Here is a 72089-nt window from a genome sequence, read left to right as displayed (position 1 = left end):
AAAAGATGGTTATAAAATGATTACACTAGTACAGTTACTTTTATACAGTTATGATTTAATACTTCATCATTTGTTTACATTTATCTCAACTGCCAATAGCAACAAAAGATGGTTATAAAATGATTACACTAGTACAGTTACTTTTATACAGTTATGATTTATCTCAACTGCCAATGGTACCCTATATCGTCTGCGTCTGTGTGTGAGTTTTGATGTATTTAACTTTTTGTAATAGACATATATTTTATTATAGTACATGATAAAATACACTAGTATCATAACATACCAAACTTTCTCTTAATTTTTTTTTGACATTTCTAGGCTATGTGGTTCATCTATGAGGTTTTCCAGATTGTCCCAAACCTTCACAAATTTTCCCAATATATTTACGGAAAAAGTTGGCAAATAAGTGGACTCATGCAGTTGAAAGCTGTGCTGTTCAAGGCTTAACTGTGTATTTTATAATCCAGATTGTGAGATTTTGAGCCAGATGATAATATAATATTTAGATCAAATACATAGCTCAGAAACTCACTAAAAATTTCTATATCTTATAATATCCCTCAACTATTTGCAGGGAATAACTGTTTCAACAACAATTGAGAAGCATTTATGCTTGGTTGTGATGTGAGAAGCAGTCTATGCCTAGGAGCAGTATAATTTTAGATCTTCCAATAGGAGGTCATAAACTTTTTAAAAAGCTTTTCACACATTCACCTTTACTTTTGTTTTGCATTTGTGGCTGAGTCTCTTGTATTGTTCTCACATCACCTTGTATCTATTTTTCATTCCTTCAGCTACAATTCAAACTCCTTTTAGGCAGAAGTGCTGGCTTCTATTTATTTTGCAGTGGTGGCATGGCCTACAAAAGAGTTGCATAAATCGGGGGTGTGTGGCACTTACAGATACTGTTGAATGTACAAAAGGAGGAAGGAAAGTGTGAATATATTGATACATGAATAAATACCAGGTAGGGAGAAAGAGAAGTTTGACTCACCCTAGTCCGTCTTAAAAAAAAAAAAAAAGCCTCTGTGAAGACTACATTTTGTGCTCCTATATCTCTGGTTAGTGTTTACAATCATCTCTGGTTAGTGTTTACAATTATCTCTGGTTAGTGTTTACAATGACAAAAGCAAGTTCCAAAGGAGCACTTGGCACTGTAATTTTTATCCTGTAACTGAATTGAGGTGATCAGACAGCACACTACAGGTATATATTGATCCATTTTATCTTTCCTTTTTCAATAGTCTGGTATCTCTGAGTTTCTTCTCTCCCATCTTTTATTATGAGAAAGTAACAAGAATATTGAGCAAGTAATTAGAAGGGTTAGTTCTATGTTCTGGATCAACCACTTATTACATCTCTGACATTAGACAAGTCATTGTGATTAAAAGATTTGGGTTCTTAATCTAAAACTGAGGAAAATAATTCCCATTCTGCCTGTAATGCCATTGTCAAGAGATGTGATGAATATGAAGGGCATTTATAGGCCATAAAGCTTGAAGAAGTGATTGAAATTCTATTTGTGAGTGTCTCAGTTCTGCAGGAACAATGGCAATTTCTAATCCTTTCATCTTGTACCTGCGACTTTGTTTAAATGTGAGATTCCTGTGGTTCTCCTGAGACTATAAATGTCAGATGCACTAAAGGATGGAGGCAATTATCCAGATAATTTAGAGCCAGAACACCATGTGTGGCGTTTCCAGAGAGTGGGAGTGAATAATATTAGACAGGCATCCAAGAGCAAGGCCATGTAGGATCTGGTAGGCCATGCTAAGGACTTTGAAATTTATCTTGAATTAGATGGAAAGTCTTTGGGAGTGTTGATAGCAGAGGGTAACATGATGGGATTTCTGTTTGAAAGGATAACTCTGGAGAATGTGCAGCTAGCCTCCAAAGATGGGGCCCAGTGGCCCATACTCTTCAGAGGTCATTTTTTGTGAAGTGCTCTCCCACCACCATGAGTCTGGGCTGGCCTTTGACATATGTTAATGAATAAGTGTGACAGAAGAGATGTTGTACTAGTTACAGATCTAGCATTTATGAGGACTGTCCACTTCTGCTTCCTCTTTCTTCAACCACTCACTTTGGCAGTCTTTAGCTACCATGGGAGAAGCCTGGTTACTCTGCTGAAAAACTACGTGGAGAGGACAGGCCTTGAGAGGACAGGCCCTGAGGCTCCACAAAGAGAGGGAGGTCCAGCTTTCTCATTGTGCAAGTAACTAACTCTCTACCTCCAACTGTGTTAAAGACACCAAGTGAAACCAGCTAAATAATCAGTCAACCAAGCCCTGTCAACACAAAGAAATACGAAAAACAATAAAATTGTTGTTTTCAAGTTACTGTGCTCTAATAAAGTTTGTCACATTGCAATAGATAACCAGAATATGGATGTAGAAAGGCAAAAGAAGAAACAGAGAGATGACTTAAAGGCTTATTCAGTTTCCAGGTGAAAGATAATGACGACTGAGTTCTAGAGGTAAGAAGTTGAAGTTAGAGATGACACAGTTTGTTGATGGATTGCTGGTGGAGTCTGGGATAAAGATGAGAATCAAAGGTTACTCTATGTTTGTTGGCTGGAGAAATTAGGATAACAGTGCTACTACTTACAGTTATCTTTTGCGTATTGTCAACATAAAAAGAATTATATTGGCTGGGTGCAGTGGCTCACGCCTGTAATCCCAGCACTTTGGGAGGCTGAGGCAGGCAGATTGCCTGAGGTCAGGAGTTCGTGACCAGTCTGGCCAGCATGGTGAAACCCCATCTCTACTAAAAATACAAAAAAAACTAGCTGGGTATAGTGGCGTGCACCTGTAATCCCAGCCACTCAGGAGGCTGAGGCAGGGGAATTGCTTGAACCAGGGAGGTGGAGGTTGCAGTGAGCCGAGATCACGCCACGGCACTCCAGCCTTGGCGACAGAGCAGGGCAGAGAAGGGCAAACAGAGGTTTAGCCATATGACTATTAGATATTTGATAGATACTAGAGGGCATGTCAGAGCTGAGGTCTAGTTATTGGAGTCATTAATTTAATTTATGAACGATATTAACACATGGTCCTGTATGAGATCACCTGGAGACGAACTGTAGTTAGAGAATAGACATGGTCCAAGATGGAGCCCTGGAGTATGCCAATATTAAGAAATCTGGAACATGCATAGCATCCAAAAAAAGGGGGAGACTGAGAAGAAACAGTCAGTGAAAGTGAAAGATAATCGGAAAAGAATGTCATCCCCAAATCCAAGTGAAAGTTGTTTGAAGGAAGAAAGTGTGAACAGTTGGGTTAAATACTGCTGAGAGATCACGTAAGAAGAGGGCTAACCATGACTATTGGATGTGACAATATGAATGTCGTTATTGACCAAGAACAAGACTAGCTTCAGTAGAATGGTGGGGATAAAAGCCTGAACTGATGAGTTCAAGAGAGAGGGGGTGATTAAAAATCATGGCAGAAATGAGGATAAAAATCATTTTATTTTATTTTTGCTATGAAAGGGAGCAAGAAGTGTGTGCAAAGTTGGTGGTATGGGGGTTGCAAGAGGATTTTTTAAAGATAGGAGTTGTCACATGATTGCTATGTCATTAGAATGCTCTAGTGAACAGAGAGAACTTGATCCCAGGGGAGAAGACATAGGTAATTTCAGGAGCAAGTTTCTGAGTAGGTGAGCAAGGCTGGGATCCAGGACACAGGTGGAGGAATTGACTTCATCTAGAAGAAAGGCTGTTCCTCCATAATATAGGAGGGTTGTGGTATACATGAGCACAGATGCTTGATCTTGGTGGACTTGGTGGACTAGGAGGAGAAGGATGTCTTCTGAGTGCTTCTGTTTTTGCTGCTAGAAATTTGGAGAGGCGATATTGGAGTATTGAGGAGAAGAAAAATGTCGTGAAATAGTCATCTGGGTAGAGTGAGTGGACTAGGTATTCAGAAGCATACCTGAAGTTCTGAGTTTCTGTTTCTCCACAGAAGAGTGATTTCATCTTGATCCCGTGTCCTGTTGCTACATGGTCTGCTGTTTTGTCCAAAAGTCATGTTGAAATTGTTCTGAACTGATGTTGCCATAGAGCTCATGTACACAGGCTTAGTGAATTGCCCCAAATTTCATATCTGTTGGGGATTCAGGATTGGTGTGCCACTCTATGAGACATTGATCGGGACATTTTATTAGACTCTATATAGGCAGAATGCTGAAGGATCTTTGCCAGTTACTGTGAAAATTTTAGCAGCATTACCACAGAGAGTATTGCGAAAACTATGATTCCATGCTGGAGATAGAAAATGCATTTGCTCTGTTTATGTCTGCTGAGTGTCGAAGCCATTCAGCTGGCCTCAGGGTGGTTCCTTGTGCCTCAGGTGACTATGAATTATTATCATGGTGTTATTCTCTCTTGCTGCTTCAGCATTCTTGATAACATATTTTCATCCATCAACAAGGGTTGCTTTTTTTCCCCTTGGTTATTTTTTTTCCTTGTTTTTTCTATTCTTTATGTATCAAAGAATAACCATAGAAACACAAGAAAGCCTTAAATTGCTGAATAGCATGAGTTTCGAATAGTGTTCAGAAAAACCTGGAGTATTATCTTTCTGTCTTCCCTAGGAACAATGTACACACACACACACACACACACACACACACACGCCTCGTGAATCCAACAGCCACGGATTTTTTAAAAGACAAAAATTCAATTATTCAAATGGTAAGTTTTAAAAACATTTCCAGCAGAACCTGTCTAAGCTTGAAAATACACTGGTTACTGTAGATTTTTTAATAACTAGAACTACCTAGCACTATGGAAGAAATAAATGGAGACAGTCTAGTGATAGAACCCCTAGGTAAGTAAGAGGGTGATATGATTTGCCTTTCCCAGTGCCAAAAAGAAAAATCATGACGATCTATTTTTGAACCACAAGTTAGGTTAAACCATGGTTGTATGAAAACAAAGTCTTACTGGCTAGAACAATTAAGTATTGATGTGTCATGAAACGCATTGATACAAAGAATATAATTATAAAAGATAAGTTTTTAGCTGGGTGCGGTAGCTTACACTTGTAATTCTAATGAATTGGGAGGCTGAATGGAGAGGATCACTTGGGGCCAGTGGTTCATGACCAGCTTGAGCAACATAGTGAGATCCCCATCTCTCAAAAAATTATTAGCCAGGCATGGTGGCGCACACCTGTAGCCTCAGCTACTCGGAAGGCTGTGGTGTGAGGACCACTGGAAACCAGGAATTTGAGGCTGCAGTGAGCTGTGATCACATTACTGCACTCCAACCTGGGTGACAGGGCTAGACCCTGTCTTTAAAAAAGATAAAATTTTGGTGCTAGTTCAGAAATGCTCCGAGTGCTCTGATGTTAAATAAAACCCTTTGGCCAATTTCAGAATGTCATTTTCTGCACTTCAGTATATTTGCAATTTTAGACCAAATGTAGGACTTTTCACTTGGGGATAAAAACTTCTGGCTTTGAGTCACTGAATTGTCTAATGGAACAAGCAGTAGAAGCGTTCAGAAGCGATAATGGGCAGACGACTTAAACATGCTCTTTAGCGTCCTCAGCTTCTCTAGGGAATAAATATTTCATTCTGTGGAACGAGAGTCAGCTTTTGAAGTAACAGTGATAACACCAGAATTTTTTCAGCTCTATGACTCTAGAGACACTACCTAGTCTAAATAATTGAACTTTTGAAAATGGGGCTAGTGAGTGTTCATAATGCTGAGGTTTAGATTCAGATGAATGCCTGACAGGAAATTATTTGGGCCTGTAATAAATGGGTGTGGTGGGGCATAGCAAATGCCAGTTTTTCTGAGGACCCTTGACTAAGATAGCTGAGAGAGTGTACGTTCTGGCCCCTGTCCCTAAAGCCTGGAAGGTACCTAAGGATGCTTGCCACACAGAATATAAGAGGGATAATTCAAGCTTGCGATATAAACACTGAGGATTAGAATTGTAACTACAGCTGGATTAAGCAATGTTAAAGACCCTTGGTTTTCATTCTTATCTGTAAAGTGAAGTCACATGATATCAACTTGCATTTTAACTGTCTTAGCATGTTTGATCTTTCCTCTAATTGAAATATAAAATGACGTAATTTTGGGTATTTTTCTGACCGACTCATCCTAGGGATAAAGGAGGGACTCTGGCACTTTACTAATAGTCAAGCTTTCTTTGTGTTAGGATGCACATTCCAGAACGTTTTGAGCTTGGAAGCAGAGTAGGAAGAAGGCTGTTAGAATAAACAACTGCTAGTAAAGGGCCAAAGCAATGCTTGTAATAAGGGGAAAGTATTTTTTCTCTTTTGTATACGTATATGTGTTTTAATAAGAAGATATGGTGAGTCTGGTTCGAATTCCATTCTGTCTGCAACAGGAAATAAACAAAAATATATAATTTTAAAAACTAAAATGATTTAATTTATACAGAACCAAAAAGCCTGCAGTTACTAAATAGTGGTCCTGGCAATAATAATACCCCTTGTTTGAGGGATTTACATAAGCAATATCTAGAAAACAGAGGCGCTAACATAATTCTAATCTTATGGTCCATGGGAAACATTTTATAGAGAAAAAAACAACAATAACAACAAACTTACTTCTAGCAAAAATGCCATTTTTAGATGATTCAATAAATTCAGCTCCTCAAATGCTCCCTTCTCTCCCATAAATAGTTGTATGAAGGGTAAATAATTAAACATAAAGCAAAAATACAGCAGCAGTGGGCCAATAGGCAGTTGGGTGCAAGTAAGATTTTGGGCTTTCTTGGGGTCTAGGCAGAGAGAACAGTGCAGAGCTTTTGCTGCTTTTCTTGGAGTTCTTGGATGAATTCTGGGAAGCAGCAGACTGGGAAGAGCTTTCCACCCACTGAGTGTGTTGAGTCTCCCTGATCATCCAGAGAGTAGGCAGGAACTGAGGTGGACTAAGTCATTTCTGTCCTTGATGGTGGTAGAGTTGAAGATATGGAGGAGATCGATTCTTCCAGGTGCAGCAGCAAGAAGCATGCCTAGTTCTATACCACAGGCCCATCGAGATAGAAGGGATGAATACTAAAAGTATGTTATTCTCCTTATCTTTTGTTGCTAATAAATCATAAAAGTGATAATGGGGAAATAATAATTGAAAGAAGCAACAGAGATGGCTCTATCCAAATTATGCTATTTAATTTCATGAAAATATATTTTCTATAAGAATGTCAATGGTCTAAATTGCCCCCAGAAGAAATAAAACAATAGCACTAAATGTTGTTTTTTCTGTGCCAGGCACTGTTCTGAGAGCTTATAGACCTTAACTCTTTTATTCTTTGAAACAAACTTATGAGGTATTCTTATTCTTATTATTTTAATTATTGCTATTTTTCAAATGAAGAAATAGAGGCACAGAAGAAGTGATCTGCCTAGGGATACATAGCTAGTAAGTGATGGAGTAAAGAGTCTAACCATGGTTGTCTGGCACCGGCTTCCATGCTTTCAGCCAGTTTACTACATTGACTCTAAGAAAACACAAGTAAGCCAAATGCCACAGAAGAAATAGGAGTTGCTGTCAAAGTGTTACTTCCTGAAAAAAAATCAGACTAGAGAGTGGCAAAGAAAATTCTACTGTGCTTTGAATGTAATCTAATCAATGCTATTTGACCAGCTCTAGATAAGAGAAACGGAAAAACTCCCAGTTTCTCTCTCTCTCTTTCTTTCTTCCTTTCTTTCTCTCTTTCTCTCTCTCTCTTTCTCTTTCTCTCTCTCCTCTCTTTCTCTTTCTTTCTTTTGCTCTCTTTCTTTCTCTCTTTCTTTCTCTTTCTCTCTCTCCTCTCTTTCTCTCCTTTCTTTCTTTCTTTCTTTCTTTCTTTCTTTCTTTCTTTCTTTCTTTCTTTCTTTCTTTCTTTCTTTCTTTCTTTTCTTTCTTTCTCTCTTTCTCTCTTTCTTTCATGGAGCCTTGCTGTCACCCAGGTTGAAGTACAATCTCTGCTCACTGCAACCTCCACCTCCCGGGTTCAGGTGATTCTCCTGCCTCAGCCTCCCAAGTAGCTGGGATTACAGGTGCCCACCTAATTTTGTGTTTTTAGTAGAGATGGAGTTTCACCATGTTAGCCAGGCTGGTCTCGAACTCCTGACCTCAGGTGATCCACCTGCCTCAGCCTCCCACCAGTTTCTTTTATGAGGCAAACATAACCTTGATATTAATGTCCCAAAAATACAGCACTTAAAATGTCAACAAGCCAAGCTTGCATGTGGATAATAATAAAAGCATTCTGAGTAAACAAAATCCTAAGCAAATGATTACCAACTTCACAGCATAATAGATTGGATTTTATTCTGGTTATATAACAAAGATTCAGAACTAGGAAACCTAGTAATTTATCAACTAATCCGTAAAAATGTAATAATTTTACATATACATAGATACTGAAAGTAAAGTTGATAAAAGTTAATATTTGTGATTAGAAAACATTGTGGTTCAATAGTAATGTATTGAAGCAGGAAGTAGAATTGCAAACTGATAGTCTATATGCAATGATTATTAGAGTGGTAGTCCAAGTGGTGTGTTCCTCATGTTGGTAAAGAAGCTAGAAAAATTAAGTTAAATATTGAGAAATTAAAAGAATAAACACAATGTGATTCCGAAATACCCTTATGAGAATGGCTATAATTAAAAAGACCAAACATAAAAATATTGGCAGGAATGTAGAGCAATGAGAACTCTCATATATTGCTGTTGTGGGTGTAAACTGGGACAATCACTTTGAAAACCAGTTTTGTATTATCTCCTGACACTAGATGTTTACATAGTCCTTCACATAGAAATGTTATGTATCCTTATATTTATATAAATATATCAGAGAGAAATGAGTATATGTGTCCACCTAAAGACATATGTCCAAAATATGTTTATAAAATTCTTTGTACAATAAGTAACAGCTTATTCATAATAGCCCCAAACTGGAAACAATGCAAATGCCCATCAACAGTAGAATGGATAGATACATCGCAGCACATTTGCTTAATGGAGAACCACACAGCTACAAAATACAACTGCTACCTACAACATTGATGAATCTCACTGTCATGAGTGAATAAAACCAGATGCAAAATACTATGATTCCAGGTATATGAAGGCAAAAAATAAAACATTGATGTGTGGTTGTAGAATAGGTGCTATGAGGGATCAGAAGGAGTAGGTTTTGACTGGGAAGGCATAAAGGAACTTTCTAGGCTGCTAGAAATTTCTCTGTATGGTCATTACAAGGGTTTACACACAGATAAACACTCATCAAACTGTACACTAAATATCCATGTTTTTAATGCATCTCAGACTTCAATAAAACATTACAAAATAAAATGTACATAAAGTAAATTCTATAAAGGCAAAATTTGAGGGCTTTGAATATAACACAAAGATTTCTCTTACACAAATAACGTCATGGACAGAATTAACAGGCAGGTTATAGATGGAGATGATTCTGTCACAATATATAGCTAAAAAAGACTAAAATCTTGAATATATAAGAAATTTCTTTAATTTAGGAAAAATAAGACAGGAATGCCACTAGTTAGCCAAGAAAGGATATAATTAGGCAATCCACAAAAAGGAACATTGATACCTGATTATTCAATCTCATTAGTGAGGAAAATGTTCAAACTAACAAAATTAAGGCAGAAATAAAAAATACTTGAAACAAATGAAAACAAAAACACAATATACCAAAATCTCTAGAAGGCAGCAAAAGCAGTGTTAAGAGAAAAGCTTATAGTGCTAAACGTCTACTTCAAAAAGTTAGAAAGCTCTCAAATTAATGATCTAACCATCACACCCAGAGAAAACTAATCCCAAAGGTAGCAGATGAAAAAAAATAACTAAAATGAGAGTAGAACTGAATAAAATTGAGACCCAAAAATATATACAAAAAAATCAACAAAACCAAAAGTTGATTATTTTAAAGGATAAGTGATATCAGTAGACTGCTAGCTGGATTAACAAAGCACAAAAGAGAGACAATTTAAATAAGTTTAATCCACAAATTATCTCACAGAAATAGAAAAGAAAGATCCTCAGAGGCTACTATGAACATCTCTATGCACACAAATTAGAAAATCTAGAGGAAATTGATAAATTCCTGAAAAAAACCTCCCAAGATGGAATCAGGAGTAAATTAAAACCCTGAACAGGCCAATATTGAGTTCCAAATGGATTCAATAAAAAGCAAAAACTAATCCCCAAAAGCCCCGGACCAGATGAATTAACTCCAAATTCTACCAGAAGTACAAAGAAGAGCTGGTACCAATTCAACTTGAAATATTCCAAACAACTGAAGAGGAGATACTTCTCTCTAACTCATTCTACAAGGCCAGCATCAACCTGATATGAAAACTTGGTAAGAGATACAATGAATAAAAGAAAACCACATGCCAATATCCCTGATGAACACAGATGCAAAAATTCTCTGTAAAATACTAGCAAACCAAATCCAGCACTCAAGTGTGATTCATCACAATCAAGTAGGCTTTATTCCTGGGAAGCAAAGTTGGTTCAACATTGCACAAATTAATAAATGTGATTCATCACATAAACAGATTAAAAACAAAAACCATATGATCATCTCAATAGACACAGGAAAAACCTTCAATAAAATCCAACATCCCTTTATGATAAAAACCCTTGAGAAACTAGGCAATGAAGAAACATACCTGAAAATAATAACAGCCATCTAGGACAAACCTGCAGCCAACATTGTACTGAATGGGAAAAAGCTGGAAGCATTTCCCTTGAGAACTAGAACAAGACAATAATGCCCATTCTCACCAATTCTATTCCACACAGTACTGGAAATCCTAGCCAGAGCAATCAGGCAAAAGAAAGAAATAAAAGTTACCCAAACAGGAAAAGAAGCCAAATGAGATCTCTTTGCTGAGAATATGATTCCATACCTAGAAAACCCTAAAGACTCCACCAAAAAGATTCTTGGAACTGACAAATGACTTCAGTAAAGTTTCAGGATACAAAATCAATGTCCAAAAGTAAGTATTATTTCTATAATACAATAATATTCAAGCCGAAAGCCAAATCAAGAATGCAATCCTATTCACAACAGTCACACACAAAAATAGAAAATACTTAGAGATACATCTAACCAAGGAGGTGAAAGGTCTTTATGAGAAGAACTACAAAACATTACTGAAATAAATCAGAGATGACACAAAAAAATAGAAAAATAATCTATGGTCATGGATTGAAAGAATCAATATCATTAGAATGGCCATACTGCCCAAAGCAATCTACAGAATTAAAGCTATTCCTATCAAACTACCAACATTATTTTTCACAGAACTAGAAAAAAAAACTACTCTAAAATTCATATGGAACCAAAAAAGGGCCTGAATAGCTGAAGCAGTCTGAAGCAAACAGAACAAAGCTAGAGGCATCTCATTTCTCAACTTTAAATTATCCTATAAGGCTACAGTAACAAAAACACTATGTTACTGGTACAAAAACTGGTACATAGACCAATGGAACAGAATAGAGAACCCAGAAATAAAGCCACACACCTAGTACAGCCATCTGATCTTTGACAAAGTTGACAAAAATAAGCAACAGGGAAAGGACTCCCTACTCAATAAATGGTGCTGGGATAACTGGCTAGTTATATGCAGAAGAATAAAACTGGACTCCTCTCTTTCACTGTATACAAAAATTAACTCAAGATGGATTGAAGATTTAAATGTAATGCCTCAAACTATAAAAATCCTAGAAAAAAACATACAAAATACCATTTTGGACTTTGGCCTTGGGAAATAATTTATGACTAAGTCCTCAAAAGCAATTGCAACAAAAAAATTGACCTAATAAAACTAATGAGCTTTCTGCACAACAAAAGAAACTATCAACAGAGTAAACAAACCACCTACAGAATGGCAGAAAATATTCGCAAACTATGCAACTGACAAAGGTCTAATATCCAGGATCTACAAAGAACTTAAACAATCCAACAAGCAAAAAACAACCTCATTAAAAAGTGGACAAAAGACATGAACAGACACTTCTTAAAAGAAGAAATACAAGTGTGTGACAAATATATGAAATAAATGCTCCACATCATGAATCATCAGAGAAATGCAAGTCAAAACCACAATAAAATGCCATCTCACACCAGTCAAAATGTATATTATTAAAAAGTCAAAAAATAACAGATGCTGGCAAGGCTACAAAAAAAGGGTAACACATATATTGTTGGTGGGAATGTAAATTAGTTAAGCCACTGTGGAAAAGAGTTTGGAGATCTTTCAAAGAACTTAAAACAACTACTATGTGACTCAGCAATCCCATTACTGGATATATATCCAAAAGAAAATAAATCATTCCACCAAAAACACACATGCACTCATATGTTCATTGCAGCACTGTTCACAATAGCAAAGACATGGAATCAACCTAGGTGCCCATCAACGGTGGGCTGAATAAAGAAAACGTGCTACATATACACCTTGGAATACTACACAACCGTGAAAATGAATGAAATTATATCCTTTGCAGCATCATGGATAGAGGTGGAGGCCATTGTCCTAAGCAAATTAATGCAGGAACAGAAAACCAAATACCACATTATCTCATGTGTAAGTGGGAGCTAAACGTCAGATACTCATAAACATAAAGATGGCAACAGTTGACACTGGGGGCTATTAGAGGGAAGAGGAGGGAGGGGGCAAGGGCTGAAAAACTAACTGTTGGGTACCATGCTCCCTACCCAGGTGATGGGATCATTCATTCCCAAATCAGCATCAAACAATATACCTGTATAAGAAACCTGTACACATACCCCTTAATCTAAAATAAAAGTTGAAAGTATAAAAGAAGAAAAAAGAGAAAATAAAAAACAATGATATGTTAATTTTTACCATCAAAATTAATCTGCAGAGATAATGTGTAGTGAATTTGTGTATGTGTACACATTGTGACTCTTGAGGAAAATCATTCTACATATACACAAAGAGTGTCCAGCATTGTTAATCAAATCAAAGAGTGCGAAACAATGTAAATGTCTGTAAATAGGGACTTGATAGGTACAATGTGGTATTACAAATGATGGAATGCTATGCAGCAGTGAAAAGGAAACTACTATATCTACAGGGGACAGCATGGACAACTCACAATATTCTGAATGAATATTGTGAAGAAATGTGAAGAGATGAAAAGCCCAAAGCCATTGTGTAAATTGTATTCACATAGCTTATGGTGATATCATGGATTGGGGTGAAGATGAGGTGATATTAGAGATGATACAAAGGGATAAAAGGAAGGAAAATAAAAGGTGAAAATAAATTTAAAACAGAATGCAAGAAGCACAAATTATATTGTGTCATAAACTGTGGCTGATTGCACCAATTCTATGCACTTGGACCCTAAAAGAATAAGATAATCTCCCAGATAACACAAGAAAATAACAAAACTATTTTTCATTTCCTTTAAATTGCAATTTATAAAGCTAGATCACAGAAAAATAAACAAATTGGAGAAAGCAAGAACTAAATCAGAATAACATCATTTATAACATACCTTTTTTGCTGGATCTCGATGAGCTCAATCTTTATCTTATCTTAGTTTTTGAGTATTTGATTGAAATCAAATATGATTACATCTGCTTCAATTTGGAAGATGCCATTATTTTTTGATGTCTAAAGGTCTAAGTGTCAGAAAAAATTGACCAGATTTTTTATCAATCTAAAACTTCTAGTTTTGCTCCTATAGTGTAATTATATAGCTTATGAAAATATACAGAAATACTTTTTTAGCTATAGAGTTTTGTATAATCATATTAACCAGCCAAATCTTGTATGAAACCTAATAAAGAATATTCTTGACTAATGCTCAGAATGGCTTATTGTTTCATTAGCATAGATATGACCTTTTATTGTTACTGCAGCTCTAATTTAATGAATAATCAATTTTGGCAACTAAAATTCTACTTATTTCACCCTGAAAAAAACTACCAACACAATTTTATTGATATTATTAGCACCATGTCAGATTCCTGGAAAATTAAAAAATACTGTACAAACTACAACTATAATCAAAATTTTCATATCATTGTAACATACTAAACTTGTAGACAAACTACTTTTCCGTAATTCATTTTAACAGCAAAAGTCATGATGAGTTGCAAAAGGCCATGATTTTTATGTAGCGCAAATCTGCAAATGTTTACAATCCATAGATCAACATGTTACACACTGGAAGTAGTTAATATCAGTGCAACATATCTGTGCTTTTTACTTGTTCCTTTTTTTTGTTTCATTTTGAGCTAATCAAAGAAAGTCTGTAGAATGTGGTGGTTAGCAGCATCAACTTTGGAGCCACATTCAAATAGTCACTCCCCACTTAACAATCTAGGTCACAGTGCATAAGATGTTTGATCTTTCTGTGCCCCAGCTTCCTCATGCGTTAAATTGGGGTATTGTCCTTACAGTCTCCTATTAGGGTTCACTTAACTGGTGCCCAGAATATTGTGAAAAGAGTCAGAGAATCCGGCAAAATGGAGCTTAGCCAAAAACATCTCACCACCAGATGCCTCTGTCTTAACACAAACCTCTCCCAGAGTTCCTCAGAGCAGGCAGGGCTGTGATACATTCAAATTCTCTGCAGTTGGCAAGCAAAATGAGCAACATCTGGCACTAATTACCTCACTGCCACACACTGGTCAGCAGTGAACCACCTGATGACTTTGTTAGTGACCAGCTGCAGAGCATATTGCCTTCCATCAGGGTCAAGAATTCTATGTTGCTGCTGGGTAGAGTGGAAGTTTCAGGTGCCCAAGGGTTGATTCACACAGTCGCAGATGTGGTCTGTTAAGGTAGGCCGGGACTCTTGGCAGGTGCAACAGCCTTGATCCCCGTATTTCTGTCCTCACATATATTAGTTTGTCCTTTCATGGTGAATACACCCCTTTTTATATTTATGTTAGCTTCAGGATATTGCCCTAACAATGCATGCATATCCTGCAGATTAGATCTTCATCAATAATTTTAAATAGTTGAATTGACAATGTTGAATTAGATTCAAAATCCATTCCCATTTTCAGAAGCAATTTCAACATTAATTTGTCAATGAAATAAAAAGAGCTGTTCAAATCTTTAAATATGATTTCAACTGTGGTATATTTTTCTGCAAGCTTATTATGAACAAAGTTTTATTGATGTTCACATCAAGAACTTTAAAATATCATCATTTAAAACTTGACCAGGAACTGCATCTTACCATTTCAAGTACAAGATCAGATATTAAAAAGACATGTTCAGTCCGGGCACAGTGGCTCATGCCTGTAATCCCAGCACTTTGGGAGGCTGAGGTGGGTGGATCATTTGAGGTCAGGAGTTCGAAATCAGCCTGGCCAACATGGTGAACCCCGCCTCTACCAAAAATACAAAAATTAGCCGGGTGTGGTGGTGGGCGCCTGTAATTCCAGCTACCTGGGAGGCTGAGGCAGGAGAATTGTTTGAACCCAGGAGATGGAGGTTTCAGTGAGCCAAGATTGCACAACGGCACTCCATCCTGGGCGACAGAGTGAGACTCCATCTCAAAAAAAAAAAAGAGACATGTTCAGAGAAACAAATCTAAATTTCTCATTTAAATTTTGAAAAGCTGAGATTTGAATGTTTTATAGACATTAATTATACACTATATGACCAAACATTTTTTCTAATAATTAATATAAAGAAAGTGCAATGAAAATTTTTTGTTTATCAAATACCACGTGGATATCTCTAGCATGACCCAATCCCCCATGTATTTCTTCCATTTTTCCATAGAAATATTATTTTTCTTGTGTGCCATGCCTCAATAATTAGGGGAAGTATTTAACCAAAGTATGGTATAAGCCAAAACTGGAATGCACTGGAATGCAAACATTAGAACAGGAAAGTAGATGTATATTACTAATAAGGGAAAATGTCCAAGCATAGTAGACATTGCTAGTTCTTACCAATATTGGGTTCTTCTTTTCTTCCTGGGCATTTGGAAGGCTGCATGTCTCATTATTCTCACAGCTGGGCATGAACTATCATCTAGTTCTGGATAATACTATGTGAGAAGACATGACATGTATCACTTCTGGTGTGAGATTTTCCAGTTTTCTGTTTTTCTCTGCCTTGCAACTAACAACATTCCACATGGTGGAGCATCAGTCACTGTGGACCCTTGAGTGAGAGACTATATGGACAGAGGAGCCTGTCCTCAAACCCAATGATCTGCAGCACATCTAAACATTTACGTGTAAATCCACTGATAAAGGTTATTTGTTCTCTCAGCATAAACCTGGCATATCCTGATAAACTCATCAAAATATTAAATAAAAAATTGTAAAATTCATTGGGGCTTATATCTAGACTAAATTAAGAGTTGTTAAAAAGATAATAGAAAAAAGCAGATGATCCAGTAAAATTATGGGCAAGTATCTTGAACACAAAAGAAGATACACAAATGCTCAATAAATGTATAGAAAGGTGCTTAACTTTAGTAATGAAAGACATGCAAATAAAAACATAGCAAAAGACCACAAATATACCATAATGACTACATGAGACAAATGCAATCCCACATGCTAGCAAGGTTACGAAGCAATGGAAACTCTGGCAGAAATGTAAATTGGACCAATCCTTTTGCCAAACTGTTTGGCATTATTTACTAAATTTGAATCTATTTAGTTCAATAGCTGAGCCTATGACTCAGCTATTCCATTGCTAAGAATCAACTACATATCAATGAAAAAGATCCAACACCTGAAAATAAAAGTAGAATAAATAATTAAAGAGTGGTGTGTTCATACACTAGTATATTTATTATTCATCAATAAAGGCAAACAAACTATAGCAAGACAAAATTACATAAATAAATTGCATAATATAACATTGACTAAAAAAGCCATAAGCAGAAAAAGACATATTATATTTTTCCTTTTCATACGTTTGAAAACTTGCAAAGTGTCCATTCTGTTGGAAGTCAGAATCGTGTTACCATTGATGAAGAGATAGAAGTAGTGATTGTGCATGAGCAGTTGCATGAGGCACTTCCTCATCCTTCAATATTACTATCCTTCCTTGAATGGTGGTTACTGGGGTGTTCATTCTATTATAATTCACAGTGGGGAATATTTGTTCTGCACATGTTTTCTGTATGTTTGTTATTCTTAAAGAGCCGGGAATGTTACTAACGCAAAAACTCCTTCTGATAAATATGTGGGTAGGCAAAGAACATAGTGTGAGAGTATGCATTTCAAGTGAATTATACTGTATGGTAAAATTATAGATGGTTTTATGTTATTCTTCATATTTGTAATTTTATATATTTTATTATACCTTTTTTAATTTGAAAGGAATTGAAACTATTATAAATAAAATAAATACCTCAACCTTATGGCAGGCTACAAAATTTCCTTCATAGTTTTCTTCATCTTAAACCTCCTTTCACTAATTCTTATTTTTCAGAGGCATTGCATTTAATATAACATTTAAAAATGTATCTTTGCATTCTGTTTGATTTAATTTTACTACTGTTTCAGCCATAAAAGTCTTACTGCATGATCAGTAATTTATTTCAACATTATTTAAAGAATTAGTAGGCTTGGCTGGAAACTGAGCCAACATTTTTATTAGTTTCTATTAGAAAATACATTCTGAGTTATTAAGAGTAATAAAAACAAACTTTTAGACCTTAAAACTCCTTCAGTAAGTTGAAATCTTTGCTTTTAAGAAATTGTTTATGTGAATATCTCCCACAGTTTGTGCCATAGGAAAGCAAATCTGTTAAGTGTATATAAATGCATATTGTACATTTTATTTCACCCTCTTAGTTTGGCTGTGTCTGGTGATTTTTGTTGTCTTAGGACACATTTTGTCATAAGAAGGTTATGGCTGAAGTAGCAGTTTTCAAAATATGTTTGTGAAGATTATTTCTGAGAGATGTTACACAAGCACACACACAGACACACCTTGTTTTCAGAAGTATTGGGGAAGTGATGTACTCTCTAGATTCCCTTGGAGATTTACAGGTCTCATTAGAATATGTAGGACTGTAAATAGCCCTGCAAATGAATGAGCCTTCTTTATTGACTTTAACACATTCTTCCCCACATTTATTTAAAACAGAACATTTTCCCCACTGACTACAGCTTTCAATATTCCCAGTTCATGAAATCCTGGCTTACATCTAAGGCATATTCGGTACAGTCATCTGTGATCATCAAGCATGATGCCCCATTTCATCTCCGCCTAAAACACATTTGAGTAACCTTTGCCAGAAATCTGAAGAATGAGGATTCTCATCTTTTTCCTCTCCTTCCCTAAAATGCCTTTGTTTTATGCAGTTTTAACCACAGTGGTAAAGCCGGTATGTGTTCTAGGGAACATTGTTAAACAGGCTTTGTCTTACATTGTCTCCTGCTACGCCCCCATTTCTGTGCCATTTCTGGAGACCTGCATCTCCCCTGCTGCCAATCAGGGCCCAGCACCTCCCCACAGCCTCACCCCTGATGATCAGCATGCCCCTCCAGGGCCCATCCAGCCTTTTTCCTGTGGGATCTATTATTTAAAAGGGCCCTTTCATCCTCTCATCTACTCTATTAAAACTTCCATTTTCTGGGTATGGTTGTTTGGAGAAAATCATTTTCACAATTTCACATAGTGAGAGATAGCATAGCCTAATGCATTTTTCCCCCCTAGAACGGTAGCTTTTTACTTCCTTTTTTTTTTTTTTTTTTTTTTTTTTTTTTGCAAAGACCAAGACTTCTAAGTTTAGAATTAGAGCTAGAAAGATAATCAAGTACATTTTATTGGGAAAGAACCTGGGGAGATATTTTTCAGAATCAATGTATCAGACCATAGAGGAGTGACAAGCTCCAACCTCTGTACTGGGTTCACTTGGGTTCCAATGGCATTGGCTTGGACAACACGACCCACCTGTAGTAGGTATATTTCCACTTATACTTGCATTGCTTAGAACAGGGATTGGAAACTATGGCCCAAAGCCTGTTCTGGGCCCGCCCATGAGCTGATAATGGTTTTAACATTTTTCAATAGTGGAGAAAAATATCAAAAGAAGAACAATATTTTGCAAAACATGAAAATTATATAAAATTTATATTTCAGTGTCCACAAATAAAGTTTTATTGGAACATAGCTAATGGTCATTTGTTTTTGCGTTGCCTGAAGCTGGGTTTGCATTACAGCAGCAGAGCCTGTAGTTGTGACAAGACCATATGTATGGCCTGCCAAGCCTAAAATATTTACAACCCGGCCCTTTACACAAAAGTTTGCATACTCTAACCTAGAAGAGAGCAAAACATCAAAATGGAGCTGCTGCAGGGCCACCTCACCTCACCACTTTCTGATCTAGAATAACACTGTGTGCCTTCTATCCTCACGCTAACTCTAATACGTAGGTCCCTCAGGAAACAGTTTTTTGTTTTATTGTTTCTTTTCTTTCCATTTGCTTCTTGAGGTCTTAAACTTTTTATTTTATAAATTTGCCAATGTAACACTTGCTTTTCACGACAAATTAGAGTTAAGAGATGGTTTTAGAAAATCAGTAAAACCTTTTTTACAAACCTGTGAAATTCCTCTACCAGAAGTAAGCAACATTAACAATTTGATATATATTATTCCCCAAGTTGCTCTATGCTTAATCAAACAGAGACGAGCATGCACAGCATAGAATAATTCACTCCTTGAAAGTAAAGCTAATCTGGAGAGCAAAAAGGCAAACTTGGATAAAAAGTTATGGACATATAACTTATAACATATAACATATATACATGCTTATAACATGTAACACATATACACACAGATACACAAACCACACTCCATATTTTATAAAAAGATTTATAACTAATGTATAGTCATTAAAACACACATGTATACACACACAAAACCAATACTCCGCACTTATAGTAAAGGGCAGCCACTGATGGATTTTTTATAACCCATTGTTTTTAGTTGTTCCTGATAGTTTAGGATGTACCGTGATTCATGTAGCCATTCACTTTTGGATATACATGCATTTTCCTTTCTTCCTTCTGATCTAGCTGTGATAAACACATTACGTATAAATCCTTACACACTGGAGATTTTAGACACACTATAAAATTATATTATTTTGGCCCATTTACCAACCTTTATTTGAGGAGAAACAATTCATCAGTTGTTTAGGAAAGTGATAATCCATACATTGTCTGCATCAGCCCAATTTCAGATAATAAAGTTGGGAAATTATCTGATATCATCTTTATATGCATGAAAATAAATTGTAAAAACTTCTTCAAAAGTAAGTAAAATTTGGGAATTATAAAACTGTGACTCTATAATTACAAACCTACAATGACAGAATTACAAAAGGAAGCATGATTTTATCTAGTTACTTATATATAGTATCAGAAGTAGTTGCTAATTTGTTTCTGCTAGATGATAGCCTCTTGGAAATAAAACGAATAATTTTTTAAAAGGATAAACAAATGAGTACAGAAAAATGTCATTAGCATATTTATATGTACATTGATCTTGCTAATGTAGCTTTAAGGGTTTACCTTCTTTTTTTTTTGAGACGGTTTCACTCTTGTTGCCCAGGCTGGAGTGCAGTAGTGCAATCTCGGCTCACTGCACCTCCACCTCCTGGGTTCAAGCAATTCTCCTGCCTCAGCCTCCCAAGTAGCTGAGATTACAGGCATGTGCCACCACGCCTGGCTAATTTTGTATTTTTTTTTTTTTTAGTGGAGACAGGGTTTCTCCATGTTGGTCAGGCTGGTCTTGAACTCCCGACCTCAGGTGATTTGCCCGCCTCGGCCTCCCAAAGTGCTGGGATTACAGGTGTGAGCCACCTTGCCCGGCCAAGAGTTTACCTTCTTGAATTGGTTTGCATTCTTTTCTTTCACCCGTAATCTAATTTACTTTATAGTTAGTTTATTAATCATTATTCTTATGATATAATGTTAAGTGTTCAATAATAGTTTCAAAAGAACTACAGTTTAAATTAAGAATCCTTTAGGTTTTAACGTGTATATAAAATAGCTTTGAGCAAATTCAGAAAATGCCACAAATAAGTGGTACTGCTATATTTTCCAGTTTATTTGAAGGGAAGCAATATTAAACTGGGTTACGTAAGGTGTTCAGAAAGAATGCTGTGTAAAGAAATATGGCACATAATTAGAGCTGCCAGATAAAATACAGTATGCCAAATATTACATGGGACACATATATATGAAAAAATATTTGTTATTCATCTGAAATTCAAGAGTGACTAGGCATCCTATATTTTTATTTGATAGATCTGGCAATCCTACATATGATACCAGTATAGAATTGTTTTGTTCAGAGCACATACAGCATGTAGTAAATGTTCAAAATGTATTGAGTATAATAATAAAAATGATAATTGTTGACCAAATTTGAAAATTTGACCAAATTTGAAAAGAATACCCAAATGTGCACTATACCTTGTATGAAATAAACAATGGTTAAAAAAATACCTCAAGCATTATTAGAATAATATTAGTTCTTAGGGACTAATTTCAAGCTATAGATGTATAATACATTGTTCAGATATTTGCAAAGAAGAGTTATTCAAGAATCAATGGAAGGTAACATTTTCTGCAAACAGATGAAAAATGGGAATAGCTATGGAACCAGGCCAAGCCAAAAGGTACAGCCAGCTAACCAAAGTGCTTTTAATTATTTCGTCGGGAATGTTAAGGAGCATGTTAAAGAGAGTGCTTCAAATATGTAATTTAAGGATTTATTGCAAAGAAGTTTTGCTCACATGGACCTTATACTTTTAAAATGTAGTATTTAAATATTGCAAACCTGAGCCCGCTGATGTGTTTTCAAGGCAGGCCTTTAAGAGTGTAAGCACAAAGCCTTATAAGGATAAATTCAATATTCTCCTTTTTCGAGACCATTTTTTTTTCCTCATGCAAGATGAAACCAAATCTCATAAAGATTACATAATTACATTAATGATCTAGTTAAGAGTATTCCTGAGACCCAGGTTACCTGACCCCAAAACTTGTGCTCTTTCCATAACATGATAAATATAACGCAAAAGAGATTTTAATCTCAGGAATAACATAGTGCTTGAGAGTTTACTAAATATTATCATTTGATGCTTCAGATCTTCTATGTTATCACTGCCTACTCTTATTCATCTACAAACTCTTAAAAGTTGAATTAAGAAATTATCTTCTGGAAAGTTGGTGCCAATGAGTTATTCTATTAGGTTCTTGGGGCGTGGGGTAGAAAATAATATTTATTAGGAGTCCCAAGGTCAGGAAGAAGAGGATTATTATGTCATTTAGCAGTAGCTAGCAGAGACCACTTAGAAATTAAATTTCATTCAGATTTTTATCTTTCCTTGTCCATTTATTTGATGAGCATCAAGTCAGTTTTCATTTGTCCCAGGTCTCCAGTATACAGTTTTGATAGGCTCATTGTTCCTTATGATTGAATAATCATATTTTGGTGTCCTTTCCTGTCGTTATTTTTTTTAATTCTTTGTATGGCATATCTAATCCTTAAGCTTGTTTCCTGCAGCCTGACTCTTCTTGTTTTAGTTGCTTTCAGTCAACTAAAATTTACCAGATGTTTTTGCATTTGTTGCCATATAGTAGTACCTAAAGAGACTGCAAAGAAAACCTTACAATGTTTCTAAGTAGTAGCTCTTCTGAGTGGGGAAGAGAACTTGGAGAATATAGGAGAAATCTAATATAGGGCAAGGGGACAGCAGAGATAAAATCTTCTTCACAGCTCATTTAGCAAATTACGCTGTATGACCATTGAATAAGTATTTCATTTTTGCAAAGATTATTTAAATAACTTCTCTGATGCTCTCGTCCTGCAGTGTACACCATTGGTCCTTCCTCAGGGACGTGGTCACCTTTAGTGACAGGAAATCTCAATTTCCATAGGATCAGCCCATTCTTCCTCCTGTCAGCTCTGACCATACCCTCTTTAACTTGAAATTGAAGGATTATTTCTAGCAAAACAAATAGCAAGAACAAAAGACACAGAGGTAAGAAACCTCATTATATATTTTAGGAGTGGACATTTATGTCATTCTTTTTTTATTTTATTTTATTATTATTATATTGTAAGTTTTAGGGTACATGTGCACAACTTGCAGGCTTTGTTACATATGTATACATGTGCTATGTTTGAAATGATGAGGGTGTGTTGTAATAAGATTTCTCACGGAGCACTGTATAAGGTAAATCACCAACAGAAATATAATTCTGATATTTCACTGGATTAGTTTCATTCCTATTAACTAAGACATGGATGTGTCCTTGCAAAATATGTGCACACAGCCCCCACCCTGACTTCCATGCGTGGTTTGTTTTTAAACATACATTGGTGAGTAGCTTTCGTGTTAGCCGGTTTTCATTAAACTCATGGTAAAAGAGACAGTTGGTGCTGTGGTTTTGATAGAATGTTCGCACAAGTGTCCCTGTTAATCTCACTTAAGATTCAAATGTGGTTTTGTGGTTTTGAAAGTATGAGGTCCTTTTGATATCTTACCATGAACATCAGATTGAGAAGGAAGTTTTTGATAACTTACCAGTTGAAACACTGTAATGTCAACACTGTGTTTCTTATCCTCAGGATATCTGGTGTTATGGTAAGGCAGCTCAAATCTTCTCTGGCAAAATTTCTTTTCTTTTTTGTTTTAACTATATTTATCTTCTAGTTATTTTCCATCTTTACCGTTTCTGCTACCTACAGACTTTCTTCTTTATTCTAATCTCTCAACTCTGTTTACAAAAATAATTTTCATATAAATGGGAAACGTTACATGTGATCATTTAGAAAAATTAGAAAATATTTAAAATGCAGAAAAAAGTCACCTGTAATATCACCACCTGAGATAAGTATTGCTATCATTTTGATGTACTTAAAACATGGATTGTGTGTAATCCCAGCACTTTGGGAGGCCAAGGCAGGCAGATCACGAGGTCAGGAGATCGAGACCATCTTGGCCAACATGGTGAAACCTCATCTCTACTAAAATACAAAAAATTAGCAGGCGTGGTGGCACATGCCTGTAATCTCAGTTACTCAGGAGGCTGAGGCAGGGGAATTGCTTGAACCCAGGAGTCGTAGGTTGCAGTGGCTGAGATTGCACTCCAGCCTGGCAACAGAGCAAGACTCTGTCTCAACAACAACAAAAAAACATGGATTGTGATATAATCATCTTTTATTCACTTAACACATTTTGTGAGTACATTTGTCAGTTGCTGAACATAATTCTATCTTGTAACTTTAAAGCCAAATTACATCCGTTGTATGGGTATTCTATTATTTTAACCAATTTCCATTGTTGTACATATGTCTTTGAATACAACTGTTGTAATTTTTATTAGCGTTTTTTTCCAATAAGTAAGAAGGGACATTTTAAAGCTTTATGAAATCAATTCTAAATCATTTTTATAATAATAACTCTTTTTATGTTTTTCCCTTTAATTATATATAGAATGTGTTCCTTATAATAAAATGTTGTTAAAAGCTTATATTGATTATAGCAATCATTAATTACTAACATGTATTGTCCTAATAATTATTATACTGTACTATACCAAAAATTACTAACAAAACAAGGAGTTTTGTTTAGTCTTTATGCAATAGTAATTATTAGTATAATACATATATGACATAATAATTAATAAGGCAGAGACCATCTTTTTAGCCTAAGTGTTGAAGTGTGGAGTATAATAGGTCCACATTTTTGTTCAATAAATAGTTGAATATAAATGATAAAAATCTTAATTTGAGAAAATAATTTGAATTCTGGATTTCTAAATGTTTTCTTTCTATATTTAATACACAATTAATAGAAAATTATCAAGAACACTTATTGAAAGAGGTTTGTTTGAGAGAGATCCATTTTTCTCTAATTGAATTCATAGTGAGGAACATAGTATTGAAAGTTATTTTCTGCTATTTTCTCATAATCAGGATAAAGCACAAATGGATATGACAGGAGACATCATCTGGGTGCCAAATGCTGGCAAAAACAATTACCAGCTGTTTTTAAACAGTTGCAGCTCATCACCAATCTGAGGCGACACAGAAGTCACTTCCTAAATTCTTCTCTATTAACAATCTTAAAAAGTCAAATTCATAATTGGAAGAGGATGCTTCTTCTTATATGTCTACTCTAAATATGGGGAAATTAGTAAACAACAATTAAAAATAAGGCGGTATTTTTTTAAAAGCTACTTTTTTTACTTCCCTTTACAAAAGTAACATTGAAGAAATTACAGATAAGAAAAAATAGATTACATAATCTCTACTAACATATTGCTTCAAATTCCCAACTTCATCCCTAATATATTTATATACATGGGTCAAAAATATAATTATGTATCTCTAATGGATTTTTTAAAATTTTTATTTTGTGGTAACACTGAAGATTACATCTACCCTCCTAACAATTTTAAGTGTACAATACAGTATTGTTAACTACAAGCACAATAAATACATTTTAAATAAAATTTATATTAGTAAGATAATTTTTAATTGTTAGTATTTCTTTTCTCTATAGATAAAAGCAGTGCCAGAGGCATAATATAAAAATTTGCTTATTTTGAATGAAAAATAAGATAAACAATTGTTAATGAACTTAATACCTATATAATCAACATATGTTCTTTCGTCATAGACAACTTGAACACAAGTGGCCATTGTTTGATTAAGAACATCATGTTTCTTTCCTTCCTGCCTCTAGGGAAGATGGATAGTTAGGGAAGCAGGGATGCTTCTTGCCCAGGAGAGAGGCTGCATTTGGATCACAACATGCAGCAGAAAGCATGGTTATTCACCCTCAGAAAGTATAAAGTCATGTAAAAAAAGTCAGTGTCAAATCTCTTTTGACAAAACAAGCTTTTGCCTCCAGGAATCAACTCAAATATTATTTTTGGAGATTTCTATCTGTACCTATCGTTACTTTTTCTATTGTTCCCAGATATTGCTGAGTTCACAGTCTGTTTAGCACTTGGCAGGGATTATCTAGCATAGTGGCAGGTGTCTAGTGATAGCTCTACTGCTTTCCTTTTTCTGCAATAACTTTTGTCAGTGCCTGAAACTCCTGAATGAAAATTAAAAAAAAATAAATAAATAGAAAGGTAAGAAGACCTGTAGTGACAATTTTAGGTCCACTGGGGGCAATCACATCACAGCTCTCTTCACAGCCAGAGAAACGGTGACACTTCACACCAAGATCTTTAGAACTTTGGAAAGCCCAGAAATCTTTCTGAAGGGTCAACCTAAACTGATGTTTGAAATTCAGGCTTGAGTCCAAAAGGGATTGGCCCAAATCCACGTGGCGTATATTGCCTGTTACTTTTGTAATACGTTCTTTGTTCCATAATGAATGCTTAAAAAGAAGAAGAAGAAGAAGAAGAAGAAGAAGAAGAAGAAGAAGAAGAAGAAGAAGAAATAAACCATTTGCACCTAGCTGTTTTCTCCTATTAATTACTGTTTCTGAAAAGTGCCTTGGCAGAAAATGTTTTTGATCTTTATCAACTTGGCACAGCATTAATCTCCAAATCACAGGAATTTCTACACAATATAAACATGTTGAGAAAAGAATGCAGAGATTAAAGAAAAAAATTCTATAATGGACAACACTACATACGCAGATGCTAAATACAGATATTATCACTTGGAATAATTCTGTCGCAGTTAGAGATTTGGATACTGATTTACATATGGATGGACAAGGGATTGAGGGATAGAGAAAAGAGGGGGAATTCTAGATGCATCTGAAGAGTTCATGTATTGCTATGGAAACAGATACATCCTAGCAACAGCTGCTTGGTACGTAGCTGACATGCAGAACTTAAGCCCTCAAACAAGAGAAAAATGAGCCACGAAAAAATCTTTAGAATACACAGCATTTATATTTTCAAAAGTTTTAAATGGACAATTAAAAATTCATACATATGTCAAAATAATAAAGTTACAGAAATTTCATTTTATTACCATCATAGAATGCAGCATATTATTTGATATATTAACTACTCTTATGATTACAAGATAACATGTCATATATCAGAGAGTCAATACTAGTTGAACTTTTTTTTGCTGAGTCTAGAAGACAGTATTCAACCATACTTTTAATATACATGGTTTGTCCTCAGCAATTCTTAGACTCTTACCAGTATAAAATATGACAAACACCCCTCTGTAAAAGAAGGAGAAAATTCAGATGACTTGAGAATTTTATTGAGGTTCAAAAAATATTGTGATTATATCTTTTTTAGTAAATAGAATAGCTTTTGTATGCATTAAATATTCTGGATAAGTACTTTAACCATGTATTTCTTACATGCTTAAATAACCATTTATTTCTATAAAATGAAAGTAACCAAATACTGATCATAATTTTGTATCATTTTGTATGAGTGGGGTGTGTATGTGTGTGTGTATGTGTGTGTGTGTGTATCTGTGGCAAATAGTTTCTAGGAAGCAGAGTACATTTTTATGTAACTTTCAATTACAACATAAAAAGTAATGAAGTTAACATTAAAGGTCTCTTAATCCTGAACTGTCATATTTGCTGGATCACAGAAGGTTACATCTGGAGTAGATCAAACTCTTATTCTAACAAAAATTAATACCCAGAGCACGAAGAAGTTTTGCTGGCTTTTTATTTTCCCAAAAGAAATACTTTCTTCCCTACGTAGGTCTGTGGCTCTATGTATGAGATTTCTTTTTTTTCTTTTTTCCTTTTTTTTTTTTTTTTGAGACAGAGTCTTGCTCTGTCGCCCAGACTGGAGTGCAGTGGTGTAATCTCAGCTCACTGCAAGCTCTGTCTCCTGGGTTCATGCCATTTTCCTGCCTCAGCCTCCTGAGTAGCTGGGACTACAGGCGCCCACCACCACACCTGGCTAATTTTTTGTATTTTTAGTAAAGATGGGGTTTCACCGTGTTAGCTAGGCTGGTCTCAATCTCCTGATCTCGTGATCTCGTGATCCACCTGCCTTGGCCTCCCAAAGTGCTGGGATTACAGGTGTGAGCCACCGCGCCCGGCCTATGTGTGAGATTTCTTATGCCAGAATCTCATCAAATATAATTATAAAGCAAAGAATTCTACTATAATTAATCATTCATTAAAGCAGATACCGTCATAAAGAGTAGGAGAAAGATACTCTAACCATAATAAACTGTAAGAAAAGGGAAGCTTGGAGGACTTCTCATTAAGATAATTTATAATTTTTTAAAGTATCTTATATAAAGATAAAATCATTGGAAGTCAAAGCCATTTTCGGTATCTGGTCATGAGTCCTGGAGGTAAATATCTCTGATTTGTATTGTGTTGCTTAGCCAAACGATATTTTTTGCTCTTTGTATTGTCTATAATAGGGAATCAAAGAATGGGTCTTTTATTGTCCCTCTGTGCAAAAATTCATCTCCATGTGATATATACCAGTGCCAACTGGAATTTACAGTAACACTTACATTACATATGCCTCTAAATAAAAAATGATATCAAATAGGTCATTAAACTGACTTTAAATATCCAGATCACCCCAGAACTCAGAATGATGCTGACCCCCAAGAAGCAGACACAGCTTCCTTTGTGGCAGGACAAGTTTCTGATCTCATAGACTTGCCGTAACTTGTATTGTGGCTGTGCCTGAGCCATGGTGCATTGGTTGGTAACTACTTAAAGACAGTGCCAGCCCCCCACCCTCTCAGATTCAGTGAATTGAGGCAAATAGGCTTTTTGAACTTGAAGACCTTCCCTGGTGACCAAATGTGGGCTTGGGCTTTAGCTTTCTTTACTTTCCCTTAGCTTTGGAAAGCAGCACAGATAAACATCTGTTCTAATATAAACAATACACTTTTTATCTGAATGTAGCTTCAAGATACATCCTGTACTTTCCCTTCTCCCTTTTCTGGACCCATCAAACCAGGGAATGGAAACAGTTACATTATTAAGGACCTTTTTAGGAACTCATGCTGCTTTACTGTTTCACATATATCTTTTAATGGCTAGAATCATTAGTTTAATATTTAAAACACACTTTTACACCAAACCCATAGGAACAGACAAGAAAACAGCTATTAAATACGTGCCCTTTTGCTCTCTTGCTCCTGTTCTTATCATGTTGTTACTGGAAAGTGGTCGCGATCCAGACCCCAAGAGAGGATTCTTGGATCTTGTGCAAGAAAGAATTCAGGATGAGTCCATAAAGTGAAAGCAAGTTTAGTAAAAAAGTAAAGGAATAAAGAATGGCTACTCCATAGACAGAGCAGTCTCGAGGGCTGCTGGCTGCCCATTTTTATCGTTATTTCTTGATTATATGCTAAATAAGGGGCGGATTATGTATGCATCCCCTTTTTAGACCATATAGGGTAACTTCCTGACATTGCCATGGCATTTGTAAACTGTCATGGCACTGCTGGGAGCATATCAGTGAGGATGACCAGAGGTCACTCCTGTTGCAATCTCGATTTTGGTAGGTTTTGGCTGCTGCTTTACTGCAAACTGTAGCATGATCTTTATGACCTGTATCTTGTGCCAACCTCCTATCGCATCCTGTGACTTAGAATGTCTTTTCCTCCTGGAAATGCAGCCCAGTAGGTCTCAGCCTTATTTTACCCACCACCTATTCAAGATGGAGTTGCTCTGTTCAAACGCCTCTGACAATGTGATGTGCCTTTTTCCACTTGCCTTCTGCCATGCGTAAAAGCTCCTTGAGGCCTCTACAGAAGCCAAGCCGCAGAACCATGAGCCAACTAAACCTCTTTTCTTTATAAAATACTCAGTCTCAGGTATTTCTTTATAGCACTGCAAGAATTGCCTAACACAGAAAATTGGTACTAAGGATTAGGGCATTGCTATAAAAATATCTGAATATGTGGAAGCAATTTTGGAATTGGGTGACAGGCAGAAGCTGGAAGAATTTGGAGGGCTCAGAATAAGATGGGAAGATGAGGGAAAGTTTGGAATTTCTTAGAGACTAGTTAAATGTGACCAAAATGCTGATAGTGATATGGACAGTGAACTCCAGGCTGATGAGGTCTCAGATGGAAATGGGGAACTTACTGGGAACTGGAGCAAAGGTCACCTGTGTTACGCCTTAGCAAAGAGGTTGGCTGTATTGTAGTCATGCCCTAGGTATCTGTGAAAGTTTGAACTGATGAGTGATGATTTAGGGTATCTGGTGGGAGAAATTTCTAAGCAGCAAAGTTTTCAAGATGTGGCTTGGCTACTTCTAATTGCCTAGCTCAGGTGTGGGAGCAAAGAAATTACTTACAGTTGAAATTTGTATTTAAACAGGAAGTGGAGTGTAAGATTTTGGAAAATGCTACTCATGTGGCAAAGAAAGAAAAAGCTTTTTCAAGAAAAATTCAAGTAGACTGCAAAGTAACCATTTGCTATAGAAATTAGCATAACTAAAAAGACCCAGGTGCTGATAGCCAAGACAATGGAAAAAAGCCTCAAAGGCCTTTCAGAGATCTGAGGCAGAGGCAGCCCCTCCTATCACAGACCCTGAGTCCTAGGAGGAAAAAATGGTTGCAGGGGTCAGGCCCTTGCTGCCCTGTGAAGCCTTGGGATACTGTTCCCCACCTCCCAGCGGCTCCAGTACCAGCCTTGATTCAAAGGGCCCCAGGTATAGCTTGAGCTGCTGCTTCAGAGGGTGCAAGCTATAAGTCAGGGCAGCTTCCACATGGTGTTAAGCCTGCAGGCACACAGAGTGCAAAAGTGAAAGGGGCTTGGCAGCTTCTGCCTAGATTTCAGAGGATGTATGAGAAAGCCCAGGTGTCCAGGCAGAGGTCTGCTGCAGGGGCAAGCCCACACAGAGAACCTCTACTTGGGCAGTGTGGAGGGGAAATGTTGTAACCCCCACACAGAGGCACATGAAGTCAAAGAATATTATTTTAGAGCATTTAATTACTGTCCTGCTAGGTTTCAAACTTGCATAGAACCTGAAGCCCCTTCTTGTTGGCCAATTTCCCCCTTTTGGAATGGGAATGTTTACCCAATCCTTGTAACCCCATGTATCTTGGGAATAAATAACTTGTTTTGATTTTGCAGGCTCACAGGTGGAAGAAACTCATCTCTAGATGAGACTTTGGTATGGGACTTGGGACTTCTGAGCTAATGATGGAATGAGTTAAGACTTTTGGGGACTGTTGGGAAGGCATGATTGTATTTTGCAATAGGAGAAGGACATGAAATTTGTGGTGGGGGGGAGGGCAGAATGATATGGTTTGAAAATATGTCACTGCCAAATCTCATGTTGAATTATGATCCCCCATCAGCCTGTTCACTCTGACGATAGTTTCTTTTGCTGTGCAGAAGTTCTTTAGTTTAATTAAATTCCATTTGTCAATTTTGGCTTTTGTTGCCATTGCTTTTGGTGTTGTAGTCAAGAAGTCTTTGCCCATGCCTATGTCCTAAATGGTATTGCCTAGGTTTTCTTCTAAGGACATGAAATTTGAGGGGGGAGGGGGGCTGGGCAGGGAGGGTAGAATGATATGGTTTGAATATATGTCACTGCCAAATCTCATGTTGAATTATAATCCCCCATGTTGGAGGTGGGAGGTGTTTTGGTCATGGGGGAGGATTCCTCATGGCTTCATGCTATCCTTATGATAGCGAGTAAGTTCTCGCAAGATCTGGTTGTTGTAAAGTGTAGCACCCCTGCCCCTCCTTCTCTCTCATTCCTTCTTTCACTGCTTCTGCTCCTGCTTCACCTTCCGCCATAAGTAAAACCTCACTGAGGCCTCCCCACAAGCTGAGCAGACGCTGGTATTACCAGTTGAGGGTGTCCAGGTTCTTGGCATTTTGAACAAAGAATTGGATAAAACACACAAATAAAGCATGGAAAGAATGAAGCAACAAAAGCAGAGGTTTATTGAAAATGAAGCATACTCCACAGGGTGGGAGTGGGCCCTGGCAAGCAGCTAAAGGGCCCTGGTTACAGAATTTTCTGGAGTTTCAATTCCCTCTAGAGGTTTCCCATTGGTTACTTGGTATATGCTCTATGTAAATAAGGAGGATGAAGTCAAGTTACAAAGTCATTTGCTCAGTATGTACCCCATGTAAATGGAGACGATGTTACTGGGTGTGTGTCACCTATGTAAATGAAGAGGATGAAGTGAAGTTACAAAGCCATTCACATTCGTGTTATTGCTGAAGTGTTTCCATTTAATTTAGTTCTAGGAAGTCCTTAGGTTCCCAGTCTCCAGGCCCTATTCTCCTACCTCAGGGGCACCATGCTTGTACAGCCTGCAGAAACATAAGCCAATTAAACCTCTCTTCTTTATAAATTAAAAACAAACAAAAAGAGTCTTTTATAGAGAGCAACTCAGAATATTGTGGTAAAAAGATAACATTCATTTTGTATTCAAATGCCAAATACCAAATGTCAAATGCTTCCATCAGTTAGAAATGTCTTTTTTAAATCCAGAAAAAAAAAATTTCTTCTTTATTAAGTGATTAGGAAGCATATATTCTTGTCTGCACTGTCAAGATTGCAAGACTGTGACTCAGACCATTTAAATGTCTATTTATCATTGCATAGAGAATCATTTGCATGATTCAGACAGCCATAGTCTGTGACTGCTGATTTTCACATTAATGGACACTAGTGTCAGAACCATCTCTTAGTTGTGATTCACGGTTCTTGTTTTGTAATATCTAAGCACTTATTAGCTCAAGATACATTATAAGAATCTCCAAAACTCTGAAAAAATTAATCCAATTTTATTTTAATCTAATTACATCCCATCCATATGGGTAACAAAACCAAAAACCTGGGAGTTGTCCTAGACTTTCTGTATTTCTGATTCTTATATCCATTCACTAAGTCCGGTCAATTTTCTTTTTTTTTTAAAATTATCAGATGGATAGATTGCAAAAATTTTCTCCCATTCTGTAGGTTGCCTGTTCACTCTGATGATAGTTTCTTCTGCTGTGCAGAAGTTCTTTAGTTTACTTAGATCACATTTGTCAATTTTGGCTTTTGTTGCCATTGCTTTTGGTGTTGTAGTCATGAAGTCTTTGTCCATGCCTATGTCCTAAATGGTATTATTTAGGTTTTCTTCTAGGGTTTTAATGGTTTTAGGTCTTATGTTTAAGTCTTTAATCCATCTTGAGTTAATTTTTGTATAAGGTGTAAGGAAGGGTTCCAGTTTCAGTTTTCTGCGTATGGCTAGCCAGTTTTCCCAACACCATTTATTAAATAGGGAATCCTTTCCTCGTTGCTTGTTTTTCTCAGGTTTGTCAAAGATCAGATGGTTGTCAATGTGTGGTGTTATTTTTGAGGCCTCTGTTCTGTTCCATTGGTCTATATATCTGTTTTGGTACCAGTACCATGCTGTTTTGGTTACTGTAGTCTTGTAGTATAGTTTGAAGTCAGGTAGCATGATGCCTCCAGCTTTGTTCTTTTTGCTTAGGATTCTCTTGGCTGTGCAGGCTCTTTTTTGCTTCCATATGAAATTTAAAGTATTTTTTTCTAATTTTGTGAAGAAAGCAATGGTAGCTTGATGGGGATAACATTGAATCTATAAATTACTTTGTGCAGTATGGCCATTTTGATGATATTGATTCTTCCTGTCCATGAGCATGGAATGTTTTTCCATATGTTTGTTTCCTTTCTTATTTCCTTGAGCAGTGGTTTGTAGTTCTCCTTGAAGAGGTCCTACACATCCCTTGTAAGTTGTATTCCTACGTATTTTATTCTCTTTGTAGCAATTGTGAATGGGAGTTCACTCGTGATTTGGCTCTCTATCATTGGTGTATAGGAATGCTTATAATTTTTGCACATTGATTTTGTGTCCTGAGACTTTGCTGAAGTTGCTTATCAGCTTAAGAAGATTTTGGGCTGAGGCAATGGGGTTTTCTAAATATACAAGCATGTCATCTGCAAACAGAGACAATTTGACTTCCTCTCTTCCTATTTGAATACCTTTTATTTTTTCTTTTGCCGGAATGCCGTGGCCAGAACTTCCAATACTATGTTGAACAGGAGTGGTGAGAGAGGGCATCTTTGTATTGTGCTGGTTTTCAAAGGGAATGCTTCCAGCTTTTGCCCATTCAGTAAGATATTGGCTGTGGGTTTGTCATAAATAGCTCTTATTATCTTGAGATATGTTCCATCAATACCTAGTTTATTGAGAGTTTTTAGCATGAAGGGGTGTTGAATTTTATCAAAGGCCTTTTCTGTGTCTATTGAGATCATCATGTGGTTTTGGTCATTGGTTCTTTTTATGTGATAGTTTATGTTTACTCATTTGTATAAGATAAGCCAGCCTTGCATCCTAGGGATGAAGCTGACTTGATTGTGGTGGATAAGCTTTTTGATGTGCTGCTGGATTCGATTTACCAGTATTTTATTGAGGATTTTCACATTGATGTTCATCAGGGATATTGGCCTGAAATTTTCTTTTTTTGTTGTGTCTCTGCCAGGTTTTGGTATCAGGATGATGCTGGCCTCATGAAATGAGTTAGGGAGGAGTCCCTCTTTTTCTATTGTTTGGAATAATTTCAGGAGGAATTGTGCCAGGTCCTCTTCATACCTCTGGTAGTATTTGGCGGTGAATCCATCTGGTCCTGGGCTTTTTTTGGTTGTTAGGCTACTAATTACTGCCTCAATTTCAGAGCTTGTTATTGGTCTACTCTGGGGCTAATACCAGAATCTACAAGGAACTTAAACAAATTTACATGAAAAATGCAAACAACCCCATCAAAAAGTGGGTGAAGGATATAAACAGACACTTCTCAGAAGAAGACATTTATGCAGGCAACAAACATATGAAAAAAAGCTCATAATCACTGGTTATTAGAGAAATGCAAAACAAAACCACAATGAGATACTATCTTATGCCAGTTAGAATGGCGATCATTACAAAGTCAGGAAACAACAGATGCTGGAGAGGATGTGGAAAAACAAGAATGCTTTACACTATTGGTGGGAGTGTAAATTAGTTCAACCATTGTGGAAGACAGTGTGGTGATTCCTCAAGGATCTAGAACAGAAATACTATTTGACCCAGCAATCTCATTGCTTGGTATATACCCAAAGGATTATAAATCATTCATTATCAAGGTACATGCATATGTATGTTTATTGCAGCACTGTTCAAAATAGCAAAGACTTGGAACCCACCCAAATGCCCATCAATGATAGACTCAATAAAGAAAATGTGGCACATATACACCATGGAATACTATACAGCCATAAAAAAGGATGAGTTCATGTCCTTTGCAGGGACATAGATGAAGCTGGAAACCATCATTCTCAGCAAACTAACACGGGAACAGAAAATGAAACACTGCATGTTCTCACTCATAAGTGGGAGTTGAACAATGAGAACACATGGAAACAGGGAGGGGAATGTCACACACTGGGGCCTGTCAGAGGGTGGGGGACTTGGGGAGGGAGAGCATTAGGAGAAATACCTAATGTAGATGACGGGTTGATGGATGCAGCAAACCACGATGGCACATGTATAACTATGTAGCAAACCTGCACGTTCTGCACACGTATCCCAGAACTTCAAGTATAATAAAAAAATTCTCATAAATTACTATAACAGGCTTCTAACTGTTTTATCTGCTGCTGTCTGTCCTCACTTCAATCAATTTTCCTCACAGCTGCTACCTGAGCTTTCTGAATTCAACTCCATTGGTGTTAACTCTCCTGCTTAAAACTTGTTAATGACTCCCCGCTTCCCTTACAGTAAAGTACAGCACATTTTACAGGATACAAAATTCTCCAAGACCTAATCTCTACTTAACATCCCAGCCTTATATTCCCTTTGCTTTTTAAACTCCAAGCAACAGCCACCAGAAACTACGTTTCATGAACTGTGCCTACTTAAACCTATACACCTTTACTCTGCACTAAGAAGCTTTTCTTTAACTTCTAATTTAAGTTCCATTTGTTCTTCAAGATCCCCAAGCATATTGTTCTGTCATTTTTTTAAATGGAGAATTCCAAACATATGTAAAAGTAGATCAAAGAGTACAATGAAATCCCACGTAACCATTACACATCTTCAACTATTAATCTATGGTCAGTATTTTTCAAGTATATCTCATCCTTCCCATATTGTTTTGAAGCAGTTTTATTATATCTTCTGTAAATGCTGTAGTTTATAGCTCTTAAAGAGAACTCTTTTTTAAATCCAAGCACAGTAACATTATCTAAAAATAATCACCAACGATTCTTCAATGCTATAAAATATCCAGTGACTGTTCCAATTTCCAACTGTCTCACATATGTTGTTACTTTATTTTTAATTTTTAAAATTTTTAATTTTTATTTATTTATTTATTTTTTTTGAGACAGAGTCTCCCTCTGTTGCCAAGCTGGAGTGCAGTGGCGCAATCTCGGTTCACTGCAACCTCTGCATCCCGGTATCAAGCGATTCTCCTGCCTCAGCCTCCCGAGTAGCTGGAACTACAGGCGTGTGCCACCATGCCCAGTTAGTTTTTGTATTTTTAGTAGAGACAGGGTTTCGCCATGTTGGCCAGGGTGGTCTTGATCTCTTTACCTCATGATCTGCCCGCCACAGCCTCCCAAAGTTCTGGGATTACAGCCATGAGCCACTGTGCCCGGCCTTTAATGTTTTATTTTTTGCTGCTTTAGTCTAGATTGAAATCAGCTCAAATATGGCAAATGGTTTATGTGTTATTATGTATAAGTCTTCTCTCCAACTTTTTCTCCCTTTTCAACTTATTTATGGAAGAAATGAGATTATTTATCCCGGGGAGTTTCTAACTATCTGCATTTTGCTGATGCATGCCTGTGGTGTTCTTTAACATTCTTTGGTCTTCTCTTTCATCTGTCTTGACAGTTGGATATAGAGACAATCATTTTCAGGTTTAATTGTTTTGGCAAGACTATTCCAAAGCTGCCATTGTGTTCGTCCATCAGGAGGCACACACTGTCTGGTTACCTCTGGTTTTAGGATGTGAGTAGCTGTTTACACTCTTGATTCATTAATTTATTATTGGTTGCCAAATACTGGTATTCCAACTGTATCATTTAGTTCTCATTTAATAGCTAGATTACTTTAAAAATAGAAACATCCCTTCATCTTCTCTTTATCAGTGGTAAAACTTATTTACCAGTTTATATAGATATGTATTTTTTTACAAGTTTTCAAAACGGTAATTGACTAACAATTTTTAAAGTTTTATTTTGAATCATTGTAAACTTATGATGCCTCTTTGATGTATTTCAACCCGTTTTAGCTATTTTTGATATTGATGCTCAAATAGTCCCACTTTTAATCAATGATCCCTCCTTAAGTTTGCTCCTTATATCTTTTGCTGTCTTCGCAGGTCTTTTTTTTTTAATATCTGATAGGCTTAGCTTATTTATTTCCTGCCCAGACCTGAAATCAGTCATTTCTCCAGTGAGCTATTTTATTTGTTTGAATAAAAGATAAAGACTATCATGTGTCCTATTTATATTTCCAGCTAAAATTCAGGACCACGGGGATTTTGTATAGCTTCTTCTACCTTACCTCTTATCTTCTTAGTCCTACATTGAGAATCTTGGTTATAAATGGTATTGCTTGTGATAGAATATTACATAGGCATTTATTTAATTTACCTTGTCATATAGATATAACAGTGTCAGAATTACAATATAAACATGACTATCAACAATATGATTCCCAAAAATAGCTCAATTTATTTTTTCAGTCCTTTGCCTTTTTGTCCTTAGGGTGTATCCTGTTAGTGATTATAAATACCTAATTCATTTTAAAGTTGCTTAGTACTAGTACTGGTCTTCTCTGTGTGTATATATCATCATCAACATACATAGTTAGGTTTATGTGTTTCATTTTCTTAGATTTATTAAGAATTTTTAAGAATTAAAAAAATTCACACAATTTCTTAATTATGTAAAATATTCTTATAATTTAAAAATTAAAACAAGATATATTTAAGGAAGTTTGGTGTCTTTCACTATTTTCTTGCTCCTAATTCTTCTTTCGCTTAAATAGGTATCTATTTTTTACATGTTTATTTCCTTTTTAAAAAATATTAAGCACATATACAATTACATTTAGTATTTTTAAGATAAATGGGACCATACTATATCCATAATTTTCCACCTTTATTTTTTCACTGAAAAATAATTCCTACACTCAATCCCTAGAAGTACACAGAGATGTTCCTCATTCATTTTTATAGCTACATAGTAGGGCATTGAGTGGCAGCGTAATGTAATTCAAACAGCTTCTTACTGATGTACATTTAAGTTGCTCTATCAGATAATTCCCACAATGAAAAGCCAATCTATCTGTGGGATAGATTTTTAGAAGTGAGATTGCTAGGTCAAAATATAGATTCTATGTAATTTTGCCAGACATTTTCAAATTATTTTCCATAGCAATTACTTTATATTGATGTCTCTCTAGAGATATATGAGAGTGCCTCTTTTTCCACAGGCTTACCAACAGAGTATGTTCTCTTTTCTTTTTTTTTTTTTTTTTTTTGAGATGGAGTCTTGCTCTGTCACCCAGGCTGGAGTGCAGTGGTGCGATCTCGGCTCACTACCACCTTTGCCTCCTAGGTTCAAAGGTTCAAGTAATTCTCCTGCCTCAGCCTCCCGAATAGCTGGGATTACAAGCATCTCCAACCACATCCGGCTAATTTTTGTATTTTTAGTAGAGACAGAGTTTCACCATGTTGGCCAGGCTGGTCTCGAACTCCTGACTTCAAGTGATCTGTTTGCTTTAGCCTCCCAAAGTATGTTTTCTAACTTTGTGCCAAACTAATAAGTAAAAAATGTTCTCTAGGTGTAGGTTTAATTAGTATATTCTGTTAATATGAGAGACGTTGAACATCTATTCACATGGCTAAAACCATTTGCATTTCTTATTTCTATGAATTGATCATGAATTTCTATAGGTCATCTGTAAAGAAACATTGACTCTTTACTATTTTAAAAAACATTCAGTATATTAGAGATATTAATGATTTATCTATGATTTCAGTTGTAAATAAGTAATTTTATTACTTTGCTTACCGTGTTTTTGACAATTCAAAAGTATTTTATTTTTAATGTGATACAATTTTTAAATTTCTTTTATATTTTCTCCTTGCCTCTGGATTTTGGACTTTAGATGGGAAAGTTATACCTACTCAAGGTTAAATATGAATTCATCCAAATTTCTTTTCTTTTCTTCTCTTTTCTTTTGTAGAGTCTGGGTCACACTCTGTCACCCAGGCTGGAAGGCAGTGGCATAATCATGGCTCACTGTAGCCTTGGACTCCTGGGCCAAATCCATCAGCCTTGACCTCTCAAAGTGCTGGAATTTCAGCCATAAGCCACTGTTCCCGGTCTAAATTTCTTCTATTACTTGTATCATTTCATTTTTTTGTTTAAATCTCTGATCCATTTGAAGCTTATCTTGCTGTGTAGTGTGAGTAATGGATCCAATTTTTCTGTTTATCCATGTGGCTATACAGTTCTTTCTGAATATCACTAGCCACCACCACCCCCCCAAAAAACTCACAAAAACCCAAACAATATTCACACAAAATTGAGATACTGAGATGGTCCTTTTACCATATATTATTTGTGTATAAATTGCAGGATGTTCCTTTTTTTCATGATTTTGTCTAAACCATGCACATATCCCATATTGTTTTAATTTAGATTCTTTATAGATTGAGTTATTTTAATATTTGGGGGAGGTAGCTCATCCTCTTGCCCTTTTGGATTGTCTTCAGGATTCTCTTGGGTTTTTATTCTCACTAGTGGATGTCTTTAACCTGACTAACTAGAAAAGAGTCAGTCATTTACCTCTTGCCAAGTCCTAAGAGTGGAGCTAAGGAGGTGCAAATCTGTCATGAAGTCCTGAGTGTTTTTTTAAACAAATAAAATGCCCCAAGATACATTTTTAAATCAGACTTTTGATAATTTTTGATTTAATCTATTCACCACTGAAGTATAGGACACTCTTGGAAGTACCTTATTTCCTGAACTTAACCTCATGTAGAGAAATATTTTTTTAACTTCATCTTCTAATACTAAGAAAACATAGCAACAATTTCTTTTTCTTCATAATACGTTTTTTATAATGATTTGGCAGATATTAGTTAGAATTTATGCCATTGCTTAATATAAGGGTAAGTTTTTTCATGGGTGAAGTTACAAATTGTAGGTGTCAGTATCTTGACCTTAAAGTCAAATCTCCAGTTATTTCACAGAGAAATAACCAAACTCTCTAGCAGACAATGGCAGACAATATTCCAGATACATAATCTGGATAATCAGTCTTTCTTTAGATAAACAATTTTTTCTGGGAAATCATCAAAAATTCAGAAACTTTAAAAAATTAAATTTCCACAATTTTCAATAATGTTGACATATGCATCATCTCTGTCTCTGTAATGTGAATTGTTTTAATTTCAAAATTACCTAATTTCTGAATTACTTGGAATATCTATATATCAGTTCATTTTATGTTAGCATAGATGCATCTTTGCTTCTTATAGCTACAGGAAATTTTTTTTGATAGGCCTTGGATATATCCTGATTTGTTTAATTTTTATTTATTTTTACTTTTATTTCAGTAGCTTTGGGGGTTGCAGGTGGCTTTTGGTTACATGGATAAGTTCTTTAGCGGTGATTTCTGAGATTTTAGTGCACCTGTCACCCAAGCAGTATACACTGTACCCAATATGTAGTCTTTTATCCTTCACCCTCCTCCCAACCTTCCTCCACAGTCCCCAAAGTTTATTATATCATTCTTATGCCTTTGCATCCTCATAGCTTAGCTCACACTTACAAGTGAGAACATATGATGATTGGTTTTCCATTCCTGAGTTACTTCAATTAGAATAATGGCCTCCAGCTCCATCCAAGTTTCTGCAAAAGACATTATTTCGTTCCTTTTTATGACTGAGTAGTTACAGAAAAATTAAATCCTATAGCTATAGCCAATTGACTTCTTGTAGTCAAAAAATAATAATATAAAAGGATAAGCTGCTTTGTAGTGTGGGTTGAGGGCTTCTACAATGTCCCCTAGGCCCAGAATACATACTTCTTTAGGTGAAACCCTAATAGACTTAGTTAAAATTCATTTTTAAAAAGCAAAATATAAAGATTTTTTATATTGAGTAATAACATTTTAGCTTGGAAATCAAAGTAGCCTACCTAGCAGCCTTCTTGAGGAAATTACATATCTAAACACCCATGGAAGCCCCTGCAAAATGAGAACACCTAAGATATCTCAACAATCGAATTTTTTAAAAAAGTTTTAAGTCTGCACCTTGCACTGTATGCAGAGCTAGCCTCCAATACATCAGGTGGCTCTCTGCTGAAACTTTCCATTTTTGGGGGTGTTATAAAAGCATTAGTTTGAGACCAGCTACTTGAAGATTAGAAAGTATGGCAGCAGGCAAGCCCATGGGCAGATTCTTTAGCAGATTCAGAGGTAAAAATACAGCCCAGGCCACATTAGAGAGCCTGGCCGACTCCAAAGATTTGAGAATGACTGGAATTTTCCTGGCTTGCAGTTCCAGTTCATGACCAGAGATGGCGCTGAGTGTACAGGGAACCTACGGCTAACCTGAAATAGGACTGCAGTCTGAGAGCGTGAATCCTCAATTAACCTCAGCAGCACAACATCTAAGATAGTTTGCAAGAAAGAAAAGCAAAGAATAAATCAAAAAGACTTGCGTTAGGGGAGGCTCACATTAGAAAAGAGATAACAGTGAAAATCCCTACAGTTAATATGGGTAGAAGCACTAACCAAGTAAGGCATCAGGAATGCAGATGAAAACACTCTGAACATTGAGGCATTAGTGTATTTTCTCTGGGTAAATCCCCTTGAGGGAAGTTTCTATTTGGCGGAATGATATTGGAAATTTTCAGGGTTTCATGCCGTATATTCTAAATGCGTGTGGACTGTTTATATTCTTTCTGACTTTAACCAGGAATTCAAAAGTAATTTAGTCCGGGCATAGTGTACTATCCCCAAAGTCTAATTTAATGCATTTAAAATTTCTTTTCTAAACCAACATGAGGTCCATCTTAAGTGAGAAAGACATTAACTGCTTAACTGAAAGCAGCTGGTATTTCCTTCACTTATATCAAAGAGAAAACAAAATTAGAGACTCCATATAAATACAAAAAAATTATTCAAAGTCCCTCCAATGAGTATGACAATTTTCAAAAATTATTTTTGTGCTGCTTAACCCTCTGTATTTTAAAATTAAAACAAAGTAAAGACAAAACAAATTCCAAATAATATAATTTAAAATAGAAAATAAAAATGTCATCCCTTGCCTTGCTTGTATAGCTCCCTCTTCCATTTCTCCTTGGAATTTATAACTAAGGCACACAAAAGCTGTGGTTAAAAGCTACTTGCTTTATCCTTACTTCTCGAAGTGTGGTCTGTAAATCGGCAAGTTGAGCATCACCTAGGAGCTTGTTAGAAGTGCAGAATCTCAGGTCCCAGCTCAGAGTTAGTGGACCAGGATCTGTATTTTAATAAGAATCTCCAAGTTGTATGTTGCGTTGAGGAAATTATGTTGAGGAAATTACCTTGAAGTCTGAGAAACTCTACTCTTGATTCCAAAGAAGGAATCTTTAATTGACATCACGGCCTTCTCTTCCAATTTAGCAAGAGGCTGTAGGAATGGTCTAACTCTCATCAATGACCCTATTCTTAGTCTACACAGAGAGGACTAGGGAAGGGGAGCCTAAGTCGATTGTAACTAGAGACATTGAGAAGTACAGTGTTCACAGTGAGAGACTTTCTCCTTTCCAAGCGAGTGAGAGGATTCCCTCCAGGGGAATCAGTGATAGATAGAGGCGGTGCTGAGAGTGCACTTGCCTCTCAATGGAAGGCTGAATGTTTGTTTATTTGAAGGATCTGCACAGCCACCTCGGTGTTTCCCATGGAGTATAAAGGAGCATACACGTTCTTAGGAAGGGGTTGTGGTGTATGATTGGAAGGAGATGGTGGAAACCAGCCTCTCAAACCATCTCAGTTCTCTGTGATCTTGGAAGGGGTACAAAAGAAGATGTGTGCAGTTCCTTTGGCTCCCTGAGATGGGGCATAGCAGTTAACTGAGGAAGTATGAGTTCAGGAGGCTGCTAACCCTAGCAGGGTTTTGTCCATTCCAGAAAAGTCATTGTGGGCATGAACCACTGTCATGGTTAAGGAGACACTGCTGCTATCTCTGAATGGGGCAACAATAGCAGATGAGGCCTGGGTGAATACTGGGGAGCATTGCACTAAGAAGAGCACTCATACAGCCATCTGGGGACTCTCATGACTATGAATGTCACCAGCAGCAAGGAAAATGAACTCAAATCAGAGCAAGACCAGGGGCTAGTGCCCATGATCAGCCTTCAGGTAGTTATGTAAATACACCTTGCCACTAATATTTCTCCCCCAGAACCCCAGGAGATCTAAACGCAGAAAATGAAATGGGAGAAGGAAGTCAGAGTAGACTCCATCTCCCCATCACTCTAGCAGCCACGATTATGAATCAAATCTATTCTTGAAAATGGACATGGGGTAGAAAGGGAAGATCTATGATTAAAATCGAGTTTCAGATTGATGCATTAAATTAGTCTGAACTTTAGTAGCTGAAAGTGACCAGAAAGTTACAGAATTGGCCCAAGATGTAACTAAGGGATGAGAAAAAAAGATGCAAAACAGCAGGGTTAGAAGAAATAATAAGAGAAAAAGCAAACCAGTGACTTTCATCCATCTACTTGTTTTTTAAAAATTACAAATGTAAACACTAAGCATATATTTCTGTTTCTTTATAAATCACCCTTTTCTCCTTACTCCTTGGTAAGCAAGATGAGGAAAGTGCAATTTTATTACCTCCTACCACCCTTCCACACTCATATCTCTTGATTTGGAGGAGTTACATTATTGTTGGTTTTACTTTGTGCTTAGCTGTACTTTACTAAAAGTAGTGTAATATCGACATCGTTTAGGGAAAGAAGCCATCACTGACTCTCTGAAAATGAATTGAAAAAGCTCTTAATGCATTTATGCTGTCTACACATTTTCTCTCAGCATCCACACATTCTCCCAGGAGAGTCCTCAGCCACTGGTTGACAAGAATTGGAGCATAAATTACCCCAGCTTCTTTTTCCTTATCTCAGGGGGAAGAGACAAATCTGAGGTATATGCTATACCATTTCCCAAAAATTTCCAATGGGAAAACCTAAAATTATTGAAAAATAAAGCTATCGTGACAGAATATATCTATCACGTTTATTACCACACATGAAGATTGATGGACTAGAAATAGAAAGAGTAAATTTGCATGATGGAAAGAGGGTCTTTTCTCTGATTTGCAAAATGAGATAAGCAAAAAATATAAAATAATCTGGGGGAAATCCACAATGACTGGAATTGTGTTATAAAATACAGCACAATAGAAATGTTCCAAGTCCAGTCAGTTTTTAGAATCTTCTTAGGGACTTTTGTAGGAATTATTTTTCTAGTTGATGTTTTTTAGAGTCTTTTGTTTTTTCTTTTCCTTCCTGCAACCTGCTTTCTAAGACATGTCATTATGTTTTTTAAATTTGAAAGCAGTTATGGTACATACAAGATAAAACTCAAGCAGTTTGGTTTGCTCTTATTAATACAATTTTGCCAAAAAGGCAAGAAGAAAGGAGTTGGAAACAATTATCTAAAATATTTCTCAGACTCCCTATGGATTTTAATTTTTAAAGATAGATTTAGCATTTTAGATACAATACAGACGGGCAGGAAGAGGCCACCCTCACCTACACAAACATTCACATTTCTCCCTCTGTTGTAAGATTAGGTTATGTTCATGATTTAACTCACCAAGGCTAGAAAAAAAAAAAAGTGACTGAAAGTAAGGCAGAAAAGAAGCACATGCAGTATATCATAATACAGCTTTTCTTGGCCTAGAGATTCAATAAGTATATGCAGTTACTGGTGAAACTGCAGTGGTTTCAGCATGAGGTCAATGAGTGTGTAGAGTGGCTCTTTAATTTGGGGCCATACGTGACTATTCAGGTAGACTTTACGCCAATAATCAGTGTGCCTCTATTCAAAGCAGCATTCCTCAGCCTCAGAACTAGCGACTTTGGACTGGATAATTTTTTATTGTGGGAGGCTCTCCTGTGCATTTTAGGATGTTTAGCAGCAAGCCTGAGCTCCACTCACCAGATGTTGTGACAGCCCAACATGCCTCCAGACATTGCCAACTACACCCTGGGGAATAAACAGCATGCAGTTGAAAATCACTGAATTAAGGTAATGGTCACAAATAGTTGGCTCTCCTGGTTCTTGATCTATACTCAGCATCATTAAAGCAATGCCATCATACTGAGGGATGTGAACGGGGCTTCACATCCAGTGGTCAGGGGCTTCTGAGCTGTAGTTCCCTACAGCTTCCAGTATTCATGAAAGGCCATTTCTGTAAACCCCCTTCCCCTGCTATCAAAACTAGTCAGCCTGGCTGTGCTTTACATTACAAATGGCATGAAATTAAATATTTCAGTGCTTGCTTATACCAGTTATAAATCATACCATGATTTATACATTCTAGCAATGCTCTTTCTTTCTTGTGTACCTTCTTTCTTTGGATTATTTTTTCTTCTTCCTACATTTTTTCTCACTTCCCACATGTTAGTTTATTGTGCATGGTGGTTTTTGCAAGTGGGGAGTAAGATAGTTATGTGTGGAATATTGCTAGTAGAAATTTAAGCTTACTCCATAGGTCAACACAGATTGTTGTGTTTACAGAGTCATTCTGCATGACACCATGAAGTATTTTGATCGTGTATCTAAATGCAGCATGTTTCCCAGTCCTGTCCACCCTGCCATAATTCCTATGTATATCTTATCCACTCCACTTTTGCTATTGTCTCTTTTAGTAAATGTGAGAAATTTTACAAAGACATAACATCGTGCTTGCTGCCAGGCAGATTTGATGTGACAGTCATGCGAAGATCAATGGATTTGGTCTTCTCCAGTGATAATCGCAAGTAACAGGTCTCAGATATGAAAGTTTCAAACACAAAGAACAAGCATGGCAAAATCTTTTCTCCACAGCAAAGGCAGAGACAGAGCACCTGTTACTGAAGTTGTTATTTTCTTGGATGCACGTCTCAATAATGATAGCCCTTTACCAGTGCAGTTATAACTAGTTTGAAAAATATGGGCTGGGCGCCGTGGCTCACGCCTGTAATCCCAGCACTTTGAGAGGCCGAGGCAGGCAGATCACGAGGTCAGGAGATTGAGACCACCCTGGCTAACATGGTGAAACCCCGTCTCTACTAAAAATACAAAAAATTAGCTGGGTGTGGTGGCGGGTGCCTGTAGTCCCAGCTACTCGGGAGGCTGAGGCAGGAGAATGGCGTGAACCCAGGAGGCCGAGCTTTTAGTGAGCTGAGATCACGCCACTGCATTCCAGCCTGGACAACAGATCGAGACTCTGTCTAAAAAAAAAAAAAGAAAGAAAAGAAAAGAAAAAAAAAAGAAAAATACATGTGAAATAACTTTTTATCCACTAAAATGATTACAGTAAAAAAAGCAGAAAATAACAAGTGTTGACACAATGTGGAGGAACTGGACATTCCCATTGTTGGTGGGAATGTAAAATGTGACAAGCGCTTTTGTGAACAGCTTGATAGTTTGAGTTATACATAAACTTACTAAAAACTCTGACAATTCCACTATTGCATATCTACCCGAGAAAAAATAAACTATATCCACATAACAAGTTGTTCATTAATAACACCATTATTCATAATTGGAATAAACAAAAGCAATCCAAAAATCGATCAGATGGTGAATGGATAAACAAAATGTATGGTGTAGCCATACAATGGAATAAAACTCAGCAATGAAAAGGGTTAAACCACTGATTCATGCTATGACATGAATGAATTTCAAAACATTATGTTAAAAAGTGCAATGGAAATGACTACATGTTGTAGAATTCCATTGATATGCACTGTGCAGAAACGTCAGGTCTATAGAAACAGAAAGTATATCTGGGGTTTCCTTGGGTAGGGAGTGAGAACAGGATTTGAAAATAGGCAGAGGGGATTTTTCTGGGGTGGTGGAAATGCTCAGATTGTGGTGATGGTTTCACAGCTCTGTAAGTTTAATAAAAATACTGAATTATACAATTTAAATGTGTGAATTTTATGGTACATAAGTTTTACCTCAGTAAAACTATCTTAAGTAAATGGGAAGACAGGCTGAAAATAGAAAAACCTGCCTTGTTTGCTTTCTTAGATTATCTTGGTTCATATTTTTACCTCTGTATACAGCATATCAATTTTATGTGATTCTATCCCAGCCTCACCAGTGGTTTCTAACCTCCCTGAGCATCATCTTACTAGAATTCTGATTGAGTTAAATGTCACTTATTACACTTAGTTATTGTGTAGTGAAGAATTAACCTTACTCAAAGAGAGGTCTGGACTTTGCCCTAAGCTACTGGACGGTGAGATCTAAATGCTTGATATTTCATCCCTGAGGGGAGGAGGGTCTTTGTTTGCCTGGAGGCTTTGGCCATCTGACAGTCTGACAACGTGATTTATGATGGGACTTTTGGCCATGTGGTTTGAGTTTTGTCTCGGAGGGAACTGGAGGCTAAAGATGTCAGTATGACTTCTGGCAAATCCTGGAGACTAAAGATTAACCACACAGCAGTGTGTGATTGAGCCGCAATAAAATCTCTGGACAACAAAAGCTTGGGTGAGCTTTCCTGGTTGGCAATACTCCATGCATGTTGTCTCACATTGGTGCTGGGAAAGGATTGTGTCCACGATGCCAGGGGGGAGGACAGCAGAAGCTCTCTGCGTGCCACCTTCCCTGGACTCTGTCTTACACACTTCTTTCCTTGGATGATTTTAATTTGCATCCTTTCCTTGTAGTAAACCCTAATCACGAGTATAACAGCTTTTAGAGAGTTTTGTGAGCCCTTCCAGTGAATTATCAAATACAAAGGTGGTTTTGGAAATCCGCTCCCATCCCTGAACATTCAATTGGTGTCAGAAGTGAGAGTGACCTTGTGTGGGGGCTACACCCCCTACTTAGTCTAGTTGTGCAGCTGGATAAACTATCTCAAAAAACAATAGTTCCTCTTTATATTTTATAGCATTGTGAACTCCATTTTTAAGTCCTTCAAGATGGTCAGACCTTGAGGATAAGGCCTATGTAGTAACTTCCTGGAAGCTGGCAATTGATAAATAATTACTACAGTCATGAAAATATTTTCAAAACAAGATATTTGTGTGTGTGTGTGGGGAAGACATTACATAGTGTCCTACTCCTAAAAACCAGACAGTGTTCAGCACTGGGCTAGAGACCTTAATGTAGTTCAGTATGTACTGAAGAGACGCACAGAAATATTCATCTGAAGTGAAATGACCTGAATTAAATTAAGAAGCTCTAATTCAGACTGTTGGCACATTTGAGGGAATCTGTAACAAGCACCTTATTCTTGAGAACTGACCACAAATTCCTCAGAGCCAATCATTACATACACGGAACTGAATAATTTAAAAAATAAATTTATGACACCCGACACGGTGGCTCACAACTGTAATCCCAGCACTTCGGGAAGCCAAGGCAGGTGGATCACTTGAGGCCAGGAGTTCAAAACCAGCCTAGACAACATGGTAAAACCCCATCTCTACTAAAAATACAAAAATTAGCCAGATATGGTGGCATGTGCCTGTAGTCCAGGCTACTTGAGAGGCTGAGGCAGAAGAATCGCTTGAACCGGGAGGTGGAGGTTGCAGTGAGCCCAGATCATGCCACTGCACTCCAGCCTGGGCAACAGAGTGAGACCCTGTCTCAAAAAAAAAAAAAAAAGAAAAGAATTAAATGCATGCATATTCATATCGTGATATTTTACTTTAGAAATTACAAAGGGCTCTCACATAAATTATTTCATATGATGATTACAAAAATCTGGTGAGACAGGCAGAGTGCTTAAAGCTAGTTAATGCTTGCTTAGATTTCCATAGTCACTGAGAGTGATCTCATAATATATCAAGATCTAATTCTTGTGAATGAAAGTTCCTCACCTAAATTCCCTGTTATGATATGAACCATGTGACTTTCCCATTAACAAATGGTTGGAGTGAAAGTAGCATCTGACCCAAGGGCTACTTTGGGTCAGAAATTGTGCCATGGATTGATAAGAAAAGATGGGGTGGATCAATCAGCTCATCTCTCCTAGGAATATGAACTGTGAATGAAAGTTGCTGGAGTGCAAGTAGAAGCTGAAAGGATCCTATAAGGAAGCGGATGGCCTCTGGGCTCCTGGTGAGTCAAAATCACAGAGAAGAGAAAATTATGGGCCAAGCGGAAGTCGAGAGGGGAAAAAGAATGTCACTAGAAGACATTTGATACAAGGCAGACATTAGCAGATATACAGAGGCAATTGGGCTACTCCAATGGTGGATATGGGCATGAAAATATGACTACCTGCACCTCCTCAGGTTGCTGCAAAATATAATACCCAGACTACATGTGGCCTCTGTGCATATTGTACATCTGGCTTACTTTGAAGAATTTATCTTCCCTAATGCTAGAGAAACAAGGAGAAGATCTCAAGGCTGCCCTGGATTCTTCATGAAATATGCTCTTGTTTTCATGACATTTGGATGTTGTACCAAACCTAGGTCCCTATTCCTGTGTACCCTTAAAATAACCTTGTTATGTCATCACCACCATATATTGATATATTGATAAAGTTCTGGCTTTTTAAAAAATTATATGTCTTTGATGCTCAAACATACCCAGCTGAATTAGTCATAACATTCATCAAATGTGGCTTATCGATTCAATTCTTCTCAGAAAAAAAAGAAAAATAAAATATTCTCCACAAATATGCATCTAACATATTTTTCAGCTTTGTTCTGAAATTCTTGTCTCATAAATATTTTACCACAACTATAAGATAGAGCTCTTTGGCTATGTAGCTGCATGTTGCTTTCATTTCAAAAGTTTGCTTTACTTGTGTTATCCCTGGCTTCACTGCAGAATCTAAATCCTATAAACTGATAAATGCAAGCTACTTGGGCCTCCAGAAAAGCCCACTGGAAACTTACTTTGAAAAGAAGAGGGCTGGGTGCCATGGCTCATGCCTGTAATCCCAGCACTTTGGAAGGCTGAGGCAGGTGGATCACCAGAGGTCAGGAGTTCGAGACCAGCCTGGCCAACATGGCGAAACCCCATCTCTACTAAAAATACAAAAATTAGCCGAGTGTAGTGGCAGGCGCCTAGCCTCAGCTACTCAGGAGGCTGAGGCAGGAGAATCGCTTGAACGTGGGAGGCGGAGGTTGCAGTGAGCTGAGATCACACCACTGCACTCCACCCTGGATGACACAGTGAGATTTTGTCTAAATAAAAAAATAATAATAAAAATAAAAACGAAAGAAAAGAAAAGAAAGAAAGGAATAGGGAATAGGTGGCCCTCGTGGAGGCAGCTAGTATGAGGAGGCTGGGGAGCGCTGAGCTGCACGTCATGCCCTGCACTGCTTAGACTAGTGAACACTACAGTCAGGATGGCTAACGACAACCCTGAGAAAAAAGGGCAATATGTCTGCTTATGCCTTCTTTGGACAGATGTGCAGAGAAGAACATAAGAAGAAAAACCCAGAGGTCTCCTTGTCAATTTTGCAGAATTTTCCAAGAAGTGCTCTGAGAGGTAGAAGACAGAGTCTGGGAAAGAGAAGCCTAAATTTGGTGAAATGGCAAAGGCGGATAAAGTATGCTATGATTGGGAGATGAAGGATTATGGACCAGCTAAGTGAGACAAGAAGAAGGACCCTAATGCCCCCAAAAGGCCATCGACTGGATTCTTCCTCTTCTGTTAAGAATTCTGCCCCAAGATAAAATCCACAAACCCTGGCAACTCTATTGGTGACATGGCAAAAAAAAAAAAAAAAAAAAAAGAAAACTGGGTGAGATGTGGAATAACCTAAGTGACAATGAAAAGTAGCCTTACATCCCTAAGATGGCCAAGCTGAAGGAGAAGTATGAGAAGAATGCTGCTGACTATAAGTTTAAAAGAAAGTTTGCTGGTGCAAAGGGTCCTGCTAAAGTTGCCCAGAAGAAGATGGAAGAGGAAGATGAAGAAGTTAAGGAGGAAGAAGAGAAGAAGGAGGAGTAGGATGAGTAAAAAACCTGTTTATCTGTCTCCTTGTGAATGCCTTAGAGTAAGGGAGCACTATAATTGACACATCTCTTATTTGAGAAGTGTCTGTTGCCCTCATTAGGTTTAATTACAAAATTTCACTACAATCATATTGGAGTCTCTCAAAGTGCCCTAGAAATTGTGAGTGCTTTATATGAAGTGGCCATGGGTGTCCGGAGCACCCTGAAACGGCACCAAAGTTCTGCATCTTTCCAAAGATTTTCAAAATGAAAAGGAACTCTCATGTTCCCCTCACTCTGTGCACTTTGTTGTTACTGTGACAAAGCATTTAAACATGTTTCTGGCATTTCTTTTTTCTCATTGAGATCGCAGAATAACTCTGCATCCTTCCGAGCACATTTCTTGCCAGCATGATGGATTCTTCTAAAAAAGAGTTTGGTCATAATGGAGCAGAAGTAGTTCTGTCAGTGATTTTCTAGACTATAATATCTTTCTCTATTTTCAAAATGAACTCTACCTCATTTGGTTTTGCACATCTTACTCTATCCCTATGAATGTATGGATAGTAAATTACCAAGACTGACTGTACCTGGAGAAAAACATGCTTTTTAAAGACATTAAAATTCTTTTGAGACATTGAGAAAAAATGTAAATATGTATTCTTAGTTTTTTTTCTTTTTTGATTGTTTGAAGAGTTTTGAGTAAAGGAATGGGGGGAATGAAAACAGCAGAGGGTCCCCAACAAGTCCAAGCAAATAAACTACCATTTCAGATGAAGATGAGCTGCAGAATATTGATAATTTCTCTGATTCTATTAGGCCTGACAGCGGAGAGCTTCCAATGTGAGCAAAGGCTTAGAAAATGACAATTATGACAATGTCAGAGATTTCTATGAGTAATTGTTGTGAGAGGTGTTGTTCTTGCCTATCCAAGATTAATTTCTCCTTTGTGTGGTAGCTATCTTGATTCTCTTTGAGAAAAAGATCTCTCTCTTTTATTGCAGTCAGCCTTGTCCATGATTTCAACCAAGATGCTTTGACTTCCCTTGGCCAAGAGATGATAAGTTTATAATCCAACTAAGCCAAAATAGCTCTCACAGATGAAATGAAGAGAGGAAGTAGTTGGTGAAGAAGTACCTCCATAGTGATGTGGGAATGCTCTCTGTCTTTTTTCTCATCATCCCAAGGGATTTTTGAGTTTCTGTATATATAGTCAGGGACTCTAGAAAAACAAATGGATAGGATATATATATATATATATGTATATATATGTACATCAGTTTTTTAGCCTCTGTATATATTATATAAATATATGTACGAATATGTATTATAAGGAATTGGATTATGGAGGATGAGAAGTCCTAAGATTTGCATTCAGCAATCTGGATACCCAAGAGAGCTGTTGGTGTAAGTTCCAGTGCAAGTCTGCATCCAAAGACAGGGGAAGACTGATGCCCCAGCTCAGAAACACCCTCACAGACACACCCAGAATAATGTTTAACCAAATATCTGGGCACCCTGTGGTGCAGTCAAGATGACACATAAAATTATCACACTGTTCTTTAAGAATCTTAGTTTACCAGCTCTGTTTTTCAATTGCATGACTCATCACATTTTCTTCGAATAATTTTTTAAAAAATTTTCTTGCTTAATTTAGCCAATTTTGTTTTTCTGTTGTCAAAAACTAAAGAACCCAGAAAACAGAAATTTTTCTTACCATATTGAGGATAGGGTCAGTTGTTTTCATAAAAATACTAGGTAATTGACGCTGTATTTGCAGTGTCAGAGTCCATGGGGCCTATTCCCAAATATCTTTCACTTTGGTCTACCGTGATTTATAATCTCACATTAGCGTCATTGGTAATGGCAGAATTATAGTTGTTAGAACTATGAAGGGCCTTGCAAGCTCATTGTCCCCCTAGTTTTAGCCATATGTATACTTGACAAAAAGTGACAATATACTTTCCCAAGGTCACAGAGCTGGTAGTGGGAGGGATTGATGTGGAACCTAGGTCTTTTGATCGTATGTCTTAGTATTTTTATGCTACCTCTCCAGGGAATGTACAGTACCTGTGAGCATTTCCCTAGCAGACTCCTGTGTTGACACAGATGAATTGAAAAATCAGATCTGAGGGGATTTAGAAAATTGTTGAGGAACCTTAAGACAAAATATATAAACTCCACCACCATGCCTAGAACTTGTCCTGACAAGGGGGTAGGAAGAGTTATTTGTGAGTAACTGACAAGAGTAGTTTCAGTTGGAGAAGTGATTAAGTAAGATTTAGAAAATCTGTGCACAAAGCACTGCTTCTTAAGTTATAAATCTCAGCTCATTCATGGGCTTTGAGAATCATTTCAATTCTCCATTTCAAAAATGGAATATTTAATCTACTTTTAGAGAAGAATTATATACAATTCTATCAACTTGATATTTTTAGAGTTAAGTTGTTTGTAAAAAATAAATGGCTTACTTTGTGTAATTAAATTATGCTATTTATAAATTTAAAAGCAAATCGGGCTTTTGGAGTCTTAAATTATTTCGCAACTCAAATTTATGAAACAACTCTCTGAAATCTTTAAAGTGTTTTACAACATGCCCTTTAACATTTAGATTTAACACTTTTACAGTTGCATGGATTGTGCGGTAGGAAATCTGCTTGTTCTCTTCTTGTAACAAGCCAATTTTCCCAACATTATTTATTATACAATCTGCTCTGTCTTCTGTCATTTGCAATGTCTTAAAGTTTTGTCACTTACATGTGACTAGGGAAATACTTGATTTCATTGATCTATGTGTCACTTCCTGTGCATGAATTGCACTGCACCGATTTGATATAAATGGATTTAAAATATGTGCTTATATAGGCACGGGCAAAGATTTCGTGACAAAAATGCCAAAAGCAATTGCAACAAAAGAAAGAATCGACAAATGGGATCTAATTAAAATAAAGAGCTTCTGCACAGCAAAAGAAACTATCATCAGAGTGAACAGACAACCTACAGAATGAAAGAAAATTTTTGCGATCTATCCATCTGATAAAGGTCTAATATCCAGAGTCTACAAGGAACTTAAACAAATATACAAGAAAAAAACAAACAACCCCATTAAAAAGTGGGCAAAGGATATGAACACTTTCCAAAATAATACATACATGCAGCCAACAGACATATGAAAAATAGCTCAACATCACTGATCATTAGAGAAATGCAAATCAAAACCACAGTGAGATTCCATCTCACGCCAGTCAGAATGGCCATTATTAAAAAGTGAAAAAACAACAGATGGTGGCAAGGTTGCAGAGAAAAAGGAATACTTTCACCCTGTTGGTGGGAGTGTAAACTAGTTTAACCATTGTGGAAGTTAGTGTGGTGATTCCTCAAAGATCTAGAGGTGGAAATACCATTTGACCCAGCAATCCTATTACTAGGTATAAACCCAAAGCAATATAAATCATTCTGCTATAAAGACACATGCACACATATGTTTATTGCAGCACTATTCACAATGGCAAAGACATGGAATCAACCCAAATGCCCATCAATGATAGACTGGATAAAAAAATGTAGTATATTACACCATGGAATACTATGCAGCCATAAAAAAGTACTAGATCATGTCCTTTGCAGGGACATGGATGTAGCTGGAAGCTGTTATCCTCAGCAAACTAATGCAGGAACAGAAAATGAAACACTGTGTATTCTCACTTATAAGTGGGAGCTGAATGATGAAAACACATGGACCCCTGAGGGGGAACAACACACAATGGGGCCTTTTGAGGGGTGGTAGAGGGAGGAGGGAGAACATCAGGAAGAATAGCTAAGGGATACTGGGCTTACTACCTAAGTGATGAGTTGATCTGTGCAGCAAACCACCATGGCACACGTTTACCTATATAACAAACCTGTACGTCCTGCACATGTATCCTGGAACTTAAAAGTTGAAGGAAAAAAATAACACTTGCTTATACCCAGCAGGTGGATTCTCCTTTTTCAAAAATTATTTCAATAATTTCCTTTGCTATTTGTTAATCTTTATTCTTCCACATTTATTTTGGGACATGTTTCTTACATTCTACTAAAATCTGCCTGAGATTAAAGTTGCAATTGCATTGGATATTAAAATTCCCATCCATAATCATGTCATCATCTCACTTATTTTATATCTTTTAATAAAGCTTAAATTTTTATCTGTATTGGTCTTACTAATTTTTATAGAGCTTAGTTTCTAGATAAGATACAGATTTTCACACCATTGCAAAATATATCTCATGTTCCTATTTTACTCATTGTATTAAAAATTCTCCAGAGAAACATAATTGATAGGATATCTGTCTCTCACACTCTGTCTTTCTCTCTTTCTATCTCGTATCTATATATATTTTAAGGAATCAGCTTACCTAATTGTAAGCTAGTAAGTTCGGGATCTGTAGGGTGGGCCTGCAGGCTGGAAATGAAGGCAGGAGTTAATACTGCAGTCTTGTGGAAAGGTTCCTTTGTGGAAAACTTGTACTTTCTTGTAAGGTGTTCAAATAATAAGATGAGGCCCATTCACATTACCAAGGGTAATCTTTACTTGAAGTCAACTGATGGAAGATGTTAACCGCATCTATAGAATATATTCACAGCAACAACTGGATTAGTGTTTCATCCAAATAATTGAGCACTACAGCTTAGCCAAATTGATAACATAAAACTAACCATCACAATTACTCATGAAAATACATAGAGGAACATACTGGCTTTTGGAGAGTGATGCACACAAAGCAAATATCTGTCTGACTCTGATTCTTACCTGATTCTAATCTCTTTTGATTTTCTTGTGTTTGTGATATAAATAACAGCATATAATTTGATCTTGTTTCCCACAATTTTTATCTATCTTTTTCCTCTCATCTTACTGCATTGGTCAATATCCCCTCTTCTAAGGTGAATTGCAGGGGAGAGATTCTTTTCTTGTTTCCAGCCTTCTCTAATTTTCCCATTAAATAGAATCTTTCCTATAGGGATTTGATAGAGTGTATCAAGTTAAAGAAAATACCTTATATTTCTAGTTTTCTAAAAGCTTTTATTTGTAAATAGGTATTAGCTTTTATTAAATGCATTTAGACTCCTAATAAGATGATATTAATTTTTCCAGTTTTGAACACTGTTGCATAATATCACATTGTTAAATTTTTTGAGGTTGAATCATTTTTGCATTTCTGAAATATACTGTAATTGACCATAACATATTATTTTTCTTATACTTTCAGGACTTTTAAAGCTAAGTTTATAGCTGAAGTTGACTTATTTTTCCTTGCACTTACTTATGAGATTTTGATAGTTAGTTTCCAGACTCATCCTGAATTGGAGCATGTGGACACAAAGGGAGGGAAGGGGAGGGGAAGAATTCTTGCTTGACTTGTGCTGTGATGGCAAGCAAACATCAGCTTTTACTAAAGTTGGCAGATGTTTAAAACAGACTCTTTCATTATCTCATGGAGTGCTTCTGTGGGACTTTTGAAGACCCTCCAGCGTTGGGAATGTCTCCCCTTGCAATTCCTGTGACAAGGCAAAATGCATCTTTATTTCTTTGGATCATTTACTCCTTCCTCAGTTTCTGATTATCTAGTGATGACTCTAGGTTCTTATTGTTTTGCATTGAATTACCAGAGAATCTTTGAAATAAAAATGATTAAGAACCACTGCCTACAGAGAACCAAGATAAATATTTGAGGCTGAATAATATGCAAGATATATTTTATTCTCCTGAAGATTAATCAAGCATTCTTTTAGTTTTCATTAGATCTAAGGTTCTGCTTTTTTAATGTAACGGGGATTTATATTTGGAGAAGTGTGCTTAGATACATTAAAAAAACACCACCAAAGCCAGGCATGGTGGCATGCACTTGTAGCTTACTCTACTGGGCTCATTCTTCCTGCTTCAGCCTTTCCAATAGGGATGGCACCAGGTTCAAGAGTACTTCGGAGGCAGAGGCAGGGAGATTGTTTGAGCCCAGTAGTTTGAGGCTGTAGTGCAGTATGTTTCATGTGCGTCCATGTGAAGAGACCAACAAACAGGCTTTGTGTGAGCAACATGGCTGTTTATTTCACCTGAGTGCAGGTGGGCTGAGTCCAAAAAGAGTCAGCAAAGGGTGGTGGATTATCATTAGTTCTTATAGGTTTTGGGATAGGCGGTGAAGTTAAGAGCAATGTTTTGCGAGCAAGGGTGGATCTCACAAAGTACATTCTCAAGGGTGAGGAGAATTACAAAAAACCTTCTTAAGGGTGGTGGAGATTACAAAGTACATTGATCAGTTAGGGTGGGGCAGGAACAAATCACAATAGTGGAATGTCATCAGTTAAGGCTATTTTTACTTTTGTGGATCTTCAGTTACTTCAGGCCATCTGGATGTATACGTGCAAGTCACAGGGGATGCGATGGCTTGGCTTGGGCTCAGAGGCCTGACATTCCTGCCTTCTTATATTAATAAGAAAAATAAAACAAAATAGTATTGAAGTCTTGGGGCGGTGAAAATTTTTGGGGGGTGGTATGGAGAGAGAATGGGTGATGTTTCTCAGGGCTGCTTCAAGTGGGATTAGGGGTGGCATGGGAACATAAAGTGGGAGAGATTAAGCTGAAGGAAGATTTTGTGGTAAGGGGTGATATTGTGGGGTTGTTAGAAGAAACATTTGTTGTGTAGAATTATTGGTGATGGCCTGGATACTGTTTTATATGAATTGAAAAACTAAATGGAATAAGAGTAGGAGAAAAACAGGTATAAAAGGTCCAAGAACTGGGAGGACCTAGGACATCTGATTAGAGAGTGCCTAAGGAGATTCAGTATAGTCCTGCCAGCAAAGATTATTTATTTACTTCAAGAGTTAAGAGTGGCAGTTTGGGGATAGCATGAGGAGATATCAGCTGTGATGGCTTGTAGAAACAGTGTAAACCAGCAGTGTAAACAAGAGCAGGGCATGTATGAGTAGTTGAGAATGGAGAATAGGAGTATGACTAGACAGAAGATAGTAGGGATGACAAGTTTTTTCAGGGCACAGTCTAAGTTGGTCCAGTGTCTGTAATGAGACTTGGGCCTAATAAAAAGGAGCTCAAATGGGCTGTACCTTGTAGCGTTCTGAGGACAGGCCTGAATTCTGAGAAGTGAAAGTGGTAAAAGTATTGTCCAGTCCTTTTTAAGTTGGTGGCTGAGCTTGGTGAGGTGTGTTTTTAAAAGACCTTTAGTCCGTTCTACTTTTCTTGAAGACGGAGGACCGTAAGGGATATAAAGGTTTCACTGAATACTAAGAGCCTGAAAAACTGCTTGGCTGATTTGACTAATAAAGGCTGGTCTGTTGTCAGACTGTATAGAGGTGGGAAGGCTAAACTGAGGAATTATGTCTGACAGAAGGGAAGAAATGACTGCGATGGCCTTCTCAGACCCTGTAGGAAAGGCCTTTACTTATTCAGTGAAAGTGTCTATTTAGACTAAGAGGTATTTTAGTTTCCTGACTCAGGGCATGTTGAGTAAAGCTAATTTGCCAGTCCTGGGTGGGGGCAAATCCTTGAGCTTGATGTGTAGGGAAGGGAGGGGGCCTGAATAATCCTTGAGGAGTAGTAGAATAGCAGATGGAACACTGAGAAGTTATTTCCTTGAGGATAGATTTCCATGATGGAAAGGAAATGAGAGGTTCTGAGAGGCGGGCTAGTGGCTTGTACTATAGCATAGCCTGCCTTTGCTGGTGTGTGGCGATTAGGCCTGGTGGAACTGCCATCAATAAATCAAGCGTGATCAGGGTAAGGAACAGGAAAGAAGGAAATATGGGGAAATGGGATGAATATCAGGTGGATCAGAAAGATAGAGTCATGGGGGTCAGGTGTGGTATCAGGAATAATGTGGGAGGCTGGAGTGAAGTCTGGGCCAGGAACAATGGTAATTGTGAGACTTAACAAAGAGTGAGTACAGCTGAAGGAGCTAGGGAGCAGAAAGTATATGCATCAGGTATGAGGAAGAAAATAGATTTTGGAAGTTATGAGAAATGTAGAGAGTGAGTTGAGCATAGTTTGTGATTTTTAGGGCCTCTAAAAGTATTAAAGCAGTGGCAGCCGCTGCACACAGACATGAGGGCTAGGCTAAAACAGTAAGGTCATGTTGTTTGGACAGAAAGGCTACAGGGTGCGGTCCTGGCTCTTGTGTAAGAATTCTGACCACACTAACCATGCCTAGGAAGGAAAGGAGTTGTTGTTTTGTAAGGGATTGAGGTTTGGGAGATTAATTGGACACGATCAGCAGGGAGAGCACGTGTGTTTTTATGAGAATTATGCTGAGATAGGTAACAGATGAGGATGAAATTTGGGCTTGACTGAAGTAATGGGGACTGTCTGTGAAGCCTTGCGGCAGTACAGCCCAGGTAATTTGCTGAGCCTAATGGGTGTCAGGGTCAGTCTAAGTGAAAGCAAAGAGAGGCTGGGTTGAAGGGTGCAAAGGAATAGTAAAGAAAGCATGCTTGAGATCCAGAACAGAATAATGGGTAGTAGAGGGAGGTATTGAGGATAGGAGAGTATATGGGTTTGGCACCGTGGGGTGGATAGGCAAAACAATTTGGTTGATAAGGCACAGATTCTGAACTAACTTGTAAGCCTTGTCTGGTTTTAGGACAGGTAAAATGGTGGAATGGTAAGGAGAGTTTATGGGCTTTAAAAGGCCATGCTATAGCAGGCGAGTGATAACAGGCTTTAATCCTTTTAAAGCATGCTGTGGGATGGGATATTGGCATTGAGCAGGGTAAGGGTGATTAGGTTTTAATGAGATGGTAAGGGGTGCATGATCGGTCGCCAAGGAGGGAGTAGAGGTATCTTATACTTGTGGGTTAAGGTGGGGGGATACAAGAGGAGGATGCAAAGGAGGCTTTGGATTGGGAAGAAGGGTGGCAATGAGATATAGCTGTAGTCCAGTAATAGTCGGGGAAGCAGATAATTTAGTTAAAGTGTCTCAGCCTAATAAGGGAACTGAGCAGGTGGGATAACTAAAAAGGAGTGGTTAAAAGAGTATTGCCTAAGTTGGCACCAGAGTTGGGGAGTTTTAAGAGGTTTAGAAGCCTGGCCGTCAACACCCACAACAGTTATGGAGGCAAAGGAAACAGGCCCTTGAAAAGAAGGTAATGTGGAGTGGGTCACCTTCATATTGATTAAGAAGGGGACGGGCTTACCTTCCACTGTGAGAGTTACCCGAATCTCGGCGTCTGTGATGGATTAGGGGGCTTCCGAGGCGATTGGGCAGTGTCAGTCTTCAGCTGCTAAGCCGAGAAGATCTGGGAAGGAGTCAGTCAGAGAGCCTTGGGCCAGAGTTCCAGGGGCTCTGGGAGTGGCTGCCAGGTGAGTTGAACAGTCCAATTTCCAGTGGGGTCCCACACAGATGGGACGTGACTTAGGAGGAATCCCAGGCTGTGGGCATTCCTTGGCCCAGTGGCCAGATTTCCGGCACTTGTAGCAAGCTCCCGGGTGAGGAGGTTCTGGAGGAACACCTGGCTGCTGCGGTTCAGGCGTTTGGAAGTTCTTGTGTGCTGAGGTTGTGGCTGGGGTTTGTCTCACAGTGGAGGCAAGGAATTGCAGCTTTTTTCTATTATTGTACAGCTTGAAGGTGAGGTTAATTAAGTCCTGTTGTGGGGTTTGAGGGCCAGATTCCAATTTTTGGAGTTTTATTTAATGTCAGGAGCAGATTGGGTAATAAAATGTATATTGAGAATAAGACGGCCTTTTGATCTTTTAGGGTCTAGGGCTGTAAAGCATCTCAGGGTTGCTGCCAAATGAGCCATGAACTGGGCTGGATTTTTATATTTGATGAAAAAGAGCCTAAACGCTATCTGATTTGGGATAAAGACAAAGGAGCATTAATCTTGACTATGCCTTTAGCTCCAGCCACCTTTTTAAGAATAAATTGGTAGCCACGGAACAAAACTGTAAGCCAGACCGGGTGTGAGGAGGGGAGGTGATAAAAGGATTATAGGGTGGAGGAGTGGAGGCTGAGGAAGAATTGGGACCTAGCTTGGCCTGGCGAGGAGGGGAGAGGTCAGATGGGTCTGTAGAAAAGGAAGATTAGAAAGACTCAGCGATGCTTGGGGTTGGGACCGAGGGGACAGGCAGGAGGGAAAGAAGGAAGATTTGGGATGAGTTGTATTGGGCACAGAGACTAGGAAGGGACTGATGTGTAAAAGAATGCCTGGACGTCAGGCACCTCAGACCGTTTGCCTATTTTACAACAAGCATTATTTAGATCTTGCAGGATGGAAAAATTCAAAGTGCAATTTTCTGGCTATTTGGAACCACTGTTGAGTTTGTATTGGGGTCAAGCAGCATTGCAGAAGAAAATAAGGTGTTTAGGTTTTAGGTCAGGTGTGAGTTGAAGAGGTTTTAAGTTCTTGAGAACACAGGCTAAGGGAGAAGGAGGAATGGAGGGTGGAAGGGTGCCCATAGTGAAGGAGGCAAACCCAGAGAAAAGAGAGTGTAGAGACACAGAGGGAAGGGGTTTGGGGGTTCTTACCCTCCAGAAAAGTGGGGAGGGGGGTCGGGGCACGGAAATAATGGAGTGCGGCACAGAGATAAGAGGTTGGGGTGCGGAAATAAGGGATTGGGTGTCTTGCCCCCTAGAAAAGTGGGACTTGCCGCTAAGGGTGAAGGAGAAGGGGTTGAGGGGTACTTGCCCCTCCCCCAGAAAAGCAGAGAAGGGGTAGAGACAAGGAGAGAAGGGGTTGGGGTACTTGCCCCTTCCCAAGAAAAGCAGGACTTGATGCTAAGGGTGAAGGACCAAGGCAGGCATCCCTGTGTGGTCTGACACCTTCGAAACGTGGGTGAATCATCAGAGAGGTGTCCCTGTGATGATTAAACACCAAGGGAAGGCTGCCTTCCCAGTCTGTGACCGGCGCCGGAGTTTTGGGTCCATGGGTAAAACGTGTCTCCTTTGTCTCTACCAGAAAATGAAAGGAATTGAAATGAAGAGAAGGGAAAGAATGAAGTGTGGCGCCAAGATTGAAAGGAGAAAGAGGTTGAGGGATAGTGAGGGAGGTTGGAGAAGAGAGTAAAAAGAAGCCACTTACCGGATTTGAAATTGGTGAGATGTTTCTTGGGCTGGCCGGTCTGAGGACCTAAGGTTGTAGGTGGATCTTTCTCACGGAGCAAAGAGCAGGAGGACGGGCGATTGATCTCCCAAGGGAGGTCCCCCGATCCGAGTCACGGCACCAAATTTCATGCGTGTCTGTGTGAAGAGACCACCAAACAGGCTTTGTGTGAGTAACATGGCTGTTTATTCCACCTGGGTGCAGGTGGGCTGAGTCCAAAAAGAGTCAGCAAAGGGTGGTGGATTATCATTCGTTCTTATAGGTTTTGGGATAGGCCGTGAAGTTAAGAGCAATGTTTTGCAGGCAGGGGTGGATCTCACAAAGTACATTCTCAAGGGTGGGGAGAATTACAAAGAATCTTCTTAAGGATGGTGGAGATTACAAAGTACATTGATCATTAGGGTGGGGCAGGAACAAATCACAATAGTGGAATGTCATCAGTTAAGGCTATTTTTACTTCTTTTGTGGATCTTCAGTTACTTCAGGCCATCTGGATGTGTATGTGCAAGTCACAGGGGATGCGATGGCTTGGCTTGGGCTCAGAGGCCTAAGAGTATGATCTTGCCTATGAATAGCTACTACTCTCTAGCCTGGGCAATATATCAAGACCCCATCTCTAAAAAATTAAAATAATAAAATAACAATACTATGATATGCCTTCTTACTCCATTTAAACCTTTCTTTAGTTTAACTCAATTCACTATTGTTTACTAAATAATAAGATGCTCTAACCCTCTTTCTCCCACAATTCTCTTTTGAGAGAACTCCATTCTGTGTGGAGCACATGCTTTCTTCAAATTTTCATGTTTTACTTTCAATCACAGTGTTCAGGGAAAAATTCTAATGACTTTCACAGAATCAAAATGAGTGGCTGAGGCATGCATAAGAAAAAATGCTAGGCCGGGTGTGGTGGCTCATGCCTGTAATCTCAACACTTTGGGAGGCCAAGGCAGGAGGATCACGAGGTCAGGAGATTGAGACCATCCTAGCTAACAAGGTGAAACGCTGTCTCTACCAAAAATACAAAAAATTAGCCAGGCATGGTGGCGGGTGCCTGTAGTGTCAGCTACGCAGGAGGCTGAGGCAGGAGAATGGCGTGAACCCAGGAGGTGGAGCTTGCAGTGAGCCAAGATTGTGCCACTGCACTCCAGCCTGGGCAACAGAGCGAGACTCTGTCTCAAAAAAAAAAAAAAAAAAAAAAATTAGGTGAGAAATGCTTTTATGCAAAAATTTTAAAAGAGGAAAGAAAAGGGGAAAAAGGCCTTGAGTGCTAAGAGAGAGAGAGAGAAGAGAATACTTTTTGATAGTGGGAGTGGGCTTTTTGGATGAGATTTATGTGCTTTGTGCCTTTGATTACATGAAATAATATAGCAGGCAGATAAAACAGGTTAAACAAAGGCAGGATGTTAGAATGCGATGGGCATATTCAGAGAAGAATGAAATCAGGTATGGTTACGGTGTGTGACTAAGTGTTTATTATTGTACATTTTATTTTTGTGCATTTTTATTTTTATTGTTCATTTTATTATGTGCAATTTATGGAACATCCTATTTTCCTTTGAGTAGTTCTAGGAAGCTACTAGAGATTTCTTTGGTTAAGTTTTCCAACAATTTTTTTTAAATGCTAGACATGATACATCCATTTCAGTGGTTAGGTATGTAGGGATAGTATTAAACTTGCTTATCTTTTACCAAGAGCTTCATTGGCTCCAAAACCATTCCTTATAATCTTCCAACTCAACCTTCTGCGCTCTTTCAAAAATCACTCCTGCCACAAAAAATAAAATGAAAATAAAAAATAAAGATTACTCTTTATGCACAGATATTGTCACCATTACTAATTAGCTGTTTGTATCTTAGATAATTTACCATCCTCAAAAGAGGCAAATAGTTCTGGAGTATTTGGAGAGTGGCTTCATTTCTTAACTCATCCACAGGTCCTCTTTAGCTCCTGGGATCCAGTACTTTTCCTGTGGAATTTGATTGCCGTTTCCACTCTGGGAAGAAAGCCTTTCTTTAAGCAGGTACTCTTGGAGAGTTTGAAGTATTGATTTCTATGTACAAATATTTTCTGAAGGTGCAAAAAGAAGATCTCAGTTTTTAAAACAATAAATAGATATCTAGGTACATCCAGGAGTGAGGGCAATTTCAGGAAGTCTTGGTGAGAATTTTAAAAATATTTGATAGGAAACTGACTGCTGTCATTCATGAAAATGTTCTAGGACTTCTATTGCACCTACATATGTTACTTGGTGACATAAATGTAAATATCATAAAAATGGGATTTAAAAATATTCATTCATTTATTTACACGTGATTATTGTTCAATAGATGAACTGGATACATATCAAATAGGCATTTAAAGGAAACCAAATATAAATATTAGATAATCGTGCAATGTAATAACAACAAACATAATAATAATAAAGCACTTTCTTATCAATACAGCAATTAGACTGTTTAAGAAAACAAAACAAAATTGAAATTCAAAACCTGACAGTAAGTAGGCAGATAAAAGGCAGCAAAATTTAGAATCCCCATCATATATTCAGCACATAAAATGAACATGTAATCATTTGAACAGTATTTATCCTCTTAACTAAATTTGAATCTGCAGTTGTATCTCTGCCTGAGAAAAAAATGAAGGCATTTTTTTGGTTTCGGTTTCTATGGAAACCTATACTTTGATTACTGATGGGTTTCAAGTGTATCATTTTTAGTCCCATAGGTACAATGTTTGAAGAAAAAAATAAGAGCAGAAGGAGAGGCCTGCAACGTTATCAGAAACATTTCCTCAAATGCTAATTTTTTTCAGACATCATAGATCTGAGAGATGCTGGAAGAGATTCCAAATTAAATTTTAGCTTCATTCAATAGTCACTGAGTGCCTGCTGGGTGCCAAACACTGTCCCAGTGGCTAGAGCAGCAAACAAAAAGATAAAATTTAATACCAGGCTTTAGAAATAACTTTACTAAGAAACTTAAGTCATATTTAGATGTTTGGGTTTTAGTTAACTGAATTTTGTTATTTTCATATTTGTATCCATGCCATGTCTTAATGCATGGATTTTTGATATGTTTTGTTGGAAATTATGTGTCCTTTCCTTGAAGAAACATTTTTTAAATGTCATTAACCTTTACTTAAACAAGTGGAGAATGTGAAATTTGTTTCTGCTTTCATTCTTTGTTCTTTTTCATTGGTTTCCAGACAAAGGCATTAGGGCAATAGTGAAGCCTTTGCAATGTTTTCAACAGTGTTATTTTCAGTATGACATGTTAAGCCAGTGCTTTTATTAATATAGGAACCTGGTATGACTAGCATAAAATAACCAAAACTGCTATTCACTAGATGCATATCATATAAAATATGTTTATTATATAGCTAAATCCAAATACTCTCTTTAAAATTAGGTTATAAAATACAATCTATTTTATTCATCTAAAATATTCAAAGAAATTATAATTTGGCAACAGTATATTTTTTTCTGGTAGTTTTCAATTTGGGTTAAAATCTATGTACATATTTACATAATTCTTATAAATTCTTTAGATCTCAGTTTAATTGACACTTTATTGGAGAATTCTTCTGTAACATCAATGAGGCTAAACATCCTTTTATTTTTGCAGTATCTGCACAACTATTATCTGTACCAATTTTACATCTATTTGTAAGTTTTATGCATCTGCTTTCTCCATCATATTGAGTGAACGGATGAATGAATGGATAACCAGTTGCTTAACTGAAAGCATTAATCTCTTCCCTTCCCTTATCCCTGTTCATTAAATAAAGGTCATGATGATACAACAGTGTTTCCTCTGCCTCATTTGCTCACTTCTGCATTCTGTAATTGAAAAACTTTACTCAATGAGCTTTCAAAGATCAGACAATGCCAGTTAGAGTTTTAGGTGCATATCACAAAGCATTCTTAGCTAAATGACAAAATTCACTGCAATGAATTATTTTAATATATTAATTTCCTAGTAGTCCCTGAGTTTTTGAGTACAGAGGCTAAGTTGGTTTTTCTTTTTTTCTCCACTACTCTATTCCCAGCACTTTCCTTAGTGACCAACTCTTAATAGGTTATATTGGTTAGAATGTTATCATTTGCAGTAACAGAAAACCAATAGTTCAAACACTTGGAACATGAACAAGAATTTGTGGGATAATGTAATTATAAACATCTAGATATAGGGTAAGCTTGAGTCTCAGTTTGCCCAACCCTTAGTTCCATTTCTTTCAGCCATAATCTCATCTGTATATTGGCTTCATCCTCATCCTGACATCCCTTGTGTTAATAAAATGTCTGCAGTGGTTCCACCCTTTCCATGTGAATACCATGTGATTCCAGAAGAATATAAAACTTCGAACATAAAAAACTTTGAAAAAAAATATAAAACTTTGAAATCCTGAGCTTCATTCTAATTAGAAAGGGGGGGGGAAGATAATGTACACATTCTTTATCAATTTCTACGGTCAGTAGGATTGTCATTCACTGTTGGCTTAGGTCCCTGTAATGTGTCCTAAGTAACAGTAGGGTGATTTTAGATCAATTAGAGCTTTGCTCTGGAGCTAAGGATGTCGCCCTACTCACTTTAAATGGCCAATAGTCAATAGCAAAAGTGTGAAATGGCTGGGAAAGGGCAAATAAAAATTGCAAAATGGCCACTATTCACATGGAAGTGGGAGTGCCTAGAAATAAATATGTACAAGATATGTTTTCTGATCTAGCACCTATAACAAAATAAAGTCACTCTCAGGAAGGTGAAAGGCACGTTGAAGACTGGAATTTGCTTATGTACATTTTCATGATTTTATGGATATTTGTGGATACTGGTGGGTTGAATAAGGGTTTTTATTTATATTTTTTGTGTGTGTGTGTCCTGACTGGGGTAAAAACGGAAGATTATCCATTTGATCCCTGAACAACACATGGGTTGGGGTGCTGATACCCTGTGAAGTTGAAAAACCTGTATATAACTTTTGACTCCCCCAAAACTAAATTGCTAACAGCCTACTGTTGACTGAAAGCCTTATTGATAACATAAACAGTCAATTAAAACATTCTTTTTATATTATATGTATTATACACTATATTCTTACAATAAAGTAAGCTAGAGAAAAGAAACTATTATTAAGAAAGTCACAAGGAAGAAAAAACATATTTACTATTCATTAAGTGGAAGTGAATTATCATAAAGGCCTTCATTCTTCTTATCTTCAAGGTAAATAGCCTGAGAAGAAGGAGGAAGAGGAAGAGTTGATCTTGCTGTATTAGGGGTGGCAGAGGCAAGCAGAAAAAAAAAAACACACCTATAAGTGTTCAAAACTGTGTTCTTCAAGGGTCAACTGTACAATCATAGGTATTTTAGAAATTCTAGCTCCGTTGACTATTATTCTATAACTAAATGAAAGTAAATACTACTTTAAATTATTTTGGGTTGTAAAAAGAGTCTGAGTTGAAACTAAGAATTCCTGCCCAAATGTTGGCCGCAAGTTCAAATATATATTTACCTATGTATGTTTCACCAGGTTGTGATAAATTGCTTTAAAATTATATTTTTAGAAAATAATAATTCCCTCCACATGTATGTTAATTGATTATAATCATTATGTAATCACAAAAAATACATCTTTGGCTAATTCAAGAAGAGATAAAGGGAAACACAACAATGAGGAATAAGTCAGCAGAGAGTATTTTGCGGGGTTTGGGCTTGCAGAAGGCATAAGAGGTTCTGGCCGTGAAAAACTAGGAAAGATAGAAAAATAAAGAGTGAAAAAGCATTTGAGAAACTGCAGGTCATAAGGTGAAAACATTTACTCAGATGTCCATGCTAATGCAGTTGTACCTGGCCATGCAATAGTAGATGACCAGATGCAGGAAAATAATACAGACACTTGAGTGAGACCTGTGAAAGAAGACTCAGTGGGGAGAAGAGTGATATCACATCATTAGATAGAAGTGCCCTGGGTATATACCCAAGGGATTATAAATCAGTCTTCTATAAAGACACATGCACACATACGTTTATTGCAGCTCTATTTAAATAGCAAAGACTTAGAACCAACCCAAATGCTCATCAATGATAGACTGGATAAAGAAAATGTGGCACATATACACCATGGAATACTATGAAGCCATAAAAAAGAATGAGTTCATGGCCTTTGCAGGGACGTGGATGAAGCTGGAAACCATCATTCTCAGCAAACTAACACAGGAACAGAAAACCAAAAACCGCATGTTCTCACTCATAAGTGGGAGTTGAACAATGAGGGCCTGTTGGGGGATGCAGGGCAAGGGAAGGGAGAGCATTAGGACAAATACCTAATGCATGTGGGGCATACAACCTAGATGATGGGTTGATAGGTGCAGCAAACCACCATGGCACATGTATACCTATGTAACAAACCTGCACATTCTGCACTTGTATTCCAGAACTTAAAGTAAAATAAAAAAAAAAAAGAAGTGCCCAAATGAATAAGGTCTAAGTAAAACTATTTTTCTGGTATAGGTAAGTCCCAACTTGCTATATAATCTATGTACATTACTTGCCAGTTGTATGTATTGTATATCCTCATTTATTTCCCATCTTTAGGGAAGTGGTTTTGTTTTCATCAATGATTGTACAATTGCTCTAATTATGGAGATTGATAACAGGGAGAAAGTGGATGATCTATTCCTAAAACCACAGGCTGAGCCCTCATCCCTCCAAGGTCAGCAATAAAAGCAGAGAGCTGCCCGTGAGGTTGTCACTTTAGCACTGTAGTGGGCTACAAAGGAAATATGATTTTTTTTTTTACCTTTAGGCTGAAGAGTCTTAAGCGTGGTGCCAGAGGAAATTCTGACAGCGTATCGGTGTATAGTGGAGTAAGCTATGTTCAGAAGCTGCAGTGGGTAAACTGGTCTTAAGTCAAAATCAAGTTGGGCAAGCTTCCCAAACTCCCTTTGCCTCATTTTCTTCCATTGTAAAATAGGGATTATGATACATTCTTATATGGTCAGTTGTGAGATTTAAGTAAGATCAGATACACAGCATACCTAACACAAAGTAAGGGCTTAAAATTGGAAGTAATTTGTGTAACAGTACAAAAGTAGACAATGAAGAACTAACTCACTGATGAATTTGAAAATTATTTAATTTAGTGTAATATTAGAATCAACAGAATTCTGTCATTTCCTACATATTTCAATGGAAAAAAAACCTTTCTTTGTTGTTATTTGTTATGATTATAGTCATTTACTCCTCTTTTCCATGATTAAATTTCATTATTCAATTTAAAAAATTAGTCCTAGGACATAGTTCTGGTCCTGCCATTGACTGACTGTGTGAACTAGAGTAAGTCACCTAAACTTTATGCATTTCTTTCCTCATCTATAGAATAATGGGTCAAACTAAGTAATCACTAAAATCTCTTTCAGCTATAATATTCTATGTGCCTTTTTCCTCTTTGTTCTCATTACTAACCTATGAGAAATACATAGGTAATCTTAGGCAAACAATACACCATTTTCTCTGTGATAGATTCCCATTAAAATCAGGCTGATAATTTGATTAAAATGTATAAGCATTAATTCTATTTCTCTTTAGATCTGAGCTAGCTTCTTGTGCCTTTGGGCAATGGGGTTAGAGATTATTTTCATGACTGACTGAATGTTAATAGAATTACCAGTGGTTCCTAGGAAAAATCATTTCCATTTCTATGATTTTATGATATGTGCCTATGTAGGAAATGGCAAACTCTCTGGTATCTGAAAAATCAGTAAAATGAATGAATTCTTGTGGAATTCATAATACAAATTCCACAAAGCTCATGACTTTAAGGGAAAAAATGATTCAGGAAAGATAGAATCATAGGGAAACCCAGGAAAACATTTTAGAAAATGTCATGCCCTCTGGATCATTTATTCTCCAAAACATCATTTTTACTGATGGTACAAGACATCTAAATACACTGACACTGAAATTCCTGGTGTGGGGAAAACAAAACAGAAACAAAATAAGAGCAAGGATGAATTGTTTAAGAAAAGTGCAGGTGTTAGAAAAAAAACAGACATTTGGGTGCACTGGATGATAACATATGTACATATGGATTTCTGACCTGGTGATTTACACTGAAATAGAGCAAAACAGCTTGTCTTCCTTGGCAAGGAGAAACAGTGAGGTTATTGGTAGCTCTATGATGTTAAGAAAATCTCTCAGTCTCTCTCAGCCTCAGTTTTCTGATCTGCCTCCAGGCTTTCTTGTGTGTATAGCATGAAATGACATAGAGCCTTTAACAGAGAACCCCAAACCATCTGTATCAGATTTGCAGCAATCTTGTCCTACCATCTATTCTAGTATCAGCCTGATCACAGAAGCCATCCAAGTACTGGCCCTGCCCTAGTCCTTGCCCAGGAACCAAGTGAGGTGACAGTACAAACCACCTTAACTTGTCACTTTGTTTAGCTTTATAAGGAGGTTGAGGCGGGTGGATCACGAGGTCAAGAGATTGAGACCATCCTGGCCAACATGGTGAAACCCCGTCTCTACTAAAAATACAAAAATTAGCTGAGCATGGTGTCGCGCCCCTGTAGTCCCAGCTACTTGGGAGGCTGAGGCAGGGGAATCGCTTGAACAGAGGCAAGAGAATCGCTTGAACATGGAAGGCAGAGGTTGCAGTGAGCCAAGATTGAGCCACTGCACTCCAGCCTGGTGAAACAGTGAGATTCCGTCTCAAAAAAAAAAAAAAAGAGTGAAAGTTGATTGCTTGGAGAATCTTTGCTTCCATGTAAACATTCATCATTACCTAATGGTGACTTGGAGTTGCCTCCTACATGGTTTCTCTCCCCTTGCCTGTCTCCCCTCTCTTCCCCCATTTGCTTTCCCCTCTCCTCCCCTCTCTCCCCTCTCCTCTCCTCCCCTCTCCTCCCCTCCCCTGTGCCCTTTCCACTCTGATCACTTCCCCCATCCTCACTCTTTCTCTCTCTCCCTTTCCCTCTCATTCTTCTACTGCCTTCATCTTCAGCTCCTACTGTACTTGCAATCCAGATCTTATAAGGATTATTCTAATTACTGTTTAAGTCCTCTTGATTTATACAGCACTACATTACTTATGTATCTTTTATTGAATAATTCATGAAATTTAAAAAATTCTTGAAAATGGTTTTTCTTCATAATCACTTTTTAAATTGTCTCATAGATTTCTCAGAAATGAAATGAAAATTTATTACTAAATATCCTATCTCTCTTCTTCTCATCCATACATGAAAAGATGGAATCACACTTATTTTGTTATCAGCATACTTGGTTTCATTAACCTAGTAAGCAGATGTCACAGAAAACAGCATGGTAATATATGTGTGGATAACTGTTTATGGAAAACGTGTGGCTCTTTAGTGCCAGTGTTCACTAGTCAGGATACAGGTATCAAAGTCTAAAACTATCAAAGAGAGTATTAAAATTTGGCTATATTATATACATGCCTTTTTTTTTTTTTTTTTTTTTTTTTGAGCCGATGTCTTGCTTTGTCGCCTAGGCTGGAGTGCAGTGGCACAATCTCGGCTCACTGCAACCTCTGCCTCCCGGGTTCAAGCGATTCCCATGCCTCAGCCTCCCAAGTAGCTGGGACCACAGATGCATGCCACCAGATCCAGCTATTTTTTTCTATTTTTAATAGAGACAGGGTATCACCACGTTGACCAGGCTGGTCTTGAACCCCTGGCCTCAAGTGATCCACCAGCCTCGGCCACCCAAAGTGCTGGGATTACAGGTGTGAGCCACCATTCACAGCCTATACAGAAAAAAATCATAAATGATGTAGGTTACAATAATTTCATGGAAATTCCACAAAATTTGTAAGACTTGAGCCATAACATGTAAAGGAAGGC

General features: G+C 37.4%; 1 pseudogene; it reads left to right on the top strand.

Moving 5' to 3' along the window:
* Positions 1-43287: 43287 nt before the first annotated feature.
* On the top strand, positions 43288-51157 carry LOC129059836 (high mobility group protein B3-like; annotated as a pseudogene).
* The last annotated feature ends 20932 nt before the right edge of the window (positions 51158-72089 follow it).

This window comes from Pongo abelii, chromosome 5 (genome assembly GCF_028885655.2).
Source record: "Pongo abelii isolate AG06213 chromosome 5, NHGRI_mPonAbe1-v2.0_pri, whole genome shotgun sequence".
Classification (NCBI taxonomy): Eukaryota; Metazoa; Chordata; class Mammalia; order Primates; family Hominidae; genus Pongo; species Pongo abelii.
Note: the sequence above shows the minus strand (reverse complement) of the source record. Positions and strands in the feature narration are given on the sequence as shown.